The sequence below is a fragment of the Coffea arabica genome, chromosome 3c, assembly GCF_036785885.1.
Source record: "Coffea arabica cultivar ET-39 chromosome 3c, Coffea Arabica ET-39 HiFi, whole genome shotgun sequence".
In the NCBI taxonomy this organism is placed as follows: Eukaryota; Viridiplantae; Streptophyta; class Magnoliopsida; order Gentianales; family Rubiaceae; genus Coffea; species Coffea arabica.
Genome location: NC_092314.1, coordinates 14,173,518 through 14,236,481, shown reverse-complemented (window position 1 = coordinate 14,236,481; position 62,964 = coordinate 14,173,518). Strand labels below are relative to the sequence as shown.

The window sequence follows — 62,964 nt, the reverse complement described above, 5'->3', positions numbered from 1 at the left end:
ATAATCATTGTGTCATTGTTTCAAAATTTTATAAGTAGTTAAAAAAGAGTGATAAGTTGTTGAAAATGTGTTGCATTATTCAGCAATGATGTAACAAAGAGTTCAACCATCCTATCTCTTTCATATTTTAAATGTTCAGACACAAGACATGCCAGTTGGGAAATTAATTAAAAGGCTACAATAAAACGGTCATTGGATTAGTTGCGAGGCATTTCCTTATCTTACAATACCTGGACCTAAAGCAAGCATTTTTGTTTTGAAATGTAGCAAAAATATATCGTAAGGGCAGGCTCATTTGTCCAACAATATTGAGCTAGATAAGCACAACTTTAGCACTGAGAAATATAGCCAAATGACAAATACATCCCATAATTCATCAAACCGATCATAGTTGTTACATCAAAAGTTAATTGTATTGTTCAACCTCTTGATCATGATTGATAAATGTTTATTTTGCATATTTTTAGTGCATTTTATTACTTAGCTCTTTTCATTCATGTCCATTTGTGGAGGATACTTGACTAATTCATGCAATAAAAAAATAAAAAAAATAAAAATGGTAACACCACTAAGCAATTTAAATTGCATATTTTTGAATACTTAACTATTTTTCGTCTCAAATTCGCTCACTCAATCAACAAAAATGTTGTACTATTACTCATCAAGTTAGCTTTCACCTTTTTATTTCCTTTTCTTAATAGCAGTTAGTTTCTCATCTTTTCTTCTCCTCTTCTTTTTCTTTTACAAGTTTATGTATGTAAATTATATAAGGAAGATTCGTGAATTGATGTAAATAATCACGAAACTAAGATACACCAGTAACTTTACCAGCAAAAAATAAGGGAATTATAACTAGTGTACCACTGTTGTGTAAGCTAATGAATGATTTAAAACCAAATCAGAAGCAATAGAATGGACAAAAAAAGCTGAGGAGATAAGATAGAGACTTTGTGTAAAGGGCTGTTGGGTTTTGCTGACAATTTCCAAAGGCGTTGCAATTAGAGGGCTTAGAATATTATTGTGAGTACTGATTTCTTTGTTTTGACAGCTCCATTTCATTGGTTAACATATTATTATCACTTCAATAGATTTTGTAGCACAAAATGTGCCCTTTCTTTATCAAAAAAGGTACACTATAATTAGGCACATCAATAGATCGGATTTTATCCAAATTCAACCCAAATCCAATATACTTGGGTAGGATTTGGGTTTGAAAAATTACCTGGATCCAAATCATGTAAGAGAGTCATGAGTCTAGATATGATTTGATTTTCTATGATTTATATTTAAATCTAGATCCGAACCAAACCCTACCTAGTTCTACATATAAGTGTGTGTATGTGTGTGTGCGCGCGCATGTGTATGCATACATGGATGCGCGTATGTATACATGTATATCAATAAATTCATAAAATAATCCTAATTGTCATTATAATTGGTGCAAACATTTTCAGAAAAATGAGAAAAAGTAAAGGCAAATAAGTAAAAGATTGGATGGAGATGCAAATAAAGTTTTGAGAAAAAATAGAAGTAGTTGATAATAGTTCTTTCTTTAAGTTCATAATATTGCATTTAACTTTTTGATTGTTGGTTTTATTATTTGAAAATAAAAATTGGATGGTATTTATGTTGCTTTTAATTCTATATATTTTAAAAATAATTTTACTTTAGTTCTTCACTACATATTTACAAAAATATCTATGGATACCCAAATCCATGAGGGTTCAAATCTAGGTTTACTTTTTCAAACTCATAAGAGTCCAAGTTTGGATTTGGATCCAACTAAATTTAATGGATTTAGATTTATATCAAAAGGATGTAACTCAAACCCTAACCATTGACATGTTTAGTTATAATGTAACATCGAAAAGTACCAATTTTCTCAGCAAAAGAGAAAAAAAAATTCTTAGATTAGGGCTACTGACATCATCACCAATTTTATCTAGCGTTGCTCTACTAAATGAACATCAACTTCGGATTTCAAAACAAATAGTATGGATTCTAGGATAAACTTTGTTAGCGGTAGAGATGAAAATAGGGAGTGGTTATAAAGTGGAACATTTTCCTCCTTATTTTTATCACTTAATTTGCATAGACATAATCATATTTTATATCATTTTCCAATTTTCTCCCCTTAAATTCAAAATAATCAGTAGCTTTTTCTTTTGTGTTTATGGTTTAGAGGAGTTTTTAAGTTTTTAAGACGATGAAAGTCAAATTACAAACCTCACCATTATTTGTTAAGAGGAAACTATCTACTTGATCCCTAAACTTTTCGCATTGTATTCTTTTGGCCTCTTAACAATATATTATCACAAACAAACCCCTCAACAAAAAATGTAATGTTTAAGGACTTTCATCAAATTTAGCCATTAGACCTGACGAAATAAGGGCTAAAATTGATCAAAAACAAAAATTTCTTATTAGTAAAGTATCTAGTAAGCCCTTAAACTATTCCCTTTGTCAAGTTTTGACCTCTATTTTAAATTTTGTCTCATAATAGCTCCTAAATGATAAAAGTGTATACTTTCATCCCTTCAACCAATTTAGTTGTAACTGCAGCCAGAACCAAAGAACATTTGTGTCCAATCACTTAATATAACTATTGGGACTAGAATCGAAAAGGCTAAAAAAATATACTTCATTTTACCATCATTAGATTCAGCCTCTTGTAGTGTTGAACAATTATGTTTTTTTGACTCTGGTCCCGATAGTGATATTAAGTGGTTGAATAGAAATATCCTTTGGTTCTAGCTACGCATACAATTAAAATGGCTAGAAGGATTAAAAGTATATACTTTTAATTGTTCAGGGGCTACACTAGACAAAAATTAAATTAAGGGCCAAAACTTGACATTGGGAATAGTTTAAGGACTTTCCATAACTTGACATTGGGAATAGTTTAAGGGCTTTCCGTACACTTTTACCTCTTGTTCTATCAGCACTAATAGCTAAATTTGATAGAAGTCCTTAAACGTGATACCTTTTTTTTTTATTGAAGCATTTGTTTGTGACAATACATTATTGAGGGGTGACAAGGTTCTAACCTACGCTCTAAACGTTAACCTAATTCTCTTGTTCACTACAAGTATACATGTCATAACTCATAGTACTAGAGAATTAGGATCGATTCCATGAGGATCACTTCCAATTACTAGGGCTTCTAGTCACTTGATTATCTAAACTAATTAAGAATCAACCACGATGGAAAAACAATGCAAGGAAAATTAACAACTTGAAAAAACTCAACTAGACACAAATGTCATAAGGTATAAAATCCACGAAATGTACCGAATTATGGATGGATGAAATGGTCAATTATTACTAATGCTCTTATCTTTCTAAGAATTTATTTCACTTAAGCCATTGGAAGTCACTCTTGCCAATGAACTAAATCTATCCAACACTATAGTTTCCTTGCTTTCGTGGTGAAATCACAAGTAAAGATTTAAATCTAGAAATGTCAAAAACATTCACCTAAGTGTACCACTGCTTTTGTGTGCCTACTCCTTAGGTTCCATCTATTCCAATTTTATCATTGTCAACTATTTTCATAGATTAACAATAATTATCATGGCTTGCAAATAGTGATCAAGCATTCATAAGTGTTAAAGTAAAAATAGATAAACTAGCAAGTACAAGATACAACAATAATCTACTTTATTCAACCATAATAAGGCACAAATAGATTTATCTATCCCTAGAACAAGAAAATTTAGTTAGACATAATAGATTTAACAACAAAGCTCATATTTTCAATGTAACTAAGCATTAATGAAACAACAATGAGAGTAAAGAAGAAGAAATGCTCATTCAATTGAAGAAACAAGATCTCCAAAGTAAAGAAGAAGAAATGCTCATTCAATTGAAGAAACAAGATCTCCAAACTTCATCATCTTCATTGCCATAAAAAATACATTGTTACACCAAAAGTTCTTCAAGTTTCTTCAACAAAAATGAAAATTAGGGTTAAAACTACTCTAAGCTAGACCAGAGAGGAAAAAGTTTTTCTTCTTGCCAAGAACTAAACTATCTCCTTAATAATGTGTTTCTTCTTGTCTACGAGTTAAGAAAAGAAGCTCCTAGATACGCAAAAAGTTGGTATAAGTCGTTGCTTAAGTCTTGTCAAAGATGGAGAAAAAACAAAAGTAATGCAAGTTGGCAACTTGTGGCCTTCACCAATCCATCAAGGGTTTCTGAGAAACCGTGGGGAGATTGTGAAGAATCACTCAAGGGATTCTTCCAGGGTTTATGTAGGGTATGTAATCCTCTGTTTTTCTCCTCGAAGTGAAGATTCTGCCCATAATTCCTTATAGAATCCACTAAGAAACCCTCAAGGTTTTTTTTTTTTTTCAAACTTTCCATTCTTCATCCTTGAGTTGCACCAACTCTTTTAAACATTGTTGTGACTTTTCAAACTTCTAATCCTTGCTTTGTTCGATAACAATTTAACTTCGAAATGTTTTTTTTGTCAAAATTTAACTTCCAATTGAGCTTTATCATTTTCCCTACAAAACAAAGAGATTTTGTTAAGTAAAATGACAAAATCACAACTAATTCATCTGTCAAATTCAAGGTGCAAATTAGAGATAAAAATGAGCAACTTATACCCTTTAACCTCACAAATTGACTCAAAAATAATATGAAACACATTCAAAAAGATCACAAAATAACCCCTTATCAAGGGCCCAAAAGAGTACAAAAAGAATAGTTTAGTGGTCGGATGGATAGTTTCCTTTTTGGTTAATATCCATAAACTTTTATACTTGTTGGATATTTTATTAAAAAAATATCACATATTTATTTTGAATTCAAATCCAATAAATTACAAATTCTTTAAATAAATTTTCAACTACAAATTGAAACATTCAAAGGTGTAACTTATGAGATTTATGTCTTGCATTTGTAACTTATGTAATGATTAGGTTTTATGAATTCATTCAGTGAATTTTTTACCATCATACAATGAATCTAGACCTTTTTAATTTGTAGCTGAAAATATGAGGTATTTATTCCACTTAATATTAGTAGTTTAATACTCCTAATGTCTCAGCCTATAAATGGAGGATTCTAGCAACCAAGACAGATAAGTACTTTGCTATCTCTAGACTATCTTCTATATTTCTTTCACTATTATTAGAATTTATAGGCAAAGAACAGTATTGTGTGAGATTTCTATCGTATTCCAATAGTGTAGATTGGAGCAGATTACAATGAGGAAAAAACTGGACTGTTGTATGCTAGAGGTTGTGTGTTAAGACCTACTACACTGGAGGATACTCCATAGGGGCGCAAATCGTCTTAAAGAGATCGACTTAATCCGTGCCTCAACCCACGTCAAATTAACTTTAATGATACAAATCATTTGCATTTTTTAATGCAATATTGAGATATGAAATTTGTAACAGCCCCACCTCACCCTAAGGCCAACCAAAGGGTTCAGCGGACTGCTTACCCAACTCTCGCCGGGACTACGGATCCGGAACAAACGTAAACCCTACCAAACGCTCAAAAGAACTTCGAGAAGATAACATTCAAGACCCAATTGAGCCGAACTAAAAGATACAATAAGTTAATCACACCTTGAAATACTTGTTCCAAAAGATAATACAATGCTCGAGCACTACAACGACAGATAAAAAAATGAAACGATGAACGAAAATAAGCCGCAGATGAACAGTGACTGCCACGCCACAATCCAACCAAGTACAAGTAAACTTTGTTTAACATGAGAGAATGTACATTCCCAAATACATATGCCACATAACCATGAGGAAACACTTTAAAATATACATATTAGTAAGTTCACAAACCTAAAAGGAAACATTGTATTAAGATACATTTAGGGTTTCCAAATTGTCGAGAAGCTATACCAAAAGAGCAAAAGAATTTCTAACTAGCTCAACTCATTCTTCAAAACATCGAAGTTCCAAAAGATTGTTCCCTGTAAGGAAAACAAGGATAACGAAACGGGGTGAGCTAGAAGCTCAATGAGATACCAAAAGTATAAACAGTAGAAATCATGAGAAATCACTTTTAGAGCACATATACACGTCAAATAATAGAAATGAATGAATACCACAAATTAAAAGATATAGGTGGCTCTCAGGAGCCAAATCCCCGTTGCAATACTTGATCCAATCTAGTTGACCCTCCGTCAACATTTAATGAAATACACATGTCCGTAGACCCCGCTTATGCCAAAATCCCGATCACCAAACATATCCCCTACCGGACCCGAACGCCAAACAAGAACAGGAATGGTAGTACTCGAATATACCGGAAATCCAGAGTCTCCAATACCCATAGATTCCCCAGGAACAGGCACCCATGGATGTCCATTTCCTTGACCAAGCCCTTGCTGGCTCGATTCAATTAACTCCCCATGAGATTGAGCTTAGATTTAACAGGAAGGTCGTTGGATACACTTCCAAATGACATTATAATAGGCGCAGGTAACAGAGTCAAGTATATACAGAAAACAAGTCACACAGGGCAAAGAACGAGTGTGATAAAGTACGCACTCGTCTCGTACAAAATAAATAGTCGGAAAAGACATTCAAATAGCAATTTGCAAGTACAGATAACCAGTTTAGCAATAATTCAGGGGAGTGGTACACTCACCGATTAAAGCAAGGATACTTTAAAAGTTTCAACCAAAGTAGGGCTCTAATCACCAAGAAACCCTAGAATAACCAAGGTAAGCAATTATGGTTCCCATAGCCACAAATCCAGTAAATAAAATGCACAAATGAGGCTCAACTACAAGTCGTAGACCTCGCCAAACAACTACTAATGCAAGGGTGCAAAACATAATTTTTGGAACGAAAATGTAACATGAAAACCTAGGGCTCGAATAACCCCAAAAGCCCTTCTTATAAATATCCTAAACCAAACCAAACTCGAATAAATCCAATATTTCCAAAATTTGGACAGCATACCCCCTACATTTCCTTACTTTTTCCATCCTACAATTAACACCAATTCATCTCAAATCAACCACATACAAATCATAGACTATAAAACACACCTTTCGGCACAATAACCACAACTGAAGCTATACTTATCGGATTGAAACAAATCTTATGGTGTTTCGAAAACAAGACATATACCTACATTTCTTATGAAGACCTCCAAAGCCAAATCATGCATTTTCAGGTCAAAAATGAAAATCTCCACGAAAATAGAAAACTGTTCGCGAAACAGGGCTTATGGGCAATCAAAGGTATTTCAGTCATTTCACATGCTACAGTGCTCCGATTGAGCTGAAATTTTACAGGTAACTAGCTAACTCAATTACTAACAACTTTCATGTTTTGGGCAAGGGCTGATTCGGCCTCCTTCAATGACGAATATGCAGTGAAAAATCAGGGAAGATTACTAATCCTAAACTGAAATTTCCGCACAAATTCTGAAATTTTCCGCAAACAACGACAAATAACATGCAAATGCTTCATTTCACACCATATCAAGCTATCATTCATAGCCAACCACTAATTATCATATAAAATCAGAAAAATCACCAATAAAATCTGAAATTTAGCTAACTCTTCCTCAAACTATAAAATCTTCCATAAAATAGCATATTTGGCCACTAAAATCCACTAATTTGACATTAGCAAGAATAAAGAGGAAGTTTCCAAGCAAGGTACCTTGACACTTCAAGAAAGATGATAGCTTAGGATTTTCCCTTCACAAATCCCTCCACTAGAAGCTTAATCCTCCTTAGTAAGCAACTTGGATGGAGTAATTTAATAATTCAATAGTTGAAACTCAAGATTTGAGCAAGAATTGAAGTTGAAGTTGAAGAAACTCTCTTGGTTTTCTCCTCACAAGATTCGGCCAAGGCACAAGAAAAATGAAGAAGGTTTGGTCAATTTTTGGTATTTAGTAAAGGTGAAAATTGGTCAAAATCCAACCTCTATTAGTTTCATGACACTTGGCCCTATTAGGGTTTGATCTAATTCTCTTATTTTCCAATGGTTGAGCTATCTAGCTAACCTCTAATTGTTTCCTAGTACCTTGTAAAATAATATTTCTTAATACAAAACTTCAATTAATCGGCAAAACTTTATCGCACTTAGCGCACTAGCGGGCCCCACATCCATAATACGCTTCAAACTTAATATGAACTAATTTAAACTAGGAAATGATGTAAAAACTCTACTCACTTATAAAAATCTCTGGAAAATCAATATAATAGAGTATAATGAAGAAAATGCATGCGAGAAAATAAAATAAAATATTTTGAAATAAAGAAAATGTACAGGTCCTCACAAAATTTTTGTTAATTTCTTTGTTAAATTTTATTAGAGAAATTATTGTTACTTATATGATTTATTTTGGTCAAGAACCAACAATTTTAAAATAATTAGCCTCTTCACATGAGATAAGGTTATCGTTGCATGTTTTGCTTTTGAATAATCTAATAAGAAAAAATGGAGATGAGAATCTTACATGGTGTATAACATAATCCAGACAAACTTCAGCAAATAAATATGTTTCATGTGAATAGTGATAGTTATAGACTGAGGTTAGAAAGGATAATATCCATTGGATTTAAGTGCTTTAGGGTCTGGTATCAATATTGTGTAATTGCCTATAAATGATTGCAATATATACCTCTGGATCCAAGTTGCCTATTATTAACAAACTATCATGTATTTGTTTGTTCAAGGTAAACATGATAATAGAAAATAAGTTACTTACTGATGATCTTGATCCCAGTTTTTTGATACTTACAAAATAATTGGATAATACTAATATTTTTTTCAATGAGAAAGAATTTCAACTCCGAAGAAATTTGATTCAAAAAGCAATTGAAAGAAGAAAAAGGAAGTCGAAAGCTATCGGACGCTCATAATGACAATACCAGACATCCGATAGATAGGGCAGACACAGAAAGTTCATATCGGACGAAGAACATCATCACCGGACGTCCGAAAGAATTGAAATGACTTTTCAAACTCTCTATCCACTTTCGGACGCAAGCATCAAAAGTATCGGACATCTGATACTCCAAACCGCTAGTTGACTCTTCAGCTACCTTCTATCCGTTGAAAGTATTAATGAAACACTTTTTTGGTCTCATATAAATAGTGCATGGTTAGAAATTTCAAAAAAACTTTTTGTATACTGAGAATACAAAAGATCAACAGTAGTTTTAGTAAGAAAATACTCTCCAAAAAATATTTGTACTCTTTGTGGTGTAAGAGTCTTTGTAAGCTTTTTATTTGTCAGAAAATACTTCAATACTATAGTTTTGGGAGGGTTATCTTGAGGGATTGTAAAACTTCCTAACTTGACCAAGTAAAACTTGGGGCAAGGAGGAAATGAGTCTTTTTTTGTACATAAGATTGGTTGTATTTCATCAATTTGAAGAAATTTATTTTGAATTGATCTTCAAACTTAAGAGGAGTTTGGTAGTCAAATGGTTTGCAATTCTTCTCTTTTTATTTATTTATCATCTTGTGATTTTTAAATTGTATATCTCTTGTATTTCTCTCAAGTGATATTGCTCCTTTATTAATTGATTTATTGTGTGATCACTTAGAAAAAAGGGTAAAATTCGTATTGAGCAAAAAGTGCTCATAATCTGATTAATTTTTTTGATCAACCTAATTCACCCCTCTCTTAGGTTATCTTCGGGTCTAACAATTGGTATCAGAATTTGGTCTCCTAGAGATTAAGTTCAAATGACTTAGGAGTAAATATGACAACCAACGATGCCATATTTTTTGAAGGACAATCTATAATTAAACCTCTAATATTTAATGGATCAAATTATGTGAGTTGGAAAGAGAAAATTGTTATTTTTTTGTAATCGATTGACGTTGAACTGTGATTTATTGTTAATGAAGGTTCATATGATGGCTCAATAGTAGATGAAAATACTCATAAATCTAGACAAAAAATAAGAAATAAATTGACTGCTGAGGATAGAGCTCATCTCACCTTAAATGCAAAAATTATAAATGTATTATATAATACTTTAAATTCAAATGAATCTATTACGGTCAAAGGCTGTAAGTCGGCTAAAGAGATTTGGGACAAATTGAGAGAAATTCATGAAAACAGTGAGAATGTTAAAGAACAAAAGAAGTCTATCTTGGTTACTAAATATGAATCGTTTAAGATAGAATCTCATGAAAATATTGATAAAATGTATTATAGATTTAATGATCTTATTAAGGATTTAAAAGTTTTGGAAAAGGAATACTCCTTACGAGAGAAAAACAGAAAAATTTTGAATGTTTTATCTAAAGATTGGGAGAGTAAAGTGACTGCTAGTAAAGAGACGAAAGATTTGAATTCAATGCCTATTGAATCTCTTATAAACTCTTTAACTTCTTATAAGTTGAAAGTTAAGACCAAGGTACAAGAAGAAAAAATGTAAAAGTAAAAAGGAGCATTGCTCTAATCAAGATGAAAATGACTCAGTTTCAATGGATGGAAAAGATATGGATGTTGATGACAATGGCCTAACTCACATCACAAAAAGTTTCAAGAGAATCCTCAATAAAAAGAGATTCAGAAAAGGAGGATGTAGTAATTTGATTTCCAATCAATTCAACAATGCAAGAAATAAAGGAAAGCAAGAGGCCAACAAAAAATAAGGTGACAAATGCTATGAATGTGGTCAATGAAGAAGAAGAAAGAAAAAAAAGTTGAAAGAAAATCAAGATTCAACAACTTCCAAATCACACCAAATGAGTGCAACTCCGATGGTGAAATTGAAGAAGAAGAAGAATCTACTCAAATAACTTTTATGGCCATTGGAGATAATGAGGTAACAATTTGTAACCCTCAACTTGAAAGTGATGATGAAACTGATGATGATTTTGAATCCTTTATTGAAAAATTGTATGAGAGTTTGAAAGAATTTTATATTAGAAATAAGGAATTAAAACACAAAATCAATTTTTTTCTTCAAGACAATACATGTCTTTTTCAAGAAAATAAAAAGTTGAAAACTGAAAATGATTACTTGAAAAAGGTTAAGATTGATCTACAAAATGAACTTGATAGAAAAATAAGACTCTGTGAAATGTTAAAAAGAGGAACAAGGTAATTTGAAAAGAAGAATGAACAATTTAAATGAGTTTCTCCAACATAAAAAATAAAACTGTTTTCAAGAAAATGGATCAAAATCTCATCTTGATACTCATGAAAAGAAGTTAAAATCTGGTGCAAATGAATTTATTATTCATAAGAGAAGAGAAATAAGATCATTATTTGGTGTGGTAAGATCTATTAAACATTTTAATGTAAATGACTCTTTGGTTATGTGTAATTTTTGTTGTCAAAAAGGTCACATGAAAAGTAATTGTTATGTGAGAAAGAACATGAGAAGAGGCATGAAATGCATATGGATAGTTAGACATGATGTTAACTCTCAAGAACGCAAAAGATTAAAGGGTATCAAATATTATTTCTTGAACTCTTGTGTAGGTGAATTTGATAAACATCATTAAGGAATCAAGGTGGTTCATAGATAGTGGATATTTAAAACACATGACCGGTGATCCATCATAATTCATTAAACTCAAGCCAAAATCAAGTGGCGAAATGACATTTGGAAATAATATGAAAGTTAAAACAATTGGAGTAGGAAATGTTGGTAAGAATTGTGAGACTTTTGTTCATAATATTCTTTTGGTTGATAATTTGAATTATAACTTGTTAATGTTAGTCAATTATATGATAGAATTTTGTTTGTTTTGTTTAAGGAGCATGAGTGTTTAGTTATTGATTCAAAATTTAACATCATTTTCAAAAAAAAATTCAATGATATCTATGTTGTGATTCTTGAAAATATTAATTTCTGTAACTTTCAATTTCTTAAAGTTTCAAATGAAAATTCTTGATTGTGGTATAGAAGATTTTGTCATTTTAATATGGATTTGTTAAAAGAAATTTTCAAAAAAGATCTTGTTAGAGGTTTGCCAAAAATTAAGTTTGAAAAGGACAAAATTTGTGATGCTTGTCAATTAGAAAAACAAATCAAAGTCTCTTTTAAACTCAAAAATTTCGTTTCTACTTCAAGATCATTGGAGCTTTTGCATCTTGATTTATTTAGTCCTACACAAATTGCTAATTTGGATGGTAAGAGATATTGCCTAGTAATTATTGATGATTATTTTAGATACACTTGGGTGATTTTTCTTGCTCATAAAGATAATACTTTTAAGAATTTTGTTTTCCTATTTGCAAAAATTCAAAATCTGCTTGATCTGAATATTGTTAAAATTAGAAGAGACAATAGTTCGGAATTTAAATTTTGTAATTTTTTGAAATTTTATGATCACAGTGGAATTACACATGAGCTTTCAATTGCAAGAATTCCTCAACAAAATGGTGTTGTTGAAAGAAAGAAAAGAACTCTTCAAAAAATCGCAAGAACCATGTTAAGTGAGTGTAACTTGCCAAAATATTTTTGGGTTGAGACCGTAAATACGGCATGCTATGTAATGAATAGAGTTCTCTTGAGATCAATTTTGAACAGAACTTTTTATGAGTTAATTTTTGGTATAAAGCTAATTCTTTGATATTTCAAAATTTTTGGTTGCAAATATTTTATACTAAATATCAAGGAGTATCTTGAAAAATTTAATAAGAAAATCGATGAAAGTATTTTCTTGGATTATTGTCAAAACAAAAGAGAATACAGGGTCTATAATAGAAGAACTCTTGTTATAGAAGAAACCATACATGTCATATTTGATGAAACTAATGATGATATTTTCAAGAGTTGTTATGAAGTGATGAGGTAGGTGTGCAAGAAGGATTTAAGAAACTCACGATTCAAGATCAAGAAAATACTCTATTAGAAGATAAATCAAAGAAAGATGATGTTCAAGAAAATCAAGCGGTAGAAGAAAATAACAAGGGTGTTAGTATCCCTAAAGATCTTCCAAAAGTTTGGAAGTTTGTTCAAAATCATCCCAAAGAACTCAATATTGGTGATCCATCCAAAAAGGTAAGAATTCGCTCCTCATCTAAACAATTAATGGATAATTTCGCTTTATTATCTCATTTTGAAACTAAGAATGTTAATAATGTTTTGAAAGATGAAAATTAGATTTTGGCCATGCAAGAGGAACCAAATCAATTTGAAAGAAATAAAATTTGGACGCTAGTTAAAAGGCCTAAAAGTCATCCTATTATTGGTACAAAATGGGTTTTTAGAAATAAATTAAATGATAAAGGTAGAATTGTGAGAAATAAGGCTAAACTAGTGGCTAAAGGGTATGTTCAAGAAGAGAGAATAGATTTTGATGAAACATTTACTCCCGTAGCTAGACTAGAATCATTTAGAATGTTTCTCCTATTTGCATGTTTCAAGAATTTTAAATTATTTCAAATGGATGTCAAAAGTGCTTTCTTAAATGCATTTATTGATCAAGAGATTTATGTTGACCAACCTCCCGATTTTGAAAATGAGACATATCCAAATCATGTGTTTCAATTTTCAAAAGCTTTGTTTGGATTAAAGCAAATTCCAAGAGTTTGGTATGAATGTTTAAATGATTTTTTGGTTGAAAATGGTTTTAAAAGGGGTATTGTGGATACCACTCTTTTCACTAAACAAAACTCCAATAATCTTTTAATTGTACAAATATATATGAATGATATTATTTTCGGTGCTACTAATAAGTGTTTATGCAAGGATTTTTCCATTATTATGCAAAATGAATTTGAGATGAGTATGATGGGAGAGTTAAAGTTCTTCCTTGGGTTCCGAGTGCTTCAAACTCAAGAGGATACATTTATTAATCAAGCAAAGTATATAAAGAAACTTCTCAAAAGATTTAGAATGGAGGATTCAAAGCAATTTGGAACGCCCATGTATACATCCATCAAACTTGACAAAGACGAAGAAGGTCTGAAAATTGATGAGAAGAAATATAGGGGTATGATTGGAAGCTTACTTTATTTACTCATAAGTAGATCCGATATTATGTTTGCCGTTTGCTTGTGTGCTCGTTTCCAATCTTACCTTAAAGAATCTCATTTAATTGCTGTTAAAAGAATTTTTAAATATTTAAAGAGAATCTTGAATTATGTTATTTGGTATCCTAAATGTCATAAATTTGCCTTATGTGATTTTTTGGATGCTGATTTTGGTGGGTGTAGGATAGATAAAAAAAGTATTAGTGGAACATGTCATTTTCTTGATAATTGTTTGGCATCATAGTTTAGCAAGAAACAAAATATTATATTTTTATTTACGGTGCAAACAGAATATGTAGTCGCCGGTACATGTTGTGCTCAATTGTTATAGGTGAAACATACCTTGAATGATTTTGGACTTGTCTATGATTGTGTGCCTACGTATTATGATAACACGAGAGCCATAAATTTGACAAATAATCCCATTCAACACCCTAAGACAAAACACATACATAAAGCATCATTTCATTCGTGATCTTGTCCAAAACAGTAAAATTTGTATAAAATATGTTTGTTTGAAAGACCAAATTACTGATATTTTTACAAAAACTTTACCTTTAGATCAGTTTATATTTTTACGAACAAAATTGGGCATTTTGGAGAAGACTATCTAAAATTTTTTCATTCAAGCTTTATCGGATGTCCGACAGTTGATGAACGAGCGTCTGACAGTGTTCTAAGCCATTTTTCAGAAAATCTTTGCATTAGACAGTAGTGTCAGGCGACTTTTTTCGTTCGACCGTCGGACACTCAAAAATGACGTATTATAAAGGGTGATGCTTTTCATTTGGTTCAGAAATATTCTTTCTCTCTCAGGCGCACCCCTTCTTTTTTTTCGTTCTAAGTTCAAAAATTCAAATTCGTTTTCTCTCAAGACAAATTTCAAAAAATTGATTTCACAACCAACCTCACGGCCTCTTTGCAAACAGATTAGCATCTAAATTTTCTTCTAACTGTCAAATATTCATCCGATCCCAAATTTCATCTAAAAATCTAATTTTTTAAAAACTCACCCACTTTAACAGATTCAAGCATTCATTTTCATCTAGATAGCACAATTAGTCCATTTCATCCACATTCTCATTACATTATGCAAGAAAATAACTTTGTATTTCACTATGGTGCGATTGCGAGGCAGGGCTTCCAATACCGGAAGCACAATCTCACTCAGAGATGAAGAAGTTGAGGTGCCATTAACAAGAAAATTTGCTCGTCGGTCTGAAAAATGCACTTCCAGTGATAAAACGAAATGGATTGATCAAACTGAGTCACAATCTACTACATTACCCAGATTCATCGATGATGATGCCATAGATAAATTTGAGTGAATTTCACAAAAAGATTTCATCACTCAAAGAACCATCATTCCTTCTAAATTTCGTAAGCTTGAGTTAGACCTTGTTCTTAAATTTTTTTGATTTCTAAAAATGGTCTCATATTCTGTCTCTACCCAACACCTACTACCCTGAGATGTTACATTAGTTTTTTGCCAATTTTAGGAGGGGTAGCTCTTATACTGAACTTATTTCTCATGTTAATGGAGTGAACATTCTTCTTACTCCTGATATTCTCAATCATGTTTTGAAAACAAAAATGGAAGAAGATTGTCATAGTAAAACTACAAATTTTTTCTCACATAAAAAATTTGAACTGCTTATCATCATTTTCACACTGAAAAACTGATGACTTACTTTCATACTCGCTTTAATACACCTGCTGAGGCCAAGTTGGGGGATCTTAGTCTTCAAAATCTGATCATCTTTACAATCATGTTCAATCTGTTGGTTCCTATGATGGTCACAGGACTGATGCAAACAAAATGGAACTTTGCCTGTTTTATTGCTTTGTTGAGAAAATCCGAATTGACTTCGATTTTGTCATGTATAAATTTCTGCTCAAATTTAGTACTGACAGCAGTAGGAAACTTTCTTATAAAAAGTTTTTAACTCTAATTTTTGCTCATTTCAAAATTCCTTTTGCTGGAGTATCTCCAAAAGAAACTTCCTCTTCTGTTTTCACTAAACCATATTTTGAGAGAAAAAATATCAGATTTTTTTATGGTCACTAATGTAATAAGGAAACTATCTTGGAGTTTCGAACCAAAAGTCGTCATGAAACCTCTACTACTCCTAGACCTTCCAAACAACCTCGTCTTATTTCACCCTTTTTCATTCATCCTCGCAAATTCTCTTCTTAACCCACTTCATCCACTAACGAAGTCATTAGACTACTAGAGGATCTTAAGAATCATGTTCTTCTTCTTTAAGATGGTCTAATAATGACCATGTCACCTGAGCAACAGGCTGCATTCTTGGATAAAAGAAATTTACTTATGCCTTCTGTCCCTCAAGGGGAAGAACCTGTACATGAAAATGAGCCATGAACTGAGTCCATTCCTCCCACTACTGAAGTAGACGGCTCAAGCTCTCAGCCTACTCCTCATGATCCCCCCATCTTCAAAAAAAGGCAAGGCTCCAACCACTGAAGGAACTGAAGCAGATGATGAAGAAACTAAAGGCGAATTGGATCCCTCTCAGTTTTGTCTTGCAAGAAGAAGATCCGGATTGTCTAAGATCACACTTTAGACACTCTAGGGTCATTTGCACTTCATATTAGGATGCATTTTCAATTTTCTTTTGTAATATTTTTGATATTCTGATGTTCGATACTGTGTTTCTTTAATGTTTTTTGAATGTTACCATTAATGAATTTTGGCAGTTATGAATGTTGGTATCATTGATGTTTTTTAATATCCATTGTTATTGTTTTTCTGTTGATATTGGTTATTTTTTTATTTTATGATGACTAAAAGTGGGAGAAATTATTGAATGATTTTGAATTAGTTATGGATGCTATGTGTAAGGGGGAGTTTTTGATGATATTATAATGGAAATTACTTTACTCATGGCTTTACTCATGTTGGTACTAAATGACTTTGAATTGGTTATGGATGCTATATGTACGGGGGAGATTTTTTGCTCAAATTTTTTCAAAACATCATCCATTGTTTTGTCATCATAAAAAAGGGAGAGAATAATGATCTTGATCCTGATTTTTTTATGCTTACAAAATAATTGGATAATACTAATATTTTTTCAATGAGAAAACTTTTCAACTCTGAAGAAATTTGATTCAAAAAGCAATTGAAAGAAGAAAAAGAAAGTTGAAAGCTGTTGACGCTCACAATAGCAATATCGGACGTCCGATAGACAGGACAGACACAGAAAGATCATATCGGATGAAGAACATCATCACCGGACGTCCGAAAGAATTGAAATGACTTTTCAAACTCTCTGTTCGCTTTCAGACGCAAGCATCGGAAGTATCAGGCGTCCGATACTCCTAACGGTTAGTTGACTCTTCATCTACCTTCTATCCAGTGGAAGTATTAATAAAGCACTTTTTTTGTCTCATATAAATAGTGCATGGTCAAAAATTTCAAAAGAACTTTTTCTATACTAAGAATACAAACGAGCCAAAGTAATTTTAGTGTGAAAATACTCTATATGGAACATTTGTACTCTTCGTGGTGTAAGAGTGTTTGTAAGTTTTTTATTTGTAAGACAATATTTCAATAGTGTAGTTTTGTGAGGGTTATCTTGAGAGATTATAAAACTTTCTAACTTGATCGAATGAATCTTGGGACAAGGAGGAAGTGAGCCTTCCTTTGTGCACAAGATTGGTTATATTTCATCAATTTGAAAAAACTTGTTTTGTGAATTGATTTTTGAGTTTAAGAGGAGCTTGATAGTCAATTGGTTTGCAATTCTTCCCTTTTTATTTATTTATCATCTTGTGATCCTTAAATTGTATATCTCTTCTACTTGTCTCAAGTGATATTACTCATTTATTGATTGATTGTGACAGCCCCACCTCCCCCTAAGGCGAACCAAAGGGTTCGGCGGACTGTCTGCCCAGATTTCGCCAGGACTCAGTCGTTCACTACAGTTCTCAATTAAATTACAACATAAAACTCGATTATACATCAAATGTTCCAACATTTACATATCAAAAGCGAAGCGGAATCTAATCACTTGCACTATCAACTAAAACCTCAAGAGATCAAAGCAATACAATTTTCCCGAATAAGACAAGGGTCCCCAGTTCTCACATAATTACAATTACAATCGCAGTCTCAACTATTACACAGGATAAAACTAAAACTTCAACTGAACAGGAGATAATCCATTCATAACCCCAGAGAACTTTAATACAAATGCTTCCTTCGCCTCGAACCCTGTGGAGGGGAATAAAACATTTTTGGGGTGAGCTAGAAGCTCAGCGAGTAATCAATAAAATTAGTAATCAAATCAGTTTCACAATCGTTCATTTCAATGATGTCATGAATCAGAAATCCAATGTACGTTTATTGCTCTCGTGAGCCAGTGAAATCATTGTACCCAAACACCCAACGCTCAAATAGATTTTTTAACGTTTAACAGTGAGAGGGAGTCCTTTTTTGAGCTCCAGATGAACATGAACAAATGGTGGAGACGTTGGTATTCAGCACAAGACTCCCCAAAAACTCATTGAAACCAAATCATGTCATGAATTCACATGCAAGCACACATGATATGCAATCGAGTAAATACTGCATGAAAACGTTCAAAAGTAACTTTGGGACAGTTTTGGGATAATTCACCAACCACGGCTCAGAATCTTCTTCCATTATAGACAATTTCGTGGGTCAAACTCAAGCCCTTCAACTCAAATTCAAAGCAACCAAACACTCTCAAAGATCAGACAGCACTTCCCCTTAATATCTTGGCTTTCCAACCTATAAACAACACCAATACCAACCCAATCAATCACAATTGCCCATACGGTTCGTAAATGATAAAATATATCCAATTAGGCCCACAATACCTTTCAATCAAGCCAATTAGAAGCTTAATAACCAATCCATAAGAAAATCCCAAATTAAACCCTAGAAACCGGAATTTATTTCCTCAAGCATAAATTTTCCGCAAACGACCGCAATTAATACACAAGAGCTTCATTTAACACCATAACAAGCTATCAATTCAAGACCCATCCATGATTATAATATAAAATTAGAAAATCCCCTAATAAATCAGAAATTCACCATAAATTCCTTCAACCCATGAAATACTCCACAATACAACATATTTCACCACCACAAACCCTTAATTAACCAATATTATAACAAAAGGGAACTTGTTTATCCAACTTACCTTAAATTCAAGAAAGCTATCAACTTACAGCTTCCGTTCCAAAATCAATCCATCAAAAGCTTCAAACCACCGTAGTGAGCCCTTGTATGAAATATTTTCCAAAACCATTGGTGAAATCGCAAGATTTGATGAAGATTGAAACTAGGAAAAATTGAGAGCTTTTCTCTCTTATGAAGCTCGGCTAAGCTTAGCAAGAAATAAAGATATTTTGGGCCAAAAGTAAGATAAGTAATGAAAGAAACAGCCGATCAAAGCCTCTGATCGACTGTGACACGTCACAATCCGGCCGGATTCGAGGCAGAGGCAAAACTCATTTTTTTTTCAAAACTGCAAGGCAATCCGGCCAAGTATCTGGCCAGAAACTGGCCGGATTTGGCCCCTTCCCTTTTTGCAAAATTTTTTCTTCTTTTCCAAGTTTAAAAACTGCGCTCCTCCGCTCGTCCAACAAAGATTTATATAAAATGAAAATCCTCCTTCTTTCGGGGCGTCACATTGATTCATTGTGTTATCACTTAAAAAAGAGGTTAAAATTCGTATTAAGCGAAAAGTGCCCATAATCTAATTAGTTTTTTTAATCAATCTAATTCACCCCCCTCTTAGGTTGTTTTCGGACCTAACACTTACATGATGTTTTTGAATATTAGTGGACCGAATACAATAACATTTTGTCATTTTTGAGTTTTTAATATATGTTGTATAGAGAAACTATTTTCCCATAAGCTTGTCATGTTACATAGTGAACTTTCAATGTCTCTTATATTAATGGGTTTATTCCAATTGAAAATTTGGCATTGACTTATAAATAATTAATTTGGTGACAAAGATATTTGTCAACAAATATCATCAACCAAATTTAATTTGGAATGGAAATGTACTTCAAGTTGTTAACCAAAATATATATATATATATATATATAGGGATTTCAAATTTTTGTGGATATACTAGTTTTGGCTATTTACGTACAGATATATTAGTAGGATACTCATCAAAATTTAGTTGCTATGTAGTGATACTAGATTGTTAGATATAGTGACGGCTGATGTTTATGAAAAAAAATAGTCTACACTTTTAGTAAACAAATTATCTTCTGACTTATTGTATGTAGGTGTTAATACTATATGATACTAAGCTACTAACTAACTGGATACATTATCTGTTTAGTTGCCTTCTATGAGAATTAAGTGGGGGAATATGCATTGGCTAATAATATTTCATGACTTTGAAGGATAATTACTGATTTCTCTTATTCGAAATACGTGCATAAGAAAAATGAATAAATAATATAAAGGAGCTGTTGTTAAGCTATTTCTCAAGATGATCTTTTTAAAATTATTTTTGAGTGGAAGAACTCTTGCTTTGGCATTGAATATGCTACAAGTTATATGCTTTAATTTGCTGAAAAATGTGTTTCCATGTACTTATATTAGCTTTGGGAGATTGTCAATGTTTTTTTGTATTTGGTTATGACATTTAGATCCTAAATAACCAAGTTACTTATTGTAGACTACTAGTCATCTAAAATAAATGCCCTCCATACCATGATCCACTTAGTGTGGAATTTGCATCATATTCTATTAAAAAAATATGATAAATAGTGGGGGCCTATAATCTCTAAGGCTAACGTAGAATTTGATTTACGTGATAGTATGCATTACTACACCTCTATCTTGGAAGGTGAAAGATTTTAATGTATTATAAAATTTTCTACCATTTTGATGTCTCATGTGCAACTCTTGATAAATGGATTTTTCAAATAAAACACATTGTTTGTAGAAGTGGTGAAGAAATAGGGTGATATCATTTTACTTGCTCAATATATAAGTGTAACATTATTATTGTTTTTAGATTTAATTTAACTCTCATTTTGAGTTGTGCAGACTAGCACTCACTGAAAAGTATGACTTGCTGTGAAGGTACTTGAAATATTTTTTGGCATTTTTGCAAAAGCAAAAAAAACCATGGAGTTTTTTTTTTTTTTTTTTTTTTTTACAATGGCTTCAAGTACACCACTAAACTTTTGATCATTGAGAAAAAAAATTGAATATGAGCAAATATACGCCTACACTATTTGGCAAATATAAATGGATCAAAAATTTTCTCATCGAAGATTAGTTCCATGTATTTGTACTACTAAGAGATTGTTTGAAAAAAATTCAAGAATATCATAACTTTGCTATTTTATTTGTGTTGAAAAAATAAATCTCAAGTTTGAGCCGTGGATATGATATACATCGAGGGGGATAAGACAAAAGCCCAACATATGTTAAAATCACCTATGAGGATACAACCACCTAGGGACTAGAGATCATAAGAACTAGGTTGGAGACAAACAAATCATAGAGTAGTTTGATTGATTAATATGCACAACTTTGATTATATTGTCAATCCCTATGATGTAAGTACATTTGTGATCCTATGATGATAAGTGAGGTTGGGATTTTTAATCCCTTAATGAGCTCTATAGCTCTTATATGAGTGTGGAAATAGGGCCGCTTCCTATGAGAATTTGGGTTGGTTCTTCAGAGCACTCATGAAAATCAGGATAAAGCACAAGGCCATAAACATGCTAGTTTATGAAACTTGTTTTAGAACAATGAAAGGTTCATTTGTGTGATAAGATTCCACGTGCCATCAAGTTGTCATCGTTTAGAGGCTAAATCCACTTTGACTCTAGCATGGGAATTATTGAATATTAAGTACAGATTTAAAGGCATTGCCACCTTCATTATACATGAATTTTTAATTTTTGCCCTTTTAAGTGATGAGTATTGGATATTATATTTTGTATTAAAATAAGGGGGGATTGTTGGATATTTTAATAAAAAATATCACATATTTATTTTGAATTCAAATTCAATAAATTACAAATTCATTAAATAAATTTTCAGCTACAAATTGAAACATTCAAAAGTGTAACTTATGAGATTTATGTCTTGCATTTATAACTTATGTAATGATAAGATTTTATGAATTCATTTAGTGAATTTTTTATTGTTGAACAATGAACCTAGACCTTTTTAATTTGTAGCTAAAAATATGAGGTATTCATTCCACTTAATGTTAGTATTTTAATACTTCTAATTTTTCAGCCTATAAATGGAGGTTTCTAGCAACCAAGACAGACAAATTCTTTGTTATCTCTAGACTATTTTCTATTTTTCTTTCACTATTATTAGAACTTATAAGGCAAAAAACAGTGTTATGTGAGGTTTTTGTCTTACTCCAATAATGTAGATTGGAGTAGATTACAGTGAGGAAAAGGCTAGACTGTTATATCCTGGAGGTGATATGTTGAGACTTACTACACCAAAAGATATTCCGTAGGAACGTGAATCGTTTTAAAGAGAGCGACCTAGTTCGCATCTCAACTCATGCCAAATTAACATTTTATGGTACAAATTATTTGCATTTTTTAATGCAATATTGAGGTATGAAATTTTTGTTAATTTCTTTGTTAAATTTTATTAGAGAAATTATTATTACTTATATGAGTTATTTTGGTCAAGAACCAATAATATTTTTATGGTTTACAATTAAAAGTTCATACCATATGACAAACAAATCTTGTATTTTATTTTTGGAAAAGATTCTAACCTGATCTTTTATGATTAGGCTGTTTAATGTATATTAAACTAAATTTAAATCCTACCTATTTAACTTAACATCTTTCGATGGATAAAATCACATTCAAACTTACACTCAAGTTCAAACCACTAAACTAAAAATAACATAACAAGTTACATGATAACTGTTTGATTTTATTATAATCGTTTACACCCGTATTTGATGACAACTAGGTATAACTTTCTAATTTTTAATGTTTTATTTTATGTCCACAGTTTGAGAAACCTATACATAATTAAGCATTGGAGTGATTTTCCAAAAAAAAAAAAAAAGAAAGAAAGAAAAAGAAAGTTCACCTTTAGCTTTTTTTTTTTTTTTTGGCTTTAGCTTTAGATTCCATGTTCGACATTTTCACCCATCAAAACTTTGAGATCTGATTCTAAAATGAGCAGATTCCTTTTATCTTCGCATTTTTAGTCAAAACCAAAGCTGGAGTTTGGTTCGGATCCAAATATAACACAACTAACAAACATATGCATAACCTTTTGATGTCTCTACTTTAGACCCTTGGAATTTATAAGAACAAAAAAAATGTATATTTGGCATTCTTCATGTGCAAATGGTCCATAATTGTTAAATAATTGGATTTTTTCATAAAAAATAAAACAATAAAAAAGAAAAGGATACGAGAATATAACGCTCACAAAGAGTCAGTCTATGATTCATATACCCTTTTGTAACTCAACCTGTGCTCATAGAGTCCCCTTCCTTTGTGTACACTTCTTGTGGATATAGTCAACCTTGTGACAAATCACGTGTGCCGACCAAATTGCAATTGTCTAATGTCGTTCCCAATATTTCTCATCTCAAAAACAAGCAAAATAAATATCAGAAAACACTGAGAATATCTACACCATTTTTAACTATACTAGTGGGAAAAGCGCGCTATATAAGTGTGCAAATTTTCAGAAAAAAAAAGTGCAAAATTTTTATAATATAAAAAAAAAGGAAAAGGACACATATGCATATGTGACATGTATAAGTCTGACAAAACCTCCAATAACCGCCAATAACTTTTGTATTTCTTTCTTTTGATTTTTTTTTCTTTTATTTTGCACGAATATAAGGTGGGGCATTAAAAACACCAAAAATACAAAACAAAACGAGCAACTTCTTGCATGCTCATTTTTCTTTTTTTTGTCACACTTTACTTTTCTATAATTGTTTTTGCTATTAAACGAGCTCAGATAATTACCAATACACTTCTTCAGAGGGGAAGCAACATTTATATCTCTGATGAATTTTGTAGTACACTTTTATAGAGAGGAGTCTCTGATGAATTGTGCGCACTTGAATTTTTTTTTTTTGTTGGATATATAGCGGTATAGGAGTAACGTCTTATTACTATTTGTACTTTAATAAAGCAAAAGTCAAACCTTTGCTCCAATAGATTTTCATTTTTTATTTGCTCCAATAGATTTTCATTTTTGATTGATCAACATATTCTAATCCAAATATCATCTCCAACCTTTCTGAAGAAGTCCCGCAATTCACGTCAAATACTCTGCACAAAATCACATTCCATTCGTTGACCAAATAAAATCTTTATCAATTAACTACTATTAAAATCGTATCAAAATTTGGAAAGATAGGTGAATTTCACGTCCTTCGACTTTCAAAATCATATCTTGTTCTGATGTGCTACCGGAAGACTTCACTGTAGATTGTTTAATTGATCAAAATAGCAGGAAATGGAAATGTCGCGCCTCATTTTTCGCTATGAAAATCGTATTTACAAAAGATATGATTTTTATTGAAAAATAAGTAAAAAGGACATAAAATGGAACTTTAAAAAATGCGATAGTTTGGATCCAAATTTGAGTCCAAAATGGATTTTAAGAAAAATAGGAATCGCCACTTGGTATTGAGTTTGGATCTACCAAATCACCCAAAAATGTTTTTAATAAAAACAAGAATAAAACCCTTTTCAACAACTCCAGGTCTTTAAAAATAAGAAAAAATGAGTTCGGAATTCACGATTGAATAAAGGGAATGCAAAGGTTCGATTAATTCAAATCTAAGGCACCCTTTCAACCTATTCTAAACTAGTTGCGAGATTAGTCGAAATTTTCTTAATCTAACTCTTAAATTTATCACGTTTGGATGTTTCCTACATGGATGCAAACCTAAATTTATAGAAAATATCGAAAGGGACAAAATTTCTATTCAAGGGTTTTATTGATATCAATCGCATTAATTGCAAGGGCCAAAATAATCCCTTGAAAGGGTCATGAGTATGTGAATAATAAAATTCAAAGAAAAGAAAATTAAATTAAATTGTATATCTAGATATAAGAGGTCAAAGAATAGAGATGCAATACAATGGGTACGGGAAGCAAAAACTCGTGATATAATTTTCTTATTCAGAGATTAATGGGCTATTTAAACTAAAAGTTATAATCACCCATTTCCCATGTACAAAGAGCAATTCTTCTAATCTAGTCAAGCAAATGAACTAAATTATCTTGTAATTTCTTAAATGAGGTGGAATCCTAAATAATATGATTAACATATATAGAGGGTGGAGGGTGGAGGATAATATAATAGGAAATATCATGCAAATGAGAGAAAAAATGTGCATGAAAATGTAATAAATGTCATGCAAGAGATGAATCTAACGCATGAATGATCTAAGGATTTAGGGTTGGACTAACTCATTTCTAAAGAACCTTACTAGCATTGGACTACAAGTAGGCGGAAGGAGAAGCCACAACTAGTGTTGGACTAGTGTGGTGACGTCATACATTAATAATACATAGTAAAACAAATAAGACATAAATTGAAACAAATAAACACATAAGAACACGTAGCACATAACACGTAAATATAATATTTAGATGCAAAAATTCTAAAGAAAGCAGATAAAACATATGACACATAAGCCACATAAACACACAAATCCTACCTATTACAACGGAGAATCAAACTACAATCTAAAATCGGAAAATATAAGAAAATAAACCTATCTATTCTATCTATTACAATAGGAAACCTAATTACAATTTAAAGTGGGGAAAATATGATAAAATAAATCTATTAATCCTATCTATTACATTGATCTATCTAATTACAATTTTTTGCAAAAATATTACATATCTATTACATCTTGAGGTATTTAAACACCTCTCAAATAATTATGAAATTAACTAAACAATCATAAAAAATTTGAATGATCATTTGAATCAAATAAATAGCTAAGCATATAAAAATGGGAAAACTGCACCAATCGTCCCTCACATATCACAGATGTGAAAATTTAGTCCCTTAGAACAAAAATGATCAGTTTTAGTCTCTAACAAACAAAAAATGATTACCTTTAGTCCATTTTCACTAAAATACAAAATCACACCTATTTCGCCTCTTTCCTTTGCTCTTATTCTCTTCTCTCCCTCTATTATTCTTGTATAGAGTCAAAGCTACTATAGGGTGGTCAAGAATGGGAGAGGAGAAGAGACTCGTGAAGAGGCTAGTAAGTACGTTGTTTTGTTTTGTTTCTTCCTTTTTTTTTGTTTTTGGGCTTTAATGCTGTTTTCTATAGTGACTTCCTCTATCGATTCCGGGTGGGTTCTCTGATTTAATTGTTATGCTGATACTTTTGCTACAACTTTGCGCTGATTTGTTCAGTATTCATCACTTGTTTCGACCGTTTGCACTGATTCCGGGTGGTTGTTGTGCATTACTTGCTGTGCTAATTCTATCGTGCTGAAGTCTTCTTCTGGAGTTTGAATCCATCTTATAGTCAAGATCCGGCCGATCCCAGCTTCTAGTTTTAACTTCAGCTTCTTCAATTGTCTACATTGTAGTTTCATGGCCACAATTTACTTACTAGTGATAGATTCTGGGATGCTTTTTTTTTTTTTTTTTGCTGCCAAGGCTTTTTTGCAATTTTTTCTTTTGGTTTATTTGGTTTAAATGAAGGACTCATGTTTGTCTGCTAGTTGAACTGGTCTTGTACTCTTCTCTATTAATATGAACTACTATTGGGATATTCTGTTTTCAGCTAGTTTGGGCATACATTCCTCTCTTGCTCCAACGTGGTACTTGGTAACAAGGTCACTATCTAAACTTGGTAAATCGTATTCCTGCGGTACTAGTGCTTGCTCCAGCACTAAAATTTGTTTTATCTACTTCTTTGATCGTCTTCATCTCATTAAGTTCAATCCTTTCTTTATGCTTTCCCTACGTATCCTTTTAATCTAGCACAGTGGAATGTGCCAGTGCTATACTGTTGAATTGCTGGGTATTAAGATTTTGGGTTCAGATGAATTGCAAATAATGGTGGGTTAGTTTTTGTGTTTTTTTATGAATGTTTAACTAAAGTTTTGTACAGTTGGTCCCTCCAATAATTGGTCAACGTGATTTGCCACTTTTATCCTTTAAAAATTGGGCATTATTTTGCATGTGGACCCAGTTAATTCCGGCCAAAATTTCTTCGAAAAAGTGAAAAGGGACTAAAGATGATCATTTTTTGTTTGTTAGGGACTAAAACTGATCATTTTTGTTCTAAAGGACTAAATTTTCACATCTGTGATATATGAGGGACGATTGGTGCAGTTCTCCCTATAAAAATATATAAATATATAGGAGCAGGTAGAAGCACATAAGAACACGTAATTGATATTTAAATAATAATAGGGTACCTCCCTTTTGAAGTGGTGACTAAATGGAGTCAATTGCCCTATTTATACTCAAAATGAACAAAAGAATCATGGCTTCAATTTAACTGTCAAACATAAAGAAATTTATGGACATCTAAAAATTACAAGTTAAATATATCCAAAAGTAACAGAATTAACTGTTAAAGTAAAGAAACAATTATAATAAAGAGAGTCAAAATTCACTAGTAGGGGTGGTAATTTCCGACACGATCTGAAAATACAACACGAATCTAATACGAAATTAATGGGTTTGACTTTAGATTTTGAGGATTCGCGTCAGAATCGGGTCAGACCCGATAAACCCAAAAAAAAAAAGGTCCAAATCGGGTCTAAATCGGTTGACTCGCTAACCCGTTTCTAAAATAAAAATAAATAAATAAATATTAAAAACTTATTCAAAGACTAAATAGTAAATACCACTGCACACCAAAACAACAATTCACATTCACTTGACTTGGCCAGCCCTATTAATTTGTCTAGCTTGTAGGTGGACTGTTTAAGCAGCAGCCAAGGAAGAAAATTTGAAAAGTTGCCCAAATAGTCAAACGTTGTCACCTGATCCTCACCCGAAGCCGAAATCTTTCTTCCTCTTAACAGTTCACTACTTCACCTAACCTAAATCTTTCTTCCCCTTTTCTTCAAAACAGCAAAACCAGAAAGGGCTGCCTTGCCCTTCACCAGTTCACCTCACGGTCCTCACCTCATCACCTGTCACTAGCAGACGGCGGTTAGAAGTAAGTAACGGCTTTTCTTCTCTGAGGTCTGAGCAGCAGATCTAGATCGATTATTGAAGAAGTGAAAAATATATACAGATTTACTGATTTAGATCGAGCTTAGCTTCTGCATGTTTTAGTATTTTGACCATCATATTGTTGAACTAGGTTTTTTTCTATTCTCTGTTTCAGAGATGAAGAAAAAAGAAACAGGTGTTGTTATTCTTAGCCAAGGTAGATGATTTGGTCTTAAATTCATTGTATCTGATTAGCTGCCTTGTGTTGTTGCTAGTGGCAATTTGCAAGCCAAATGCAACAATTGAACCACTGGGATTAGTTTCTATTCTTATGGTGTTTTTTTTTTAGTTTGGAATTGATTCTGTTAAAATCATAGCCAATACATCAGTAAAATGAAATTAAATTTTGGGTCGTTTTGGGTCAACCCATTTGACCCGTCAACCCAAAAATTTTGGATTCAGGTATCCTGACCCGTTATTGGGTTAGCGAATTTTTGGTTTTGTCGAGTTTTAACTCGACCCGTCAATCCAATTTGAACCCGATTGCCACCCTCATCACTAGGGATTGAATTGCAAAAATTAAAAACTTTTGTAGTCAAAAAATATTTTTTCAAAGTTTAGGGATCAAAATTAAATAAAAGATAAAATTCAAGGATCAAAATGCAATTAATTTAAGGGTCCAAGTGAAAGAAATTTAAAATTTTCTAAACCATAGTAAAATTACTCAAAAAATGATGGGCTAAAGTGTAAAATTCGTTTATCTGATTTTTGTAAGAAAGGGGTTTAGGCCATTTTTTTTTTATTTGCTTGGGCCGGACGACTTTGGGCCAAAGGAAAAATACGGGCTATTTTCATCAAAACAAAAGAAAGTCCAAGTGTAAAAATCATTCCTAAGCCCAGACGAAAGCCTAGAAAAAGAGACCTCTAACCCAACTGAAAATCATGAAACAAGCCTCCCACAAAAAAAGAACTAGCCCAAGTCTTCTTCTTTTTTTTTTCTTCCTTTTCTTTGTTTTCCTTTCTTTTCTTTTTCCTTCTCTTTTTTTTCTTCTTTTTTCTTCTTCTTCCACTCCAGCAGGGCTGAAGCCTCAACCGCTGGCCGCCAGGAAATTTTCTGATCACAAAATTTCACCAAAATACATCCCCACTCGATTTTTCGCATAGAATCCGTTTTGGGCTTAGTTTTTACTAAAAAATGAACCGAAAGTGGTGAAAATGCCAAAAAATAGCCCAGTTTTTATTTTTTGAAATCATTATAACCTTCACCAAAAATCATAAAATATATTCCAATATACTCCATATGATTTTTACAACATAACTATAAGTTGAAATCAATCAAAAACAACAGCAATATGACAAAATTAAAGCAAAACAGTCCAAAAATAAAGAAAAATTGTTCATATACTTCTAAGGTTGAAAACTTCAAAAACTTTGGATAACCAAACATTTTCGGACCTATACTAGCTAATGGTCATCTATTTTGACAAAAAAAAAATGCATACACAATATTCAGCTTTTTAATTCATTTTTTCATTTGAGGATTTTTTCAAACACTTGGCATGCATACACAAAATTTATTTCTTTTCTCATTAATCTAGTTTATGTCTTGCCTAACAACACAATGATAACAAAACCAGCAAGAGAAAGAAACAAATTAACAACTAGACATGCTTATAATATAACTAATTAAAAAAGAAAAGGCTGGAAAAAGAAATTAAAAAAATGAAGAGAGATACCTCAATGAGAGTATTAGTCCCTTGTTAAAATTTTTGATGAAATTCCCAAGCTTCAATCCAACCGGTTGCTGCCCTTTTTTAATGTTGTGCGTGAGTGTGTTGGGAGAAAAAAAATGGCTGAGAGTGAGTGAGCTTGAGGGGGTAAGTTGGAGTCTTTTTGTCTTCTCTTCTTGCCTTTTGAGGGAGAGGCCGAGAGCTTGGTCAAGAGTTGGGGTAAGTTGGTTCTTGTCAAAAGTCAAAGAAATGAGTAGAGTAGTTTTTGTCAAATGATGAATTTTGTCCCAAATGAAAAGAAAGGTAAATAGAGGTTGAGTGTAAAAATGGATTAATAGTGCATTTGGTGAAACAAAATGATTAGGATGATTTTTGATTTCTTGATTTTTTTTTTGTTGTTTTCTTCTTTTTTTTGTGTTTTTTTTTCTTTTCTTAAAACAAACCTGTAAAAATGAGAAAAATGTATAATAAAATGCAAGAAAATAAATACCTCATTAAATAGAAAAAATTAAAGAAAACATTAAAAATTGACAAAAATTTGGTGTCTACAGTTTGTCCTTCTTTGTCCAGAGTTTCAAAGAAATTCAAGATAATGACGTAGATACCAAATTATTTACATATTTCTTCTAACTGCACCTAAGCTAAAATAACAAGCCAACACTTGATTAAAATTATTGAACAAAATGATGCAATGATGTTGTAAAAGACGTGACCGAACTCATGTAGAGTTGCCTACATATTCCGTCAGAAGAATCAGGTCAAACGTAGTTCGAATATAAATGAATCACAATAAAACAAGTGCATTGACTATTTGTGATCTTTGCAGGGTTGAAAAAGTTTGAACTCTTAGAACTTCTAAACATGAAACACAAAATGAATGAGAAAGTACAGTTATTAATCAAAACAGTCAAAAAAGTAAAGTATCATAATTAGAAAAAGATGCGTGGAGGGACGAGGTTATGCTCCAAGAAGGGAGACAGAAAGGTGCGAAACGAATATTGAAACTCACCAACAGAAAAAATTAAATTTGATTTGTCCAAGAATCTAGACTGTTCAGTGGAACTGAATCCAAACCCAAATGCCTAATAAGAAAATGAAAATATACTCGAAACCTAGATAATTAGTGGGATAAAATAATAGATTGGTGGCATAAAATTCGAACCCAATTAAATAACAGATTTGTGAGATAAGACTCAAGCCAAATTAAATGCCAGATTGGTGAAACCCAATTAAATGCAGATTGGTGGAATAAGACCCGAACCCAATTAAATACCGATTTGTGGGATAAGACCCGATGCCTATTAAATGCAGATTTATGGGATAAGACCCGAATCTAATTAAATGTAGATTGGTGGGATAAAATTCAACCCCAATTAAATGCATAGTGGTGGGATTAAACCCGAACCCAATCAAATGCAGATTGGTAGAATAAGATCCGAGCCCAATTAAATGCAGATTGGTGGGATAAAATCCGAACTCAATTAAATACATATTTGTGGGATAAGATCCGAGTCCAATTAAATAAAAATTAGTGGGATAAAATTCGAACCCAATTAAATAACAGAAGAAATGAAAATACAAGTCATGTACTATCAAATTGGAAGATTAAAATGCATGTTGCTCAAGAATAATAAATAATGGCAAACTTACTTGGTGGACTTACAACCTTCTTGATTTTTCAAACTTTAAAGAAAAGGAATGATGATTCTTCTTTCCTTTCTTTGGAAATGTACAGTCAAGTTTGGAGCTCAATCCTTTTACAATTTACCCCAATAGAAACATGCTTAACTAAATCGATGTTGTATCACATAATTTCACCTACAAAAGGAAAAAAACAAGAAACAACTGTGATGAAAACACTACCACCACCATATGGTCCATTTGCCTTGAAAATCGTGTAAACATGAGTTTCAATATCGACAAATTACTACCTTAGATTTGGTCCACCACCTCTCCAGAATCTTTGCAACTTTCTAATATCAATTATCCCTACTTTATTATCATAGGGCCTTCAATTTCATGACTCCTCTGGGATAAATTATAGGGGATTATCTTTTGAATGAGACCCAATAAATGAGAAATATAAATAATTAAAACATGTATTATTCGTCATGCAATGATGTTGATATGAAATAAACAATGATACAGGATAAATAAATAGAATAGTAAATAGAATAGCAAGATAAAATTGTTGGATTTATGAACATGGGTCCAATGATCAAAAGTTTGATACATATTTGGAGGACGGCCTTTCATAAAAAAAAATGCTCCATCTGACCCCTTCAACATCATCCATTTTGGAATTCATTGTCGGCAAAAGAATAACAGAATGAAAGAGACCCAAATCAACACAATCACCAGCTTTCAGACCTCAACATTTTGTCCTTCGTTCATGATTCTCTTGTATTTCAAAACCCTATCTTAGCGCCCTTTCAGGTTTTCACTAAGGTTACCCTCACCCTTTTCTCTTTTTTCTTTTTTTTTTTGTTTGTTTGTTTTTCCTTTCTCTCTTTTTTTTTTTTTAAAAAAAGAAGGTGCCTTTTCAAGTTTTCACCCTGAGACATAGACAAGACAATTTTAACCCCAACTGTATCAATCCAGCCATATGGTGGCAATTATTGGCATCAATGAGACAACCCTCTCTGACACGTTTCAGAAAGTTGTATTTACATTATTTGCCAATTAATCAAGGAAAATTTTCCTCAAAGTACTGCAAAAGACGAAAGTCGGTGACTTTTGGCTCTTGTAATTAGGATCAGATGGAGTATTAAAGGAAAGGTTAAGATTTGAAAGTGGATCGTATGATGGGTTTGGAATAATTTGAGATAGCATTCTTTCAAGAAAACTTGCTCTGGTATAGGGCTGGAAAGAAATAAAAATTTTGCTCCAGTTTAATTCTAACCGAACTTCTCTGTTTTTCTTTTCTTTTTCTCTCTTTTTTTTGTTCTTGTTTTTCTTTCTTTTTTCTTTCTTTTTCTTCTTCTCTTTTTTTTTTTTACAAAGAAATAAAATTGTCCCAATATGGGGTTAGTGATCTCAAGGGGCTGCCAAGTGAAAAAGATAAGTTATTCTGAAAAGTTAAAAAGGAAAAATTAAGGATGAGATATCGAAGTGGAAAAAAGGAAAGAAAGTCTGCTTTAAACTGGTCCCTTGTAGTAATTTTAAAGAAAATTTGTTTTTGAACAATCAAACGAAAAAATTTTTGCTCATGTTTGCATTGATTGGTTGCAAAAAAATTTGTCCGTCTATTTCCATAAGAATAAGTGCTTCACCGGGTAGTACTTTCTTAATAATGAATGGTCATTGCCAATTAGGAGCAAACTTTCCTTTAACCTCCTTGGAAGAATTCCTTTTAACACCTCATCTCGGGCTTCAAACAAACGAGGCTTAGCTTTTTTGTTATAAGTATGAGCCATTCTTCGCTGGTAACATTGTCAGTGACAGACGTCATTCAACCTCTTTTCATCAATTAGAGACAACTACTCATAGCATTTCCTGACCCATTCATCTTTTTCTATTTAAGCTTCCATCAGAATGCGTAAGGAAGAAATTTCAACTTCTACAAGCAATACTGCTTCCATCCATACATAAGAGAGTAAGGAGTTGCTTTGGTGGAAGTCCTGATCGCCATTCTATATGCCATCAATGTATAAGGCAGTCTTTCATGCCAATCCCGGTGTGCTTCTATTATCTTTCTAATGATCTTTTTCAATTCTTATTTGCGGCTTCCACAACTCCATTCATCTGAGGCCTGTAAATAGCAGAATTCTGATACCTGATCTTAAACTATTCACATAACCCATCCGCCATATCATTATTGAGGTTGTTAATATTATCACTGATCAATGCTTTCGATACGCCAAAGCGACAGATGATGCTATTTCTCAAAAAATCTGACACCACTTCCTTAGTTACATGCTTATAAGATACGGCCATCAAATTCCAAAATGGTGACATTCAAGGGTCAAGGATTTTATTTGTAGCCATCTGAAAATAAATAAAACATATGTAATAAATAAATAGAAAATAATTTTAAAGTGCAGGAGAAGTCCTCCATTCCATTGAATTCAAAGTTCACTGAAACTTCACAAAATGACAAATTTATAGATATGATTGCTATTTAAAGATATCTAACACAAACCTTTATTTTTGTTTTAGCGATTTTCTTGGATGAATCAAACTATATTAACTGAAACGAAAATAAAGGCCCAAAAAACAAAAGCAAATTCTTTTTGACAAAACATCCAGACTACAGCCCTATCTGGATATGAATCTATACCAAAAGACAATCCCCTTAAATTTGTCAAAATTTCCTTCAAAAGGGAAGATAACCAGCAGTCCAATTTTGAACAGTTCTTTCAGAAATCGACAAAAATTCTAAAACCTCTGATGACCCTTCCTTGCAAGTAACCCAACGAACAATTGTGAAACATCTATTTCAACCTCTTCAACAAGATCCTCCTTCTCTGACATGATTACCTCTTTTTCAAGCACAAGAGATTTTGACTTTTTCTCAAAAATATCATCTATATTTTTAGTCATGGATTCTTCAGTAGACAACAGTTTTCTCATCCTCACATGATCAACTTCCATTATGTCAAACAGCTCAATTTCATCTATAATGAACTGCGTGGGGTCGACAAAATCTTTATTAGCAATATAGCCCCTACTGTGCTCCCATGATCAGGTAAAGGATTTTTACTGATATTTGGTCCCTGTTCTCCCTTTCTTTTGAGAAGGATGTCTTCAGAGTCAATCATATCCTGAATCTTATGTTTTCGAGCCCAACAATTGATAGTGGTATGACCTGGACTTTCAGAATAATAAGCACATATTGATTGTGGATCATAACCGGTAGGAAGACCTTTGGGATAGAATTTGGGATGAACGGTGCCAATTTTTCTAGCTACTTTTAATTGCTCATACAATTGATCAATGGGTCAACCCAAATTAGTGAAGATTTGAAATTGCTTTTGAGTTTGAACTTTGCTGGTTTGAAAATGATTTTGAGTGAAATTATTATTTTGTAGGGTTGGTCTGGAATGGTAAATGGGATGAGGGTGATTTTGAAAGATAGGTTATGAGGTTGGAGGTAATGGTGAGGTATTCAAGTGATTTGATTGGAAATGATGGAATTGGACAGTAGTGTGATAAACTGATTGATAGTTAGGGTATTATGGGTAAGGGACAGAATAGATGGGATGGTTTCGGATTTTGGGTCTGAAAAATAAGCCTTGATCCCATATAAAAACAGTTTCTCCTACTTTCTTATTAAACAGGGATTTTTTTCCATTGTTGCTTTGATTCTGTAGAGCATCCAATTGCAACTTCAATGCCGATACATTAACAATCTTTCATGCCTTGACAAATTCATCGTGTTCCTCCAACTTATTAATAATAGCAGGAAATGAACTTCCAGTCATGCGAAAGATTTCTTCAAAGTAGGGTGGATCATGAGCTTTGATGAAAGTACGAACAATCTCCTCCTCAATCATAGGAGACTCCACTTTGGCAGCTAACTTTCTCTACTGCTTTGCATAGGTGTTGTGGTCTTCCGATGGTTTTCTTTTTTTACCCTCAAGTGTTGTTTGTGTCGGTACCAACTCACAGTTAAATTCATATTGCTTTACAAAAGTTGCTGACAGATCCAACCAAGTCTTGACCTCTCCAGACTTCAATTTTGAATACCAATCTAGGGCAACTCCCTCCAAACTTTTCGGAAATAGACGCATAGGTAAATTTTCATCATGCACGGGTTTACCTAACTTGTTGGCAAACATTTTGAAATGCATCTTAGGATTTTCGGTTCCATCATACTTACTAAATTTGGAGATTTGAATCCCAATGGCAGCTGAATATCTGAAAAAAGACACAATTCATCGTAGTCCAACCCAACATGCCTGCTCAATCCTTGATTCTTTTTCATAAATTCATCGAATCGATCCAACCTTCACAACAAGCCCTTGTCAATAGGTACGGGTTTTTCTTCCATCGCTGTCTTTCCTTGAGATGCAGTATCTCACACAAAAGGTTCTGTAATGTGGTGATGGTGTCCCTGAGAGTTGGGGGGAGTGTTCAGATTGGCTTGTGGAATGGTTTGAGGGATTTGACTAGTAGTTGGGTTCATTAAAGTGTAATTTGGATACACATAAGAAAGGTCTGAATTCAATCAGGTGAAGGTATTTTCAAGAGGATTAGTGAAAGGTGGAAGGAAAGTTGTTTGGATATTAGATGTGTGGGGTGGTTGATGGTCTTGTGCAGGTGAGTGATTGTCGACAGGTTCTTAATCGTTCGGGACATCACCACCACTATTGCTTGCAACCAATTGATCAATTACCCGCTTTTGTGTAGCCATTTCAGCACTCAATTCATTAAACTTGCCAAGTACCTCACTTAACTGAACTCCCAAAACAGTCAAATCCGATGACACAACTATAGCAGATCCTTTCTAAGTTTCTGGCACTGAACTCATATTTACAGACTGTCTCAAGACTCTACTTCGAGACCTAGTGATAATAAGACTCCTTCGTGAAGCTATGTTCAAGAATCCTTGAGATAGTAGAGGAGAAACTAGTTCAAAAATTTATTCTCGACTAGACCTGCCGAGCTTCTATTTCAAAAGAAGAAAAGGAGAAAGAAAAAAGATAAGAGTTCGGAAGTATTTAAAGAATTTGGATGCATGTCCTATGGGGAGCCCTTTTCTACCAAGGGTTGGACTAATATGATAAATGCAATCCTCTAGGGTAGGCACTAGACAATAGCTGATGGATCCGATCAATTTACTAGCATTCAACTAAAAAGCAATTTAAAAATTTGGTTAATTAAAATGGCAGGAAACATTTGAGTTAACAGAATGAGGACAAAGTCCGAATGGATTGATTATTTTGGTTGGCACAAGAAGAGATGTCAAAAGTCAATTTAGTATAAAAGAACCTACTCTTGAAAAGATTGTAATGTCTCTGTGAGAACCCTGAAAATAGACATATAAATATCAGTGCATATTTTATTTGCATTTTTAATTCTTTAATAAATTTTAGCACTAAGTCCCCTTTGTTTTTAAATAAGTACGTAGAAATAAACGTTATGTGCAGAATAAAAGAATTTTGCTAAACTACTAAACTTCTTAGTTTTGTTACATTAACTTCATATTTCGATGGTAAACTATTTCATTGATCTAATAATTAATTTCTTTGAATTCTAGTATTGTAACTAATTGTTTTGAAATAAAAGTGTAAAGATAATTTCTATGTAATAAATAATATAATTGTGCCAATATTGAATTATTCGGTTTTGCTATACTAAATTAATATTTCTTGAGTTGGATTAATTCTATTACTTCAAAATAAATTCTTTGATTTCCGATAACTAGTTTTAATAGTTAATAATGTTAAATGTTAATAGGAATTTTCGCGTTAAGATGAAAACCAATGAATTTTAAATAAATATGATACTAATATACTAAACATACTTAAGGCGTGAAAATTTCGATAATTATAGTCTTATCCTTCTTTGTTTTCACAATAAGTGCGTAAAAATAATTTTTATGTGCAAACTGACACCCTTGGATTAAATTATTATTCCACTTGACTTTATATTATTAAATCAATAAATTTCGAGTTAGACTATCTCTATTTCTTGAGAAATAATAATTGAAAATTCTAATAACTAATTTAATCGCTAAATAATATAAGAGTTACTAGGAACCTTAATATTAAATTGTAATCGATAAATATTCGATAAAAATGGTTTAAGTATATTTGGGTATATTTAGGCGTTCAAATCACACTTGAGGATAATTTTAGAATTAAGTTGGAATTGAGAAATTAAGTTGAGGTTAGGGAGCATAGTGAAAAGACTAAAATACTCTTACCTTTCCATGCAAACTAAACGGAACCTCTGACCGCAAGTTAAATCACCGTAACTATCACCAATGTTATACGCAATCGATTCTTACACGAAACCTCTGCTCCTAAACCGCAGCACCTTATACCATTACCTCCATTTCGCATCTTAAACCACTACAACACTTCCGATACAATTGCTCATTCCACATTTCCATTTCTGCCGAAGTGCAATCTTTTTCCTCTACACATATACTCAACCTCCGCTACCGCAAATCACTTCATTATTCCAGCCGCTACCACAACTACTTCACGCCATTCTTCCTCACCTCGTGATCATCGACCAAGAGAGAGAGAGGTAGAGACTGAGCCGCACTCTGCAATCCGAGAGGGAAGAAAAGGAAGCTGCGAGCTGAATCTTCTCTGGTCTATCCGTGAGCTTGAGGGAAGAAAGGGTGAGAGCAAAAGATAATCGTGTGAGCTTCAATACTTCCTTTACTATCCGAGAGCTGCCATCTCATTCTTCATTCTGTCCGTGAGTTGATGGAGAGATCTGAGAGCCAAACTTCATCCAATCCAGCCACAAGTTTGAGCAAGGGGGAGGAAGATTTGCGGGCTGCAATTTCTGGATAGCCGAGAGGAAGAAAATTTTGCAGCTGATTGTCGTGTGAGCTAAGCCTTAAGCTGAGGTAAACTCTGGTCCTAGACTAGCTAATTAGAGATAAATGAGATTGTTTAAGAGCTTGCATGTGATGGTTAAGCACTTGGACGGTGAAATCAAAGGAAAAGAAATCTGTTTGGAGGAAATGATTTCTGCCGTGAGCTTGAGATGAAAAATGCAGTTGTAACCTGCTTAATTTCGACAATCTGAGCATGAAACCGTGTTTAGCTAATTAAAACTTGGATGTTTAAGCTGATTATAGCCTTGCATGTTGAGTTTTGATAGTCGGATGATGAAATCAAAGCTTAGAAAAATCTGTTTTGGTGGCATATGATTTTTGCCGAGAAACTGGTTTGGAAATGCAGCTCTATTTCTGTTTTCCTGTGACAATCTGAGCACCAAGTGTAATTAGCCGAGTGAAAACTTGATGATTAAGATGTCTAGGACCTTGCATGTTAATTCTATGTAGCTGATTGATGAATTAAGGAGCTTAGGAAATTCTGTTTCGATGGAAAATTTCTGCCGAGAGTTTGTCTTGAATAATGTAGCTTCATTTGGTTTAATCTTGTTGCTTTAAGCTTATAACCATAACTAACTAGATAATAACAAGATAATTGAGCCTTGCGTGTAGTTAATTAATGGGTTTAAACCAGAAAAATAAAATGAGATAGAAATCTGCTACATGCATGATCATCCGTGGCTTGTTGGAAGATTTCTGGAAATCTTGGATGATTTTCGTTGTTAATCGAATTTAATTCTTGAGCTAGAAATGTTAACAAATTAGTTAAGTGATGGCATGTTGAATTTGAGACCTTAATACTCTGCTTTAGCCAAGGAAAAAGTTGTAATAAGAACATACAATTGCTGGAAAATTTTGTGAACTGCCGTGAGGTTTGAACCTGGAAATTTTGAGGTTTATGACCATTGTTTGAATTTAATTCCGAACTGGAAGTGTTAATTGGTTAAGATAAGTTAATGCATGACAAATTTGAGAACCTAAAACCATGTTTTAGTTAAGGAAAAGTTGGATTTATAAACCTCTAAATGCTGGAAAAGTCTTGATAGCCGAGAGGCTTGAGCAGGGATTTCCTCAGTTAGTTTTGGAAATTTTAATTGGATTCTGGATTTTTATTTTATTTTTCCTTGGAGCTTAATGTATGGAAGTGCCGGATTATGTTGTTTAAAAGCTGTGAGAGTGTTTAGCTATGAAACATTTGTTATATTGGAAGATTTGGACCAAAAATGTCGAAATGTAAATGCTGGAAATGTTATTAGCAACCGAGAGACTTGGATTGGAAATGTTAACTTAATTTTTGATTTTTTTTTGGAGTACAATGGTTTCGAAATGCATGAAAAATGTGTATTTTAAGATATATAAGTTGTTTAACTATGAAACAGTGGATATTTTGGAAGTTTGAATCGAAATGATGAAGTGTAAACCTGGAAAATTTTCCAGCCTTAGCCGAGTTTGATAAGGAATTACTTATTGATTTCTTTATAGAGTTTGGGGCTGTGAAAGATTATATTATTGTTGATATCGCTTTATAATACCTTGAGATGGTCATGCATTTGAATTTTGGGGTGACAATTTGATACTATGGATGAAATTTCTTGGCTTTGGATCAAATACTTGGGTATGAGGTTGTTGCAAATTTGGTCCTTGGTTTAAATACCTGTTAGTAAATTTAAACACTTGAAATGTTAGCTTTATTGCTATAAAAACGAACTGATGGTTGTCAAAGGCTAATGATTGATGAAGCCTTAGCCATTTAAATGATTTTATATAAGTGTTTAAGTGTGGTGAAATTGAACTGCTGGACTTGTTGGGAGCTGATATATTTATTTCAACTAAGTTGAGATGTGCTATGAGTTTGCCAAAAACCAAGAGCTAATGATTGACGAAGCCTTGGTTATATATTTCGTTTCAATTGAAAATGAATTTGTTAAAACCTAGGGCTAATGATTGACGAAGCCCTAGTGACACTGTTAAATTAAATGTGATTGTTACAAAATTTGTAGAGCTGAAATATTGCGTGCTTGTGAAACTCGTTTCGACCCAGTGAATTCTAGAAAGCTTTGAGTAAAGCTTTTCAAATATATCTTCGTCTAGTGTTAAACGATAAAACTTAGTATCGTACTTTAAAATTTGAAATGCTCGTGTAGGGATTTCCTACACCTTGCCGACTCGATATTTATTCTTTTGGTTAAATTAATCTTATTCCTTATAGGAAAATGACTCTTCTAGTTCGAAAAACCCTAGACTACGTATTACTTCCTTTTCTGCCCCTGGTACCTGCCTTGGATAGTTGTCTGTAGAAAAAGTTCCAAAATACGAGTTTTAATAATTCTAGTGAAAAGCATGAGAAACTTGCTCAGCAAGAAACCCTATTTTAGGTAAAATAGTTTAGTAATAATTTTTACAAGAACCATAGCTTGAAAGAAATCTTTCGAAGTATTTTTCTAGTTTTGATATTAAGTAGTTTGTCGGTTTATCTCAAGAAAATAATACTAATTACCTTTTATAAGGAAAACTACAAGGAACATTTTTACTACTTTTGCCGAGTTTCAACCTAAGTAGATCTTTGAATTTACTTCGAAACGATAAACTAGTTATATACTCGATAAACCTTTATGGTTATAAACCTGGAACTTGAATAGAAATTGAAAGTGTTATATTTGTACTTTAATGGTCAAACTTGATTTTAATAATTCTAAATAAAAAGCGCAGAAAACTTGTTTGGCAAGAAATCTTATTCAAAGCAAACTGGTTCTGGTTTGCACCTCTAGAAAGAAAGAAATCCTACGAAGTATTTCATCACCTTCATCAGTTTAACTCTAGGGAAATTGTTGATTTATTTGGAGTAGATAAACTAGTTATGTACCAGATAACTTTGTATTTATAAACCAAGAACCCGTATAACAACACTTATAGTTTTAAAACCTGGTTTTCTAGGGTATAGCGAGGACGTGGAATTTTGAATCCCAGCTTGAACTCTGAACTCCACTCTTGGTGAGTGTCCCTGCTTGTTTTATGCCTATGTGGTTAAGTGCTTTATCAACTCGCTATGTGATAACTGTCAAAATGGAATAAATGGTTTTTGATCCATCGAAGTGAGCAGTGTGTACTTTATCGCACTAACCGTTCGAGTGGTGACGTGTGTGAAACATTTTCTAATGAATCCGTGAATCTAAATGTAGTTGCGTCGTTGGGTGAATCCCTCGACTCGTGAATCCAACTACCAAACATATAAATCCGTGAATCTAAATGTAGTTGCGTCGTTGGGTGAATCCCTCGACTCGTGAATCCAACTACCATAACGTCGTTGGATGAATCACTCGACAAATTTATTACGGGTATATCTCGAGTATACAGCGTCGGTAGATGAAGTTCGGGCCCGATGCAGAGGTATGAACGGTGACGGGTTAGGATTAAAATAAGTGGATCTACATGGACTATAAGTAGTGAAAGTTGACGGAGGGTCAACTACGAGGGTATCTGATCAAGCGAGGAGAATGGCTTCCGAGAGCCCCTGTATCCTACCTTGTGCTGTTATACGCTTTCTTAATTGATTAAATTTGTTTAAATTGTTATCCGATGTTTGTTATTACGTGATTGCATGTTTTGGGGCACCACTGAGCTTTAGCTCACCCCACGTTTATTGTTTTCCTTAACAGGTTCTGGAAACTGAAAGCTGGATGCTTACTTATGTTTTCCTTTTGGATTATATTTGAATCCTATAACTTATTCTGTGGGCTGTAATGTGTTATTTGGGATAATGTAGTTTTCCTTTTTGGATTGCCACTTGAAGCTGGAAAATGTGTAAACTTTAATTCGATTACATGTTTTGTAAGTTTGTATTTGGGATTTATGTATGTATCTATCCGGATTGGTGCGACTTTATACTTCGGTACGTAGCACGTAGGTCGGTTAAGGGCCTCGACTGGTTATTTTTATCATTGCTATCTCTGAAGTTAATGGGGCTTTAGGTATGATCCTATTTGGGAAAAATTGTTTTGTAATAGGTTAGGTTATTCTTCAAAAGGATTCGGGTTAGATTGCTCGCGTGAGTCCTGGCGAGAGTTGGGCAGACGGCCCGCCAACCCTTTGGTTCGCCTCAGGGGAAAGTGGGGTCGCCACAGTCTCGACTAGTTTCTTTAATGAAGCATGGATCGAAACCCTAAAAGAATATAAACTGATTAAATGAAATAACGAAATTGATGGTTCGTTCAAAAATCGAATGGATTGCCAACTCGTTTGTAGTCCTAAATTCCATAGTTCTAATTGCAATGCATTAATCTATGAGTTTTCTAAAATTAAGATTTGGCATCAATATATTTATTATCCCAACAACAAGGAATCATTTGTGAATTTCTTCAATTAATGTCCTTATGCAAGGGATTTTACCAACTTTGACAAAACGGCCAAAAAGTGAATATTAGAAACTCATTTCTAATGTGCAAAAGTTACTCCATCATCTTTAATGTCATCATTATGGACAGGATCGGATCTTACCTTATCTTGTGCACTACCCTTTTAGATGGTACAAAAATATAAACGTGTAAGTTTTATTGGATTATATATCCAAAATAAAATGATAGTTTATTTCTAATATGGGATTCCCTAAGTGGCATTCTCTCTATGGTTAATGCATGATGACGGTTTATTAAAGTGAATAAATGTGCAAAACGATAATTGAAACATTATCTAAAAGTGTCCCATTTAGATATCGGGACAAGTCTAAAATGACATGCATATATGTATACATAGTATTAATGCGATAGACTGAAATTTAAACGTACTATTTACAAAAGGTGGTCTACCCTAAGTGAGTACCACGACAGAACTTTTATTTTTAGAGCATATGAATGCAATATAAGAAAAAATAAAACAATGGTTAGTTTATTTGATAAACGACACATAACATATTGGAGCAATAAAATAATACAAAAATATAAAATAATGAAAAAGAAAGAAGGGTAGAATCCCTCCCCTCGTGTCTAGTATTCTTAACAGGGTATATGAACGCTCTATCCTAGGTGATTTCTAAATGAATGCATGAGGTTGAATTCACTAATGCATTTTGACTCGATAAAGTGCCAGGTCCCCAAATCTTCAAACAAAAGGGCGAAGGGTCACCAATCCCAAAACCCTTAGTCGATGGCTCGAGTGATCTCTCAAATATTGTTACATTCATGTCGTGCCACGGCCCCATGTCCAAGTAGACCGATCCTAATTCTAATAGGGAGGAGTGGTGTGATATCCACTAAAATAAAATAAGATAAAGGGTTAAAAGGAATAACGTATGCACGTATGAAATGCTCCTTTAAGGGGAAGGAGTAATAACATTAAATATGCACGAAGGCTCTAGGGTAATATCGTTTCCCATCCCCAAATGCAAAGTGCAATATGAGTAAGTATAAATAAACAAAAGTAAATAAATAAACTATTCATCACATACACGAAAACGAGGAACGACTACGAGGGTGAAATGCAAAACACCCTAAAAAGAAAAATGCAATCTAAAACATCCAAATATGATAAGTAAAAGGGTTAGAAAGAGAAAAGATAACCAAATCAAGTGCTTGGACTCACTAACTCCTCAGTGGAATCGCCAAGTTGTCGCGCCCCATTTTTCGCGGTGAAAATTGTATTTACAAAAGATGTGATTTTTATTTAAAAATAAGTGAAAAGGACCTAAAATGAGACTTTTAAAAATGCGACAGTTTGGGTCCGAAATTGAGTTTAAAAAGGGTTTTAAGAAAAATAGGAGTCACCACTTGGTATTGACTTTGGGTGTACCAAGTCACCCAAAAATGTTTTTAACAAAAATAAGAATAAAACCCTTTTCAACAACTTCAGGTCTATAAAAACAAGATAAAATGAGTTCGGAAATCAGGATTAAAGAAAGGAAAGGCCAAGGTTCGATTGACTCGAATTTAAGGTACCCTTTCAACCTAGTCTAAGCTAGTTGCGAGGTTTTATTAAAATTTTCTTAATCTAACCCTTAAATTTATCACGTTTGGATGTTTCCTACATGAATGCAAATCTAAATTTATAGAAAATATCGAAAATGACAAAATGTCCATTCAAGGGTTTAATTGATATCAATCGTATTAATTGCGAGAACCACAATAATCCTTTGAAAGGATCATAAGTATGTGAATAATGAAATTCAAAAAAAAGAAAAGAAAATTATATTGTATTTCTAGATATAAGTGACCAAAGAATAGGGATGCAATATAATGGCTACGGGAGGCAAAAACTCGTGACATAATTTTCTTATTCAGAGATTAATGGGATATTTAAACTAAAAGTTATAATCGCTCATTTCCCATGTCCAAAGAGCAATTCTCCTAATCTAGTCAAGCAAATGAACTAAATTATCTTGTAATTTCTTAAATGAGGGGCAATCCTAAATAATATGATCAACATATATAGAGGGTAGATGGTAGAGAATAATATAATAGGAAATATCATGCAAATGAGAGAAGAAAAATGTGCATGAAAATGTAATAAATGTCACGTAAGAGATGAATCTAACGCATGAACGATCTACGGGTCTAGCGTTAGACTAACTCATTTCTAAATAACCTTATTAGCATTGTGTCGCGCCCCATTTTTTTGGAAAAATAAAATGATTGTTTTTGTGATTTTATTGGTTTGGGAAAAGTGAATTTTTTTTTTTGATAAAAATAAAAATGGGTCTAAATGGGACTTTTGAAAATGCGACGATTTGACCCAAGAAAAATAGTTCAAAAAGGGTTTTTTATATGGAAAATGGAGTCGCCACTTGGTATAGAGTTAGGGTGTACCAAATCACCCAAAAAGTGAATTTTTTAAGGAAAAAAGTAAGAAACCCTTTTGAACGACTCCTAGTCCACGCAAACAAAGAAAAAGGTTCGGGAGTCACATTTGACGAAGGGGAAGGCAAGGATAAAAATCCAAGTCACCTCTTCGACCTAGCCAAGGCTAGTTGCGTGATTTAACCCTTATTTTCCTAATTTTTTTTTTTACCCAAAGTATGTATTTGCAATTTGGACAAAGACTAATGAATGAGAAATGCAATCCTAAATCTAAGAAATGTCTCTTATGAGGCTCGTGGTCCCATTCATATGAATTGTGAAGGCCAATAAGAAGTACCTCATAGAAAACCATGAATGATGCAAATAAGGACTCAAAATAAGAGTGTAAGGGTGCAAAGTGTAGAAAAGTACATGTTGTGCAATTTGAAAGTGTTTGTGTGCAAATGAATGAAAATATAAATGCTCGTGTGCAAGTGAACAAAAATAGCAAATATATATAAGTAAAAAGATAGGTGCAATGTGTGAGGTGAAAAATAAAGAAGTGAAAGAAGTGTGTGAATATGGCATGTGAATTAAAATATATAATTAGATGGGAAAAATAAGAGAAAATGAAAATGCATGAATTTAGAGGAATGCATTAGGTCGGGTACGGGAATGACCTCTAGTTTTATGATTTTAATTTTCCCTTTGACTAGAAGGTAAAACTAGCGTGCTAAGGCTATTTTGAAGCCACACTCGCTCGTTTTCCTTATCGGAAGGGGATTCGCAAGCAAATGGACCCTATAACTAGCATGAAATGCAAAGAACCTAGAAATGAGGGGAAAAGGGATTCGAGGAGCATGCCAAATGATAACAAAAACTAAGAAAAAATGCATGAGATGAAATGAACATGCAAAATATGCACTCAACAAAAGGGAAAATTCCTAAAGGGTCTAGCGTTGGACTAGCCCATATCTAGGAATTCCTACTAGCGTTGGACTAGTGGAATACGAGACAATGAGCCACAACTAGCGTTGGACTAGTGTGGTGACGTGCATTCATTCAATCATGTCCATTTATGAATATATAAAGCAAATAGACATGCAAAATCACTTATAACACGTAGCACATAACACTTAGCATGCTTGACTAGATGCAATAGCCTAATAAAGCAAATTAAACACATAGCAAACCAAATTATACACCAAAAGCTAATGAATATTTACATGGGCTAACTAAAACAAATGGGGGAAGGGGAAAAAATGGACAAAAGTGCTCTCCAATGCCCTATCTATTACAAGCCAAGAGGTGTACACATACCCCATTGAATAAAAGAAAAGAAAGACTTAAAAAGGAAAGGAATTAAAGAAAACTTAAGAAAGCCAAGTAGACATGTAACTCTCATTTAGCACATTGTATCACATAGGGAGAGGCAAAAAGATAAAAGAAAGTTATACCTCCCTAGGAATGATGTCCAAATGAAAGAAAAATGGCTTATTTATCCTCCAAAATAAAGGAAATGGTCAAGGTACCAATTTATTTGGGAAAAATTAAAGAAAACATGCAAACACAGGCTCATATGGTCATAAAGCTCTTAAAATTATGAACGAAGAGCCATTTAAGCAAAGCATGGTAATTAATTGAAGCAAAGCAAAACATTGAAATTGCAAAATTAAAACTGCCAAGGATCAAATTGAGGAGATTATTCAATTAATTGGGTCATAGTGAAATGAAAGGAGACTTGGGGGGCCAAAGCGCAATTTTCAGAAACATTTCATGCAGGTTCATGCAATCTCTCGGAAAGAAAAATTGTCTCTGCCATATTTCTGCTATGCCTTCATCAAATCGAGACCAAACTCAAACATAAACTTGTTTTCGGAAACAGATTTCAAATCCAAAACCCAACTTTAAACTAAACAGCAACTATATCATTACCATCATCCAAGCAGGCAAAAAACTTAGAAAAATTCCATACAAAATTCTGGGCAGGAATTCTAACATTTGGAAGAACGAAACTGCTGCAATTTTTCCATTCATTCGAGCAACCAAAATTTGTGTTAACCATTTTATCATAACTATCACATCATTTCATCAATGAATTTCACGCACCATTTTCAATTTGATTCTAACTAACATAGCTAGCACTTATTAACCATACAGTTTCACAAAACAAAATCATGCCAAGAACAACCAATAAATCAGTTTTTTTGCTTGCCGAAAAAAAAATGAATGAAAGAAAAACTGCTGCATTTTTCGTTTGCCAACTCATGTCCAAAACAAATTTTGATCAGATTTTCCTAACCAAGCATTCAAACTCTAAACTAAACAAACAAAATTTAGACATTTAGACAGGCTAAAAACTAGCTAGGGATTATGAAAGTGCTGGAAGACTTATTCACAAAGGATCATGCGAATCTGGAACAAGCGAATGAAATCAGTGGTCTTCACTTTGTTGTTAGCACAGCAATTTATTCATAAAACTCAGACCATTCTAACGAGGAAACTGGACATAAACATACAGCAAATAAACCTGTAACAACCAATGCTTCGGCATTTACAAGGTCAGGCTTATGACTATGACAAACTAGGGAGTTGTCGGGAGACCATAAAGCAGAAAGTGAACAAACTTTGGTTTCAAGCGCTTAGAAAATCTGGGAAAACAATCGGGTTGCTACAATTTATCGACCCCATCATAAACTTCTATGCAATCACACGCAAGGCCAGGGAACAAGAAAACAGAAACAACGAAGATGCAAACAACTAACGAAGAGATGAGGGAACATATCGGCAAATGCAAATTTGGTTGTATGCCAAATCAGACCGACAGCTAACCTTTGTCGTATGGATTTCAAAACATGAACCACATCACAACAACCATCATCATGAACTTTTAGATTTCTATCAATAAAACAATATCCAACACTTCCACATGCGAAATCTAGTCCAGAAATTCTATACTTTTCAGCACCTCTACCGTTAGAACAAACATGAAGAAGTAGCCCATAAGACCAAACGGACATGATCAATAACTACCCAACAAATCTGATTCTCCTGACAAACAACCTCCCAATTTTCAATCCCAACCTCCGACAACAAACCCAGCACATCAAAACAAGATAAACACAATATATCAAAACATGTTCAAACCTGCCACTTCCTACCGTGAACTTGTGAACCAGATTGAAGATTTATAAAAGCCTAATGGAAAAGGAAAAAAACATACAAACTGCTGAGTTTGTTTGAAGACACGAAGCAAAAAGGGATTACCTTTGTTGTCTATGAAGTTGAGACGTATGAATCCAGATTTTGGGAGTTCAATTTTTTCTGCCGTTCACTGGAAAAATTGCAACCTTGGAGACCAGATTTTCTGCCGTTTCCCTCTTTTTGTTTCTTTCTTTTGCCGTTTGTTTTGCTTGCTTCCCGTCACTCTCCCGTAGCTCTCCTTTTTCTCTCTCAGGTTTATAGCTTTCCAAGCTCTTAGACTCTCAGCTCTCCTCTCAAAACCCACGCAGCCTTCAATCCTTTTCTGCCTCTTCCAGCCGTAAAAACCCCTCCCCTAGTTTTTCTCCCTTTCTTTTGCCGTTCCTTTCTTGTTTTTGTCCCCCCTCCGACTCTCTCCCTTTGCGGCTGCCCTGTTTCTTAACCTTTTATATGATCAATTGGGAGCCCTAAAACCATTGTCCTTTCTCCAGTAATTGCAGCCAAGGAGCCGTCCCAGATTTCTTTTGCAAGCTGCGTAAGTCCGCAGCTTTCATGCTGCGGCAACAATTTTCCTCTTTTTTTTTTTTTTTTTTTAGCTAATTAAAAACAGAAATTAATAACAATGAAATAAATGATAAAAACAAAAATTTATAATAACAGAAATTAATATTGAACAGCCAATTACAACTTCCATTTTTCATCCATTTTTTTCTTTTTCCTTTTTTTTCCTTTTCTTTACTTAAAAAATAACAATAAAATGCAATCAAAAACACAAATGCTTGTAACCTGAAATAATCATATATATTTTTCCTCTTTTCTTTGAAAAACAATTAAAATGTATCAAAAAGTAAATAATGCCTATTACACTAAAAACTTTTTCTTCAAATTTCAAACTTTTCACTTTTTTTTCAAAAATAGGCCAGTATGCATTAAACCATTTTTTCCTTTTCTCTTTCCCCCTTTTTTTCTTTTTGTTTTCACTTTCCTCTTTTTCCTCTAAAAAAAATCTACGCTAAAACTTATAAATTAACAACTACAAAAAACTAAAAAGGGAATAAAAATAAAATAAAAACCTAAAAAAAACTAGACAAACGAAAATGAACTAAAATGCAAACCGTCTAAACAAAAATCAACCAATTATCACTAAAACCAAACAAACAAAATTAATTCAAAAATTTGGTGTCTACAGTTTGCCCCTCTTTGTCTGAGTTTTGAAAAAACTTGAGACAAAGAAATAGACGCCAAATACTTACCTGTGTTATTGGGTTGCAAAAGATTCCAACGAACAGGAATTATAACACGGGACTGACCCGAACAGAATTTAAACGGGACTGACCCGAACAGGAATTTAAACGGGACTGACCCGAACAAAAATTAAACGGGACTGACCCGAACAGGAATTTAAACGGGACTGACCCGAACAAAAATTAAACGGGACTGACCCGAACAGGAATTTAAACGGGACTGACCCGAACAGAATTTAAACGGGACTGACCCGAACAGAAATTAAACGGGACTGACCCGAACAGAATTTAAACGGGACTGACCCGAACAGGAATTTAAACGGGACTGACCCGAACAGAATTTAAACGGGACTGACCCGAACAGGAATTTAAACGGGACTGACCCGAACAGGAATTTAAACGGGATTTAAACGGGACTGACCCGAACAGAATTTAAACGGGACTGACCCGAACAGGAATTTAAACGGGACTGACCCGAACAGAAATTTAAACGGGACTGACCCGAACAGTCCCGAACAGAATTTAAACGGGACTGACCCGAACAGAATTTAAACGGGACTGACCCGAACAGGAATTTAAACGGGACTGACCCGAACAGAATTTAAACGGGACTGACCCGAACAGGAATTTAAACGGGACTGACCCGAACAGAATTTAAACGGGACTTCACTGGGGATGTTTAAACAATAAATTGAGTTTTTACCTGAAAGTAGTTCACACTTTTGCAGCAAAAGGGAGTTTTGATTTTTGTGACTGAAACGATAACTGATGTCGTTCTTTATGCTCAAACTTCGTTAACAACTTTATCACTTCACCGTTGCTTACTGGGGAGCCAGTTCCGACGTTGATTTAAGTGCGAGAAATAGAATGTTTGCAATGTTCCTGCAAGAAAAGAAAAAGTGGTAATGGACTCGCCACCATCATTTGATCCGATTAGCTTTGAGAATCGTGTAAACATGAGTCTTGTGATGCTTTTGCCTCTAGTTTTGCGGCATACACCTTAGTCGAGCTTGCAACTTTGAAACCTTTCAGATTCTGAGACTGATAAGCACGTGTTTACTACTTCACCCAAATCCGTGTAGCAGTCGTGTTACTTTTTAACCACTGCGATAGATGATGGAATTCCCTATCTTTGTCCAAACCTTAGGGTTTATCATTCATCCGAATTTAATGGTGAAAGAATGATGCATGAAAATGTCATATAAAACAATGATATATGCAGAATGAATTTCCTATGTCAGGCAAAAATGAGAATGCAAAAGAATACAAACAATCACAAACAGTCGAACACAAATAATTGAGAGGAACCAAAAGATTTATAAGAGTACATTTTGTAAAAGAATGTTTGTACAAGTTTGGCCAAACAATATTATATTCGAAACTTGGGTATATCTGTTTCGGAATTCGATACTGGCAGAAATATCACAAACATGAGGAAAAGTCTAAATGAACCAGGTCACCAGCTGTCCCTTACCGTGCTCATCCGTTGCGAAAAACCGACCTCGGCGCCCTTTCGGGTTTTCACCAAGGTTGCCCCCACCCCTTTTTGATTTTTTTTCTTTTTTTTTTTCTTTTTTTTTTTTTTGAGGCGCCCTTTCGGGTTTTCACCTAAAGAAGATTGAAATATCTCGACCATGATCGACTCAGAAACATGAATTAAGGATTTCTGGCATCAGTAAAATGTACTTCCCTTGTAAAATTAGGCGAATACATTACGGACATCACCTGCCAGTTGATTAACAAATTTTCTAATGGAAATGCAGCAAGTGACGAAAGCCAGGACTTTGGGCTTTTATAATGAGGTCAGGTGGGGTGTTTTTCAAGAAAAGTTGAGGCTTGAAAGCAAATTTTGATATAAGAGGTGAAATAACTTAAGATTGCACTTTTTTTTTTTTTTTTTTTAAACAACTCCAAAACCGAGGGAAATTTGCCCCAGTTTGATCAGCTTTTCTCTCTTTGCATTTTTCATTGCATTTTCCTCACTTTTACATTTTTTTTTGAAAACTAAATTTGCCCCAGTGTGGGGTTCTCTCTTTTCTTTTCTTTTTCTTTTTTTCGTCTCTTTTTTTTCGTTTTCGAAATAAATTTGCCCCAGTGTGGGGTTTGCAATTCTCAAGGGTGATCAAACGAAATTTGTCAATTCTGATGGCTCAAAGGGGACAAGTAGAGATAAAATATTTTTTAGTGTAAAAGAAGATGGCCTGACTTGCATTTCGCCATTTGCATGAATTTCTAAAGAAAATTTGCATGATCAAATGAAAAACTTTTTGCACATATCTGAGTTGATGGGTTGAGGGAATGCCCGTCCATCCATTTCTGCCAAGATGAGCGCTCCGCCAGGTAATACCTTTTGGACAATGAACGGCCCTTGCCAATTTGGAGCGAATTTGCCTTTAGCTTCATCTTGCATTGACAAAATTCGCTTTAGTACCTTATCACCTTCTTCAAATGCCCGCCGATGGACTTTTTTGTTGTAAGCCCGGGCCACACGCTTCTGATAGCACTGACCATGACAAATAGCGTTGAACCGCTTTTCATCGATCGAAGTCAATTGCTCATGTCGTTGCTTCAACCAATCGGCCTCCTCCAATTTAGCTTCCATAAGGATTCGTAGCGACGGAATCTCAACCTCAGCTGGTAATACAGCTTCCATTCCATACATGAGTGAATACGGCGTTGCCCCAGTTGATGTTCGAATAGAAGTCCGATATGCCATTAGTGCATAAGGCAGCTTTTCATGCCAATCGCGATGCCTTTCAGTCATTTTGCGTATAATCTTCTTCAAATTCTTATTTGCGGCTTCTACAGCTCCATTCATCTGAGGCCTATAAATAGCAGAATTACGGTGTCTGATTTTGAACTGCTCACATAGTCCATCTACCATGTCATTGTTCAGATTTTTGGCATTGTCTGTAATCAGTGTCTCGGGTACTCCGAAGCGACAAATGATGTGATTCTTCAAGAAATTGGCCACTACTTTCTTCGTTACATGTTTGAATGACTCCGCTTCAACCCATTTGGTAAAGTACTCGATTGCCACCAATATAAATCGATGCCCATTTGAAGCAGGCGGGTCAATCGTGCCAATTACGTCCATACCCCACATTGAACAGGGCCACGGGGCGGTCATGCTATGCAACTCAGTGGGTGGAGCGCGTATAATATCACCGTGCATTTGGCATTTATACATCTCCGGACAAAGTCTATACAATCATGCTCCATGGTAAGCCAGAAGTATCCGGTTCTCATGATTTTCTTCGCCAGCAAATGGCCATTCATGTGAGGTCCACAAACACCACTGTGCACTTCTTTCATCATATACTGAGCTTCATCCTCATCAATGCACCTTAAAAGGTTCAGATCCGAGGTTCTTTTGTACAACACTTCTCCACTTAAGAAAAACTTGGAAACCATTCTGCGCAAAAAACTCTTATCCTTTGAACTAGCATGCCGAGGGTAAGACCCTGTTTTGAAAAATTCCTTAATATCCTTATACCAAGGCATATTATCAGAGGACTCGTCTGCAACCCAACAGTGGGCAGGTTTGTCTTGAAGTTGAATCTGGATTGGTTCGATTTTCAATTCATCTGGATACTGGATCATAGAGGCTAGAGTGGCCAAAGCGTCGGCAAATGCATTTCGGGCTCTCGGGAGATGTCTGAACTCTAAATTTTGAAATTGCTTGGCCAAAGTGAGCAAACTACAATGGTAAGGAAGAATTTTCGAATCCTTGGTTATCCACTGCTTCAAAGTCTGGTGTACGAGCAAATCTGAATCACTGAAAGCTATCAACTCTTTGATTTCCATTTCTAAAGCCATTTTGAGACCAAAAATGCAAGCTTCATATTCGGCCATATTGTTTGTGCAAGCAAATTGCAATTTAGCAGCGGCAGGGTAGTGCTTCCCTTCGGGTGACACCAAAACAGCTCCAATTCCAGCTCCGAGAGAATTCGAAGCTCCATCGAAGAAAAGCCTCCATTCAGGACTTTGTTCACTTATATCATCTGCAGCGCCTACAAATAAGACCCTCTCGTCAGGGAAATAAGTACGAAGTGGTTGATAATCATCATCCCTTGGATTTTCCGCCAAATGATCAGCTATAGCTTGCCCCTTGACCGCCTTTTGTGAGGTGAACACAATGTCGAATTCTGATAGAATTATTTGCCATTTTGCCAGACGTCCAGTCAACATCGGCTTCTCCAAAAGATACTTCAAAGGATCAGACCGGGAAATAAGGTACGTGGTATGGCTCAACAGATAGTGTCTAAGCTTTTGGGCTGCCCAGGCCAATGCACAGCAGCTTTTCTCAATGAATGAATAATTAGCCTCGTACTGCGTGAACTTCTTGCTTAGATAGTAAATGGCTTGTTCTTTCCTTCCAGAGTCGTCATGTTGACCTAGAACACACCCTACTGCTCCTTCAAGCACAGATAAATACATAATCAAAGGTCGGCCCGGTTTGGGCGGCACTAAGACTGGTGGATGCAACAAATAATCTTTAATCTTGTCAAAAGCTTGTTGGCACTCCTCATTCCAATACAACGGCACATTCTTTCTCAATAATTTGAACAACGGCTCGCATGTGGCAGTTAGTTGGCCGATGAACCTCCCAATAAAATTGATCTTTCCTAAGAAACCCCTCACGTCCTTCTGAATTTTTGGCACCGGCATATCTCGAATTGCTTTGATTTTTGCTGGATCTATCTCTATGCCTCTCTTACTGACTATAAATCCCAACAGCTTACCCGCAGGTGCTCCGAAGGCGCATTTTGCAGGATTTAACTTCAAATTATACTTCCGTAGTCTCTCGAACAGTTTCTTCAGATCAACCAAGTGGTCCTCTGCCCTTTTAGACTTGATTATAATATCATCCACGTAGACTTCCATTTCTCGGTGGATCATATCATGAAATAGGGTTGTCATGGTCCTCTGATATGTTGCCCCTGCATTCTTTAAACCGAAAGGCATCACTCGGTAGCAAAATGTGCCCCAAGGGGTAATGAAAGCAGTCTTCTCCCTATCCTCCTCTGCCATCAAAATTTGGTGGTAGCCAGCAAAACAATCGCAAAAGGTTTCAATCTCATGTCCGGCAGTATTGTCTAAGAGAATGTGAATATTTGGTAGAGGGAAATCATCATTAGGACTGGCTTTATTAAGGTCTCTATAGTCAACACAAACTCTCACCTCTCCACTCTTTTTTGGAACAGGGACTGGATTTGAAAGCCAAATTGGGTAATGGGAAACAATGATGATATTGGTTTTGAGTTGTTTTTCAATTTGCTCTTTTATTTTGAGGCTCATATCTGGTTTGAATTTTCGGGGTTTTTGTTTTACGGGTGGAAAAGAAAGGTCTGTGGGTAACCTATGCACTACCACATCGGTTGAAATGCCCGTCATATCGTCGTAGGACCATGCAAAGACATCCTGGAACATAGTCAAAAATTCAATCATCTCCTTTTTCTGCCTTTCATTCAAATGAATACTTATTTGCACCTCCTTAACTTCATCCTTAGTGCCAATGTTTACTGTTTCTGTCTCTTCCAGGTTCGGTTTCGGTTTTTCCTCATATTGTTCAAGATCCTTTGCAAACGAATCGGATACTTCCTCATTATCACTCTCGCTTTGGAGTTCGGATTCACAGACCTCCAAGTCGTGAGTGATATAGAGATTGCCATTATCGTATTCCAGAACTGTGATATCCAAAGGGTCAAATATTTTTATTTTTGGCCATCTGAAAGAATTAACGAATGTGGGATAATAAGCAAATAAGCATACAACAAACAAATGAACAAACAATATGGATATAGACAACACAACATGACAAGAACAACTTGTGCATTTTCATAAAGACCTTTGATTGAAAGCAAGTGAAAAATAAAAATTTAACAATATTTACATGCGCAAACGGGAAATTGTTTTCATTGGCTATTTACAGATGCAAAAGTATTTTTCATGAATTCATATGAATGATAAACCCCTTTCAGTTTACCGAAACTCCTTCCGAATAGGCAGAAATTCGGCTGTCCAATTGGAAATCGACCCTTCAGGGATGTCAGGAAATTCGGCCTCGTTCGGGAAATTGTCTTCAAATATTGCCCCAATGAACAGTTGGGACAAACTATCCTCGATTTCTTCAGTTGAATTACCCTCTGATGTGATTATTTCAGCTGGCCGGGGAAAAGTATACCGTAGCGGTGGAATATCGAAAACCCTTTGCCGGCCCTCTTTTTCTGCTCTTTTACGTTCCTTCATCTCCTTGAAATCCTTGGCGGTTGGTCTGAAACCCAAACCGAAGGTATCCCTCTTTTCTACTATCTTCACTGGCTTCAGGATCCCTTGCAGTTCACGCCCCAACCCCTTGTCGAATTTGTATCCTCCACGAATCATTTCTCTGGCCATCATTACACTGGCCTTTGAGAGAGTTTGTTCCTCCGTGGTTATCCAACTTACGGAGACTATATCGGATGTGCTGTGAGGGGACATGGTAACACTTTGACTACCCTCCTCTTTAACTCCAGAATCGGTGATCACCAGGCAGTTCTCTTCAGCAAAGATAGTGATTAGTTTGTCATTTACCACGAACTTGAGTAATTGATGCAACGAAGACGGCACGGCCCCAGACTTGTAAATCCATGGCCTTCCAAGTAAAATATTATAAATGCTCGGGAAGTTCATGACTTGGCAATTTATTTGAAATTGGGCGGGCCCTATCTCGATTACTAAATCTGCCTCTCCTATTGGCCCCCTCTGCGCTCCATCAAACCCTCTAACCATAGTCCCTGAAGGCCTCAGCTTGACGTCTTGCAACCCTAGTTTCTCTAAGGTACTCCAAGGACAGATATTCAGTGCGGATCCATTATCGATTAACACCTTAGGCAGCATTTTTCCATTGCACCTCACTGTTATGTACAACGCCCTATTATGTCCGATGCCCTCCGTCGGCAATTCATCGTCAGAAAAAATAATTTGCTTGTTGAATAATACGCTCCCCACCACGTTTGAAAAATTATCAACAGAAATGTCCCTCGGAATTTGAGTTCTTGTTAATACGTCGATCAATGCATCCCTATGCACGTCCGAAGAGAAAAGTAGGTCCAACATGGTTATCTGGGCAGGTGATTTGCTTAGCTTTTCCACTATGTTGTATTCACTTCTCTGGAGTCGTTTAAGGAAATCCACGGCTTCTTTCTCGGTGACTGTTGGTTTGATGGGTGGCTCAGAACTATTGGCTTGAATTGGAGTAGTAATCTCAAATGGATTTACAGTCTTCCCCGATCTGGTAACTACTGACACTTCCTTCTTTGCGGTTGAATTCTCCCCGATCTGTATGCTAGGCTCATCGTAATTCCACGGCACTTGTTGCAGACTTAATACGGGCTCCTGCTTCGGGAATTCGATGACTACCGGTTTCAAAGCTTCATTCTCTGCTGGCGTGAGGTCCAAGACAAAAGGCTTGTTATCTTCTTCGAATGGCAACTCTATGACAAACGGTTGGTCCGTGACCCCAAACACTTCAGCTTCTATTGCCAATTTCTTGATTTGTTCCTCGTACTCCGCATCGTCCATAATAACCCCAACATGCTCTGGTAAGGGGTTTTGATTTACGTTTGGCCCTTGCGGCTCCCTCTTTCTGATCACGATTTCTCCAGACTCAACCATATCCTGAACTTTATGCTTTAGCGCCTTGCAATCCAAAGTTGCATGCCCAGGTGCCCCCGAATGATACGCACAAACAGCTTGCGGGTTATACCAAACGGGCATGCCATACGGGTAGGTAGGAGGTGGTATTGTGCCAATTTTTCCGGAGGCCCTTAACTGGTCATACAGTTGGTCTAAAGGCCTACCTAAATTGGTAAAAGTACGGCTTGGGGGTCGGTTGTAAGGTTCATGAGGTTGAGGATGATTGTAAACAGGTCTATTTGGAGGAGGAAATCTTGGGTTAAATGGAGGTCGAGGTCGGTTTTGGGGTGGATTTGGTTGAGAAATTTGAAAAGGGGCTGAAGGTGGGTTAGTATAGTTTGGGCGAGGTCGAGGGTGGTGGATGTTGGTAGTATATACAGGGTGTGGGTTTGAGTAGTAATGGTAAGGTTGCTGGTAGGTTGGGTTGTGCTGGTATCGGGGTCGGGGTGAAGGATTGTGGTTCCAAACAAAGGTTGTATCTCCTTCTTTCTTTTTGAATTGTGGTTTCTTTTCACTGCTTCCTCGCCCTTGCAAAGCTTCTACTTGCGATTTCAGGGCAGATACATTAACAATTTTCCCACCTCTTACAAAGTCGTCAAATTCTTCAAGTTTATTTACAATTGCCGCGAATGAACATCCAGTCATACGGAAAATTTCTTCAAAATATGGAGGATCATGGGCCTTGATGAAAGTACGGATGATTTCTTCCTCGGTCATCGGAGGCTCCACCTTGGCAGCTATTTTCCTCCACCTCTTGGCATAAGTCTTGTGATTTTCGGAGGGTTTTCTTTTGGTTCCTTCCAAGGTGGTTCTAGTCGGTGCCAACTCACAATTATACTCATATTGCCTTACGAAAGCCTTGGACAAGTCAATCCAGGTTCTTACGTCTTCAGGTTTCAGATTTGAATACCAGTCAAGTGCGTCCCCTTCCAGACTTTCGGGGAACAACCTTAGAGGCAAGTTTTCATCGTCCACAGGCTTTCCCAATTTGTTTGCAAATAATCGGAGGTGCGTCTTGGGATTACCCGTCCCATCGTACTTGTTAAACTTAGGAGTCTTGAACCCCTCAGGCAGTTGCACATTCGGAAAGAGACACAACTCATCGTAATCCAAAACTCCTTACTTGTTCAGCACCTGACTCTTCCTCATGAATTCATCGAAACGGTCCAGGCGCTTTAATAACTTCACATCAATGGGAGCAGAGGATCCTCCCACCTCTGGTTTGGTTTGAATAAAATGGTCTGGCAGATAAGGCTCAGTGGTGGGGTAATAAAAAGCTTGTGTCTTAGGTGGTATATTTGCAGTGACTTGAGGTTGTGGGCCTTGCATATGAGTAGGGAAAAATGAAGGATTAGGAGGGTAAGTGTATGGCAGATGAACGGTGGGGTAGGTGAAAGTCCCTTCAGGTGGATCTTGCATGGAAACAGTAGTTTGAACTGTAGGAATAACAAAGGGTTCAGATTGCAGTTGTATTACGTGCGGAAGCTCCGGCTGTACCCCGCTACTGACAAGCTCATCTATTAATTTCTTTTGGGTGGCCATTTCAGAGGCCATTTCCCCAAACTTAGCAAGTAACTCGGCCAACTGGACTCCAGGACTCGTGACTTCCGGCTGTGTAGTCGCTGTAGTCTTATCGGATGATTCTGGTTGAATATTCATGTTTACACGATTCCTTTGAGCTTTACTTCGGGATCGCGTAATAATGGGGCTTTTCCGGAAAGCTATTTTTGGAAATTTTACCTGAGAATGCAAAAGACTGCTTTAAATAAACCAATCGTTATTGAATTTCTGCAATTTATTCAAAAGAGGAAAAGAAAAAGACATGAGTTAGTAACTATTCGAACAAATCGGATGCATGTCCTATGGGGGGACCCTTTTTGTGCTAAGGGTAGGCCTAGCATGATGCAACACCTTCGAGGTGGGACCCGTTACACAAACCTGCTTGGACAATAATTCCAAATGATTGCAAAAGAAAATTCACTTTCATTGATAAACTTGCCAATATTTACATCATGTCATGAAGACGATTCCGTACAAGATTACCAAAGCTCTTGAGTCTATCTAATATAGAATCCCTAGTTTCCCTAGCATATGGCAACTTGACACGTTCGGCTTGATCATATAATTCCCCACATTTTCTTTTCATCTCCTGACGCTTTTCTCGCTCACCCTCATACATTTGCTTGTTTTGCTCTGCCATCCCTTTGTATGCTTCGACGGACTTACTTAATTGCAGAATCTCCTTATCCCTTGCTTCAATAATGGCTTTTAACCTTTCCACCTCCTTGGCTGGCTCATCTTGTGTTTCTTGTATGGTGGACCTTCCTATCCAGTCTTCATATTGCGGAGTGGTCAATCCCCTTTGTTTGAGTTCCGGAACGTACTTAACGCGTTCGTCATCGGATAATGTTTCCCAGGCCTCATCAATAAGAGTCTTCATTGGAATTTCCTTCGGACATATCCCTTTGTCGAAAACGATGACAAATGGAGTCAGATCCACTGCGGGTGGTACATCTTGGACTCGCCCTAATTGTCGGAGAAACCTCCTCGGATTGTATGCCATGATACCCTGGGTACCCCATAGAGGAACAAATTCGGATGCCTTGGTACGAAGAATAGGTTTGGTACAATTGGTCCAATCCAATACCCATCTAACATTTTGATTGGTCATATTCGTCAAGAAATCCACAAATTCGGATGCATTGCACGGCAAATTGCTGCTATCAACCCTTTTGTGATGTGTGATTACCCAGTTATATCCGGACATTGGTAGACTCTCAGGAATAGCCGGTCGTCTCATGAAGTGCTCCATCCCCCATACATGTAAGATTAAATTCGGACCACAAAAGAACTTTCCCCCTCTCTGACAGGTAGAGCAGGCTATGAAAATATCGGCTAGAATGGTTGGAATGATAGAACAGGGCTTATTATTGATTCCTAAAAACAGGTCATACATGATTTTGGTGAGCTTGAAGGCTATCTTTTTGTCTTTCCTGGGAAAAAGATAAGTTCCCGCCATGACTAATCCATACACCCAAACTCTCTTTCGATCCCATATTTCCTTAGAAGTAAACGAGAAATCCCCTCGATGTCTTTCAAAACCATCCCTTAACGCGAATCGATCAAACAAGAATTTTGCCTCTATATTCTGGTCCAACCCTTGTATTACTGACTTCTTTATACCGGTAAAACGACAAAACTCCACTTTGTCAGATGCTAATGGGAATATAACGGCGGTTCCCTGAACCGGCAAATTGAGAAATCCAGCAATTTCCTCGATAGTTATGGTCATTTCTTCTTTCCCTAACCTAAAAGTAGAACAGATGGGATCCCATAAGTGCACCAAAGCCTCTACCAAATATCCATCGGATTTAATGTCTTTAAAATCCCCGATAGGTCCCAATCGAGTGGATACTTGATTAATCTCGCTTGACGAAAGCAATGTGGGCCATTTTTGCACCTCAACTGGTATTGCTAACATCTGTTGGACGCGGCGAGGATTTCCCATCTAAGAACGAAAATCGATGTCAAATACCTTACCTACGGGTCCCACCTCTCTAGTTAAACATGAATTTAAACGTGCAATTCCCAAAATAGGGTTAAATACCCACGGGAAAAAAAAAGGTTGGCTTATCCCTAATATAGGATTCCCTATATGGCATTCCATTTCTAGGGCTTATGCATGATGCCATTTATTAAAGCAGTAAAATATGCAATATGACCTAAAGGACCCTTGATTTGCCAGGGTAGGCCTAAAATGTCATGCCATTATTATTTATGCACAAAAATATACAAAAACTTCTTAAACGTGCCGTATCCTATCTACACGGGTAGGCTTCTTAAATGAAGGTCATGCCAGACCTCTTATTTGCTAGGGTTGTGAATGCAAAAACAAGAAACAAGGAAAGTTAGTTCCACATATAATCACATAACACGTTGGACAATTAAATGATAAAAAAAACAGGAAAAGTAAATAAGGAAAAGGATGGGATCCCTCCCCTCGTGAGTGGTGTCCCTAATAGGGTAAGGCAGACTCTACCCTAGGTGAACTATATGGATGCATGAGGTTGGGGTTCACTAATGCATCTAACTCGATAAGCTCAGGTCCCCAAGCCTTCAGACTTAGGGCCAAGGGTCATCAATTCCATGGCTCTTTGTCGGTGGCTCGAGCGATTCCCCAAACACCGCTACGCACACGTCGTGTCACGGCCGCATGTTTGAGTGAATCTATAAAAACCCTCAACCTTCGACTAAAAACTAAGGATATTAATCCGAAGTTTAAAGCGGAAGAGTGAGTGACCCATTGGATCGTGCTACGCACACGTCGTGTCACGATCACACGTCCAAGTGGGTCTCCTAATCCTAAAAGAGTGGAGTAGCGTGACAAGCCACTAAAAGAAAAATAAAGGGGGATGAATAGTAAAACGTATGCGCGTATGATAGTGCACGCTTTGGAGGGGAGGGATCAAGAACCCACGCGAGGCTCTAAGGGTGACACACACCCCCTCCCAAAATGCAATGCAAAGCGCGAAACAAGCAATTAAACATACATCCACACATTCATACATACGTGAGTGAGGGAATCGTTTGATATGCGCGTATGGGCGAAAATCCTAAAAAAAGGAAAAAATGCACCCTAATATCCAAATGAAATGCATAATAGGGGTAGAAAATAGAAAAGAATGGCTAAATCAAAAAAGCTCGGACCCACTTAGGAAGTCCCCAGTGGAGTCGCCAACTGTCGCGCCCCATTTTTTTGGAAAAATAAAATGATTGTTTTTGTGATTTTATTGGTTTGGGAAAAGTGAATTTTTTTTTTTTGATAAAAATAAAAATGGGTCTAAATGGGACTTTTGAAAATGCGACGATTTGACCCAAGAAAAATAGTTCAAAAAGGGTTTTTTATATGGAAAATGGAGTCGCCACTTGGTATAGAGTTAGGGTGTACCAAGTCACCCAAAAAGTGAATTTTTTAAGGAAAAAAGTAAGAAACCCTTTTAAACGACTCCTAGTCCACGCAAACAAAGAAAAAGGTTCGGGAGTCACATTTGACGAAGGGGAAGGCAAGGATAAAAATCCAAGGCACCCCTTCGACCTAGCCAAGGCTAGTTGCGTGATTTAACCCTTATTTTCCTAATTTTTTTTTTTTACCCAAAGTATGTATTTGCAATTTGGACAAAGACTAATGAATGAGAAATGCAATCCTAAATCTAAGAAATGTCTCTTATGAGGCTCGTGGTCCCATTCATATGAATTGTGAAGGCCAATAAGAAGTACCTCATAGAAAACCATGAATGATGCAAATGAGGACTCAAAATAAGAGTGTAAGGGTGCAAAGTGTAGAAAAGTACATGTTGTGCAATTTGAAAGTGTTTGTGTGCAAATGAATGAAAATATAAATGCTCGTGTGCAAGTGAACAAAAATAGCAAATATATATAAGTAAAAAGATAGGTGCAATGTGTGAGGTGAAAAATAAAGAAGTGAAAGAAGTGTGTGAATATGGCATGTGAATTAAAATATATAATTAGATGGGAAAAATAAGAGAAAATGAAAATGCATGAATTTAGAGGAATGCATTAGGTCGGGTACGGGAATGATCTCTAGTTTTATGATTTTAATTTTCCCTTTGACTAGAAGGTAAAACTAGCGTGCTAAGGCTATTT

General features: G+C 34.9%; 1 protein-coding gene and 1 long non-coding RNA gene across 3 annotated transcripts; one reads left to right on the top strand and one right to left on the bottom strand.

Annotated features, from left to right (window-relative positions):
- Positions 1-37,914: 37,914 nt before the first annotated feature.
- Positions 37,915-42,293, top strand: LOC140037645 (uncharacterized). 2 transcript variants are annotated; one of them, XR_011841587.1, is made up of 3 exons: positions 37,915-38,420; positions 41,346-41,402; positions 42,068-42,293. It is a non-coding gene; the product is annotated as an uncharacterized lncRNA (long non-coding RNA). The 2 variants fall into 2 exon arrangements; XR_011841588.1 differs by lacking the exon at positions 41,346-41,402.
- A 9,439-nt stretch (positions 42,294-51,732) lies between these two features.
- LOC140037836 (uncharacterized) lies at positions 51,733-58,959 on the bottom strand. The gene is made up of 7 exons (XM_072082978.1): positions 58,777-58,959; positions 57,148-57,435; positions 55,717-57,000; positions 53,582-55,296; positions 52,838-53,506; positions 52,395-52,751; positions 51,733-52,286 (listed from the first exon to the last, which is right to left on the bottom strand). Exons 1-7 carry the CDS (start codon positions 58,957-58,959, stop codon positions 51,872-51,874), a joined length of 4,911 nt encoding a protein of 1,636 aa, XP_071939079.1. The 3' UTR covers positions 51,733-51,871.
- Between the last annotated feature and the right edge of the window lie 4,005 nt (positions 58,960-62,964).

Excerpts from the sequence above, each read along its gene's own strand:
- LOC140037836 (XM_072082978.1), bottom strand. The coding sequence starts at position 58,959 with ATGAATATTCAACCAGAATCATCCGATAAGACTACAGCGACTACACAG. Across the intron at positions 57,001-57,147 it reads AGGAACAAATCAAGAAATTG|GAGCCCGTATTAAGTCTGCA; the intron begins GCAATAGAAGCT and ends TTCCCGAAGCAG. Across the intron at positions 55,297-55,716 it reads TGTCCCAACTGTTCATTGGG|AATGGCAATCTCTATATCAC; the intron begins GCAATATTTGAA and ends CTGGAATACGAT.